Genomic DNA, 70,254 nt, shown 5'->3' on the forward strand with positions numbered 1-70,254 from the left:
TCGTCAATTCTCGGAAGTGGATACCTATTCTTTATCGTCACTTTATTCAACTGACGGTAATCTATGCACAATCTCATGCTACCATCCTTCTTCTTCACCAACAATACCGGCGCTCCCCAAGGTGAGACACTCGGTCTTACAAACTTCTTATCAAGCAATTCTTCCAACTGCTTCTTCAATTCTACCAACTCGGAGGCTGACATACGGTAAGGAGCCATCGACACAGGCTTCGTACCCGGCACAAGATCGATCGAAAATTCAACCTCCCTTTCTGGTGGCACATCTGGAATCTCATCAGGAAAAACTTCAGGAAATTCATTCTCAATGGGCAATCTATCATTTACCGACTGATTCTCCACAGACAAATACGCCATTAAAGAAAACATCAAGTTCCCTTCATGTTCCAATTGCTTCAGTTGCTTAGTAGATAACAATTCTGCTCCACTCTCTTCTTCGGCAGAGGAAAAGTACACCGACTTACTAAAATAATTAATATGAACATGGTTGTACTCCAACCAGTTCATACTAAGGGTTACACAACAAACAATAAACAGGACAACAAGGACAATACAAAATTGTCACACAACACTACTAGGCTCGACACGACTCTACTAATTGGCCGGAAGGACCGACTTGCTCTGATACCAATTGTAACACCCCGTTCTCCCAACAGCGTAATATTAGTTAATTTAATCAGAGTAACCACACAACGGAGTGTCACACTGCTAATCAAAATTTCATAAATAGGAAATATCTATTTATTTAAATCCAACATTTAGAATATCTTAATAAACTGCAGCGGAATAATTCTTTAAAAATATAATTGCAACCAAAATTCAACATCAATAAAAATCTTGGCACAAAGGCCCCAACATAATTCAACTTTATTCTAATAGCAAGTCCTTTCCAAAATATGTGATACATAAAAGAATGAGAAGACACTCGCGACGATCCCCATCCTAATATGTATCAGAGCCCTAGACACTTGAGCCAATCAACCTACAAGCCATCATTACCTGCACATTACCCACGGTCGAGGCAACATATACGCAGAAGGGGTGAGAAACTTATCCAATAATAATAATATATAATTCATCGAATTAATGAAAACAACAACATATCACAACATGCATCATTAATAAAGTATATAAATAAATACATAAGCAACAACATAATTAATTTCAGCAACAAGGTACAACAACAACAACAACATTATCCACAACGACACCGACAACTCGACAATGCTACAACGACAACAACGACTCAACAATGCTACGACAACAACAACGACTCAACAATGCTACGACAACAACAACTACTCAACAATGCTACGACAACAACAACTATGCATCATGCAGGTGGTACCAATCTACGCGCGTTGAATGCTAAGCATTCCAGGGCATAAGCCCCCAACAATTTGGATGGTTAAAGCATCCCAGGGCATAAGCCCCCAACAGGTGAATGATAAACATTCCAGGGCATAAGCCCCCAACGGGTTGAATGATGAACATTCCAGGGCATAAGCCCCCAACAGATGTGAGTATGCAAATGGACTCAACTTGTGTATATCAACATACAACTTCAACAGCGACTACAACAACAACATATGTGCCTAAAACAATTATGACACACTCCCCAACTTTGACATTAGATGATACAACAACGTCAACAACGGAATCAACAACATAACATATATTTATAAATCAATTACATTCAGCTCAAGTCTAAAACATCCCCCAAAAGCAATTAAGTTTTGATCAATAGAACATAAGTCAAATATCCATAAAACACCTCAACTAAAGCCCTAACACTTAAGTTTGAAGTTGGGAAACCAACCATAAGTTTTTGGACTAACTTGGGATTAGTTATGCTAAGTTTTCTTAAATTTTGCTAAAGACCCACTTGGACTATTTTTATCATAACTCAAAATCTACAAATCTTTTCCACTCCAAACCAAGGCCATTAGAAGGCTAACTCAATTATCTACAACTTTTATGTTTACACCGAAAGCTAATTCAAAACAGAAACGGGCGAAAAAGTGAGTGTTTTCCAGTTTTGACTGACAGGAAATCGGGGCCCGATTTCGGCAGTTCGGGGCCCGATTTTTGTCGAACCAAAGCTGAAAAATCAGCTCAGAATTCGGGGCCCGATTTTGGCAGTTCGGGGCCCGATTTTGGACATTCACAGCTTACGGGAAAGACCAGTTTTCACTCCAAAAACCCAATTTTTGATCCCCCAATCACCCAAAATGAATTAGAACAATGTTTACAGGTTTAGTATACATCATAGGGGTAAAACAACCTATATTCATACAATTAAACAACATGTTTTATCATAAATTATCATCTAACATAACCTCTCAAACCCTAAACTCAAGAACAACAATTTCATCAATTTTCAAATTATATATCAAGATTATTGAAAGGAATCCCACCCTTACCTTAATTCAGCAACACCAAACGACAAGCTACCGCAATCGATTCCTTCCTAGCTCTCTCTTTGCCTCTTCTAGGTTTTCTCTCCAAAAGCAGGTTTTCTTCTAATGTTTTCACGTGAAAATGTTTCTCTCCCTTTTTCTTTCTTTTTACTTCAAAAATATCTCTCTTTTCTTTTCTCACCCAACTCCCTTAATTTCTATTAATTTCCACTTAATTCCCATTAACCAAAAATAAATACTATTTCTATAATATTTCTATTTCTCATATTATTTCTATCAAATAATAACAACATTCATTTAAATAATACACAACCCCAATATTCATATAATAAAATTGCATCATAACATATTTCATATAAAAATCATATAAAACATATATTTCACATAAAATCATTTATATAGCAATTAAAGTCATATATAAAATATTCACACATCTACTAAAATATTAGAATAAAAATGGGGCGTTACAACTCTCCCCAACTTATAGAATTTCGTCCTCGAAATATTACCTCAAGTAAACAACTCAGGATAAGACTCATGCATCTTACTCTCCAACTCCCAAGTAAGACTTTCGTCCCTGATTTTAATTACAATTTGCTTTCTGTGTCCAAAATGAATAGTTCCCTGAATACTATTGTCAGTTTTAATGGTTTTCAATGTTTGATTCAGGACAAGAAAACCATGAGGATGATTGGTTCTGGTGATAAGAGAGAAGACCTGTACTACTTGAATCTGGATAATAAGTTGGCTTGTTCTGCAAGCAAGACCATTCACTCAACCATCCCTTTACCTGACAGTGCCCTTTGGCATTTCAGACTTGGCCATCTTTCATTTTCTAGAATGACTTTGTTGCAATCTAGTTTCCCTTTTGTTCATGTTGATTCTAAGGCAACATGTGATGTATGCCATTTTTCTAAGCATAGAAAACTCCCTTTCCCTATCAGTTGTAATAAAGCTTCAAAACCGTTTGATCTAATACATTTTGATATTTGGGGCCCCATTTCTGTTCCTTCTGTTCATAATCATGTTTATTTTCTCACTGCAGTTGATGATTATAGTAGATATACTTGGTTAACCCTAATGAAAACAAAAAGTGAAACCAGACAACATGTCATTGCTTTTATAACCCTCATTGAAAATCATTTCAACTGTAATGTGAAAACTGTCAGAAGTGATAATGGTCCTGAATTCAACATCCCTTCATTTTATGCATCCAAAGGAATTTTACACCAAACTAGTTGTGTTGAAACACCTCAGCAAAATGCAAGAGTTGAGAGAAAACATCAGCACATTTTAAACATTACTAGAGCATTACTTTTTCAATCACATTTACCTAAACATTTTTGGTCCTATGCTGCAGTTCATGCAGTTTTTATCATGAATAGAGTGCCTAGCCCCATTTTACAAAATCAATCATCCTATTTTCTATTGCATAACATGCAACCTGATTTACATCAACTTAAAGTTTTTGGCTCCTTAGCCTATGCCTCTACTTTACAAGCTCAAAGAAGCAAACTTGATTCTAGAGCAAGAAAGTGCATCTTTCTTGGCTACAAAAGTGGCATGAAAGGTGTTGTGCTTTTAGACATACACTCAAAACAAATATTTGTTTCTAGAAATGTCACACATCATGTAACTATTCTTCCTTATCAGTCCAATCCTTCACATATTCCTTGGACCTATCATACCAACATACAACCTGTTTCTGACATTTCTTTTTCCCCTAGTGCTGAACCTGTTTCTGATACTTCACCTTTATCCATTGAATTCTCTCTTCCCACTACCAATGACACATCCACATCAACATCCCCATCCACCACTTCCACTATTCATTCACCCAAACCCACAAGACTTAGGTCTCAAACAGCTTATTTGAAAGATTTTGTATGCAGCTCATCTGCTCAATCACCATCATCAGTCAACTCAGGTATACTTTATCCACTCTCCTCTTTTCATTCTTTTTCTCATTTATCATCTTCACATAAAGCTTTTTCTACTTCTGTCACACAAAGTACTGAGCCTAAAACCTATAAAGAAGCATGTCAGTCTGATCATTGGTTAAAAGCAATGAATGTTGAATTGGAGGCATTAGCCAATAATGGCACCTGGTGCATTGTTGATACACCACCAAATGTGAAACCTATTGGTTGTAAATGGGTGTATAGAATCAAGTACCAAGCTGATGGTTCTATTGAAAGATACAAAGCAAGATTGGTGGCTAAAGGATATAATCAAATAGAGGGTCTTGATTATTTTGATACTTTTTCACCAGTAGCCAAATTAACTACTGTGAGGACTCTTCTTGCTATTGCATCTATTCAAAATTGGCATTTGCACCAGCTAGATGTGAACAATGCTTTTCTTCACGGGGAGCTACAAGAAACTGTTTACATGACAATTCCAGAAGGTGTCTCATGTTCATCTGGCAAAGTCTGTAAATTGAAGAAAAGCCTCTATGGTTTGAAGCAAGCTAGTAGAAAATGGTATGAGAAACTGACTACATTGCTTTTAGCTGAAGGATACAATCAATCCACTGCTGACTACTCTTTGTTTACCCTTCAACATGGTAGTGATTTCACAGCACTTCTAGTGTATGTGGATGACATTATACTAGCTGGCACTTCACTTGATGAGTTTCAGAGAATCAAGAATATTCTTGATAATCAATTCAAAATCAAGGACTTAGGGATTCTTAAATACTTTTTGGGATTAGAGGTAGCTCATTCCAAGGAAGGAATCTCTATTTCACAGAGAAAATACTGTCTTGATTTGCTTGATTCATCAGGTCTTTTAGGTGCCAAACCTGCTCCTACACCTTTAGACACTTCAGTCAAATTGCATCAAGACACAAGTAAACCTTTTACAGATGTGTCTTGCTACAGGAGGCTTATTGGAAGACTGTTGTATTTAAACACTACAAGACCTGATATTTCATTGGCCACTCAACAACTGAGTCAATTTCTCAATGCTCCTACCACTACTCATTATAAAGCTGCGTGTAGAATTCTAAGATACCTCAAAAATGCTCCTGGCCTTGGTCTTCTGTTTCCAAGAAAGTCAGAAGTACAAATATTGGGGTATGTTGATGCAGATTGGGCAGGTTGTGTGGACACTAGAAGGTCAACTACTGGCTTCTGTTTCTTTTTGGGTTCTTCACTCATATCTTGGAAGGCAAAGAAACAGCCAACTATCTCCAGGTCCTCTTGAGAAGCTGAATATAGGGCTCTATCAGTGGCAACTTGTGAGCTTCAATGGATACTGTACTTGTTAAAGGATCTTAACATTAAATGTGTTAAGCAGCCAGTTCTTTATTGTGATAGTCAGAGTGCTATTCACATAGCATCAAATCCAGTCTTTCATGAGAGAACAAAACATCTTGAAATTGACTGTCATCTAGTTAGAGAAAAATTACATAAGGGTGTTCTTAAGCTCCTACCCATTTCAACCAATGAGCAGCTGGCAGATTTCTTAACAAAAGCACTTCCACCTCCAAAGTTTAATTCTTTCATATGCAAGCTGGGAATGATCAACATATATCATGCTCCAGCTTGTGGGAGGCTGTTGAAAGAAGATATGAAAAAGATAGAAATGCATCTGTTAAATGAAGAAGAAGCAGAAACAAGCTAGAGTTGAATAAACTGCTGTCCAGAAGCTGTACTTCAGAAGCACATGTTCAGAAGCTGTACTTCAGAAGCAGTACTTCAGAAGCACATGATCAGAAGCTGCTGTACTCCAGAAGCTGCTGTTCAATAACTTGCAGCTCATGTTACAAGCCTTGTTAGCTCAAGTCACTAGCTTATATGACTAACTTGCAGCCCAAGTTTCTTGTAACTAACTTGCTTAGCTGTCAATTAGTTAGTTATAATCCTGTGCGAGATGGTTCATAGTAGCTTATAGTATAGCTTCATTTTATACATCTATATAAGGCTGTTGTATCAGTGATTCAAGGCTAATGAGAATTATTCTTCATTCTTCATATTTTTCTCTTTTTCTTCTCTGAATTTCATCTTCTCAATAATATACTCTGCATCTAGTAGCATGCCTTTTATCTATAAACATGTAACATATTCTGATAAATACTCATATTTTACACATAGACAAAAATAACAATAATAGTACAGCGATTTCTTTAACAAAAATGTCTTTGATATTGACTCATGTTTTTGCAATTGTTGGTGGCAGACTTAACTTGAAGCTCAAAGTATGAGTTGTTCATGTTTGAACTATAACTGATAAGAATATGGAAAAGGAATGTATATGAGATTTAACTCGTAAGTCACTTTCCTTCAAAAAAAAAAAAAAAACTCGTAAGTCACTTATATCAACGATTGAGAAAAAGTTTGAAGAAGGTTTTGCATATGAGGTTGAGAAATTTCATGGCACATTCATTGATACATCTTACAGAATTACACCTCTTAAATTAAACTTGATGGAATCTACAACTTTCACGATAATTGGTGGTGTTGAAATCCCTTTAAATCGTTTCAATTTTATGCCATTCAAAAACATTCTGTTAGCCACTTCTGAAGGGAAAAATATTGGTACGTCAATCTTTTTTGTAAGATGTCTTGGATGTTCCAAATATAGTTTAATTCTAAAGTATTCAACATTAATCCATTTTTTTAGATGTTACTTGACACATTATTGAAAAAGATTACATGAAAGAGACTGTAGTAAGTGGGAAGAATAACAAAGTTATGGATCTAATTTTGAAAGATTTGGAGTAATGAATCACGTTTCATGTTATTTTTATCATAATTTTTTGTTAGTATTTTCTGTAATCTTTTAAGATATTCTCTCCACGGGAAAGAGACAGCAAAATTCATTGCAGAATGTGGAATCAGTGTGCTGAAAAAATGGACACATTTTTCTCCAAGTATAATGTCAATGAACCTATTATCTTAAGAAAAATGCTACTTCAAGCGAAAATTTCCCTTGCGAAAACATCCTGACATACTTGTTTGTTCTGAATACTGAAGCATGCTACCTTTATTTTCATCCAACCATCCATTGTATAAACAAAATAAGATTCAATGGTGGTTGTGCTTTCGGGATAGATTCATGAGCATTTATTTCGCTACATATAACAATCCCCTTATCTTAATTTTCCAACTTTGCAAGTTGAAGAAATTTCTTGGTAGATTATTGTGAATTTATTATTTAGTCGCTGATAATATATTATTACATCCTCTACAAGATGAAATAGCTCACCTACAACTATCTCGGAGTCCTATTGCACTATAGGTTTCATTCTAGAACTACACATCCAATACGGTATTAAGACCACTCTACTATGATATTACGACTACTCAAACATTATGCTACCACCATTATAACCTCCAACCTCTCTAAAATATCGAAATGGAATATACTCTTAAATATCATTCTTAATTTCGAATGGACACAATGGCTCAAAAGGGACTCTAATGTTAAAAATACTCTTTATTCTAAAGGGACATAATTTGTTAAAAGAGACTATGCTATTAAGATAATTCTTTAATCTGAAGGGACATTATATCTCGAAAGGGATTATGATCTTGAGAACACTTTTGGTTCCAAAGGGATAGAAAAGAAAGGGGAGAAATACATCGAGTAGAAAGAGGGAGAAGAGAGAAACAAACCAATTGGATATAAATGGGGCAAAGATATGAAAATCGGTTGGAGACTCATTTTTAAAAATTGCTAGTACATTGTATCATTGCATTATAAGTCTTTTTTGATTGTGTAGTAAGCGTTTTCCGTTGGCTGTAACGATGATACAAGTATAGAATATGCAAGATTCACACTTGAGTAGTGAGATTGTTTAATTCAAGTGTGAGTGATTAGTACATACCAACTACAAATAAACTAAATGTTCAATGTCGGATATAAAAGATAGATAACTCATAGACATAATGCCTAATGTTTTCGATGAAAATATGATTTCACGATCTTATATTGATCTTAGATATCATTAATTTGTTTTTTCCTTTTCCGAAGGGAGATATTATTGATTCTTGTTGCCATAAAGATTTAACCCTCCTTTTGTGTTCTGTGTACACATTCAAAGTAACCCTCAACTTTGGATGAAGCAATATGGAGGGACTAACACCCCCCATTTATAGTTGTCATGGATTACTTAAGTGCTTATTTATTATTTTCTATAGAATATTTTGGATAGTGCATATTTTGTTGGAACTAATTTGGATATTATCATACATACCAATTATGAGTTATCTATATTTTAGACTATCAAATTGAGTGAATAGGCAAAAAAACCCTGAAATTGTAACTTTCGTCAAAAAACCCCCTGATTTTTAAGAAACTTCAAAAAACCCCCTGAAATTGTCAAACGTTGGTCAATTACCCCCCTCAGTTTGTTTTGGCTGTTAAATGACTAGTTTTTAATTTTTTTTTTGCTTTCTCAATCTTCTTCCTTCCACTTTTTTCATCATCTTCCTCAATATTCATAAAAAAATCCAGAAAATAATTTAAGAAACAACAACCATTAACAACATCATCATCATCCCATTACTATACATCCAGAACTAATTATAAATGTGCTAATTTAAAGAACTGATTATGCTATTTCTGCAAAAAAATTGAATCTGCTTCTATATCTAACAACATTGGACTAGGGTCACATTCCAACTCTAATTTAAAGAATACTCCTAATTTGATATATGGTAACTTCAAAAATAGGATTTCCAAGAAAATTGTGAAGTTCTTATGAGTGAACATGTCCCTTGTATTCAGCTTTAATACCTTTGAGAAAACAAGCTTTCTATGAGAAACAACTTTAGATTTATAGCTTTTAACTTAGGTGGTGTTATTGTTGTTGATGGTGGTGGAGGTGTAGTAATGAGATGATGATGATGTGTTAATGGTTGTTGTTTCTTAATTTTTTTCTGGATTTTTTATGAATATTGATGAAGATGATGAAAAAAGTGGAAGGAAGAAGATGAAGAAAGCAACAAAAAAAAATCATTTAACAGCCAAAACAAACGGAGAGGGGTAATTGACTAACGTTTAACAATTTCAGGGGGGTTTTTGAAGTTTCTTAAAAGTCAGGGGGGTTTTTGACGAAAGTTACAATTTCAGAGGGATTTTTGCATATTCACTCCTATCAAATTGTAAGGAAAAAAATTAGACTATAAAGTACGTGTCTGAATGTAGGGATAGAGCTAGAAGGGGGACCAGCAGAGGTCACGGTCCCCCCAAACTTTTTTAAAAAATTATACTAGTATGCAAATATTTTTGGTCTATAGTATATATTTTTTATGAACTTTATATGATATTGTACAATAGTTCTTTTTTGACTCGATATATTGAGTTTAAACACTTACGTTTCTAGGCTTAATTGAACTAATACTTAACTAGAATCCTTAACAACAACGAAAAAGAAGGCTGAGGTATTGTTAGAAATTTATAGAAGAACCCTAATTAATCTGTAACTAGAATCCCAATATATGATTCATCATTGCAATTCCGTTTAGAAAGATTGAATGATGTCTGAATTCATCCTCACACGCTTGTATTTTTGTTGTTTCACATTTTCTTTTGCTGCTATATATTCAAAATTCGTTTTAGTCTCTTCATTTCTCCCATCTTTCTTATATCTTTGAAAATTCTCATAACTTTGAATATATATAACTTCTTAAATATCTTGTAAATATTGTGCATTTAAACATTAATTTTTTCACTAAATCATACTTTCAACTTGGTCCCTCTAAGTTTAATTCCTGGCTCCGTCTCTGTCTGAATGTGAATGAATGTGTTTATAGTTTATACTTTATATTTATATTTAGGGTCTTGTTAACGAGTGCCCCCGGACCACTCTTTAAGCAATCCAAAATAAGAAAGTATTCCTTAAGAAAATCAAATATTTCAATTTTCAATGCATTGATTACACGATTTTCTATAAAAACTTACTATTAAAAGCCCTTAAAAGTGCCGGGGGCACTCGTTAACATTTCCATTATATTTATGGTATGGGAGAGTAGAATTCTATGATAAGATTATAGAATGAAACGGGACATGAAAGATAACGTTTCTAAGGTTGAGCTCGTTAGACATTTTATATCTCTCTCTCAAATCATTTTGTCACTACGTGATTGACAAAGAATAAAACATCTCTAGTCTCCACTCATCTTTTGTCTTCGCTTCTTCTATCATTTAGTGGGACCATCAATCAGTTGGACTAACATTTTCTTTCTTTTTATCCATTCAAGTTCATACATTACAAAGATTTTAAAGTTACATTTATGGTGTTGTTCTTTTATGTCACATTAAAGGTCACAAAATAGAGCATAGTAATTTTAAATTATGGTCTGCATTGCGGCCATAATATAAAATATTCGGAGGTCTTTATAAAAGCATCGCAACTTCAATTGCAGCCGCATTGACCACATTTTGCTGTAATATCAAAATTTACCGCGCAAACCTGACCACAGCTGCAATTTTGAAGCATGGCATGAACTCAAAGTCATTGGCTTATCCATACAATAATGACTATATAATAACCACTAAACTATGAAATATTGAACATATTGAAACCAATCATTTAAGGCACACTACCTTAACACCATTAATTCATCAAATCTATGTCTCTATGACCTCTCTTTCATGCAAAAATCCAACTACTACACACTAACAACACTAGCTCTAGTAGTAGCTCACACATAACTGGCACCAATTCAGCTACTGTGTTGGAAGATAAATGACTTTGCTTAGAGTATTAAGTTTGTGTATACTATGTTGTGTTTTGTCAACACTTTGTTTCGTCACCAAATGTGGCGGTTCAGATGTAACTGTGAAGTTCTTGAAAGCACCTCATGCATTCTCTCACTTGAACTCAGCAACATTTGCTTTTGAAGTTCTTAATTCTGGAAGTAACGGTTCTTGCTCAAATTGCAGCCTCAGTTGTAAGGTTTGTATGTCACTGGCTGTTTATGCTTATTTTGGGTATGGTTAGTTTGTAACATTCTAATGGCCTCACTAGTATTTAGGACATCTTTGGATAAGCAACTTGATTAAACGCTTATAACATAAACACTTACCGTATAATAGCTTATCCTATAGCAAAAGATAAGATTAAGTCAAACTGTTTTCATTGGCTATCTTGACGAGCTTATGGAAATAAAGTGAAAACAACTTATAAACATGTCATAAGTTGTTTTCATAAACTCTTATGTTAGTAGATAAACTTAAATAAGCCAATCCAAATAGACCCTTATTTTGTTGTGACTATAGCACATGAATTTGGCAATTTACTAGTGAATTTGATTAAGTATATATGTGGAGTTTATTTCGGAGGGGACGAGGGGTGAGGTGTTAAAAGCAATTATAATTATTGTGAAGATTCTAAGAATACCATTTGTGCAGCTTGATAATGGGATCAGATCAGTTTGTACAAATGGGAGAGTTACATACTCAAGCTTGAAGGATGGAAACCATACTTTTGAAGTCTGCACCAATAGAGATCAAGGACTCTTTGGCTGTGATAGCCATAACTGGACCGTTGGTTAAGAAACTATTCCTCATTCCTTTTGCTTACATCTTTATCAGAGTCTATTGAGATTCCCATATAAATTAGTTTTTCATTATACGCAATTTTGATAACAGTATTTTTTATTTATTTTTTCAGACACAATTCCACCAACAGCATATGTTACAGCCTCAACATCTTTCACAAGTTCTTTAAATGTTTCAGTAAATATATCTTTCACTGAACCTTGTATAGGTGAAGGTTTTGGTTGCAAATCTGTGAATACCTGCAATGTAAGTCGGTGGTCATCTAAAGTCGTTTACATTTCTAAAAATAAGATGTAGCGAGTATTGTGTTGCTAACACTGGTTCAGTTTTTAACTTTTGTGATATTTCTTTACAGCTTCTTGTCTATGGTGCTGGCAAGGTTATACCATCTTCCTTTAGAATTCTGAAGCCAAACCTCATGTATTCTCTTCTTGTTAGTTTATCCTCTACTGTTCAATACAGCCGAGCAATCCTTGTAATGGATAAGAATTTCTGTACTGACATAGCTGGCAATAGCTTTACAAGAATGCCAAATTCAAGTGTTTATGTACATATTGGTGAGTGTTATGTTATCTTTTATTATGTCATAGCAATAGTAGTTTAGTGCTAGATATATTTAGTAATTCACTAGGGTTTGATATATATATCATTTTTGTAATTACTATAAGGATATACATGTCCATATGAATATTAGTTCAAAATAGAACTTCATCTCGTTGACATATTAGCTGGTTAGTCCATTTTAAGATAAGTCAGATTACTTGTTTAAAATCGTTAATATGATGAAATAAACCTTTTTAAGTAAACTAGCAAGTCATACCAGACTTTCGAAAAAAAATAAAAAAATACTCAGTCTTAGAAATAACCGTAACATACCAGGTTTGGGCCTTGTTTTTTTTATAAAAAGGTCAGACCTATTTATGCAAAGCCTAGATTGTCCTAGCTTATTTCCACCCTAATTAAGGGTGTTTCTCTGTCTTTAACACACATACTGAAAGAACAAATTTCTATATCAGTTTTTGATGTTGAAAAAACTTGGTTTGCTTCTATGGTGAGCATGATCCACAGACAGAAGAAAGGTGTATGTCAACATCAGGACTCATGTACCCGAAAAGCTACTTCAAATTAGCAGTGAAACTAGAACAGTACAGGCAACTAATGATCATAACAAGCTAAAGGTGTATTTGTACTTCTCAGCTCCAGTTCTAAATTCATCTACAGAAATCATGAATTCTCTCAAAGTTAGCCAGGGTTCACTCCATCCAACTAATGCAGAAAATCTTGGAAATCGTAGATTTGGGTTCATGGTTAGTTAATTCATAAATGTAGTATGTTTTAGTCTTTTAGTTGTGTTGTGTTATGCTTGTTTCAAGTGCATCTCTTCTCCTTACACATCATTTTTTGGTTAACTGTTATTGTAGATTGCCAATATCTCCTCTACTGCTATAATCTCAGTTAACTTCAATTCGAAGTCAATAATAACCAGACAAGGGACTCAAGTTTCTCCAAATGCTCCGGTTAATTTTCTCTACGGTACATGTTACTGATGTTATCCACCAAGTAAAGATTGTTTGTATTTGCATGCTAACATTTTCATGCAATTCAGATTCTAAGAGACCTGCGGTGATGTTGAGTACACATAGAATGAGGACAAAAGATCACAATATTCAAATATTAATTGAATTTGTCAAGCCTGTTTTTGGATTCAATACCTCTTGCATATCAATTTCAGGAGGCCTATTAAAAAGGCAAGTATATAAGTACATGTACACTTTCTGTGATATTGTTTAAGAAAACTAAAGGTGGCTCAGTAACATATTATTTGTTGAAGAATGAGAAAGCCAAATTCCAGTTGATAATTGATGTTTTCTCTTGCAACTTTTTATTTCTGTCCAGCTTTCACAAACTAAAATGGAGCACATACATTGTTGAGCTAGAAGCAGATGATGATTTTGTATTTGTCAGCGTTCCAGAGAACGTAACTCGTGATGTTGCTGGAAACAAAAATCTACCTTCCAATGTTCTACAAGTGAGGCACTGTAAGATTCTTTTTTATATTTTTCTTTCAGTGATTGTGTTGCAAGCTATTATATCTAAATTTTTATTTTCATTTGTTAGATGCAAGATTTTTTATTTTATAAAAAATTCAATTAATTTAGACATATTTATGATTTCATGAATCATGCAGACTCAGTACCTCTCATTTCTTCTGTGATTTCTGCATTTGCAACTGCTACTTTTGGGCTGACAGCGATTGCAGCGGGCCTGCTAACGATCTCAACTGCAAGCCTTCAATCTGTTGATACATTCACGAGATCGTCTTCTTTCTTGATCGTTGATCCAGCAAGGAATCTATTTGTAAGATATCTATAGCATATATATGAGTGTATTATTTGGACTAGTGTGTGTTTGATTCATATTAATTAATTAAATGTTTAACATTTACGCAAACTACCAAAATACCTTACGTTCTTGTATTGATAATAGAGAGAATACCACATTGATGAGGTTATTTTTTGTTAACCACGCAGAGAATTCTGTGCCATATTCAAGTGTTTGCACTAGCTAGATGGTTATCAGTTAAGTTGCCAGTTGAATTTTATGAATTTTCAAGGCATTTGCAATGGACCATACCCTACTTTTCTGTGCCGTGGGAATCTGGACCTATGAGCCTGTTCATGGTAGGATCTAGTCCTTTTGGAAGCTCTAGTTCCTCCGCTAAAGCTTTGGCAACAATTCCAAACTTGCTGTTAGGTCAGAATTTGAATTACGGTGCTTTAGTGTACGGATCACCACTTACTTCTTCAGAGTACCAGCAATATTTTGAGGTCAGAATTAAATTTATATATCAATCCTGCAGAGAGAATGATAATTTTTTTTATAGACAATCAATGTCCATAATAAACAACTCATACCTTTGCAGAGCACAAATATGAAGCCAGAAGCTGAATATATTTTGGATTCACAGCATTCCAGTGGGTAAGTTATACATGTGTCAATGCATTATAATTTTGTTTGTGAAATTAGGTCTTTCCTTTTGATATGACAATGAACACCAATTATGAAAATGAACACCTTCTGTTTACATAATGAATAATACTTCATTTATCAATCAGATTATTTGTTTTTTACTGTAGATGGACAGATTTTTATAGAACCATGTTTTGGCTAGCTGTGATCTGTGGTGGTTTCATGGTTCTGCATGGTTTTCTACTCATTATCCTCAAATTTAGGAAGAGAAATTCTGAAAAGAATGGAACATATGGAGCCCTCGTATTCCCAAGATTTGAGATATTCCTTTTATTTCTAGCACTACCTGGCATTTCCAAGGCCTCTACTGGCCTTATCAGAGGTAATTTAATTCAATGTTATTATTTGCTATGAAGCACCCTCCTAGACATGTACACTTGACACGACACTGACACTCTCCCAGATATGCCCTCAATCCGAATTATCGGTGCAACGTTGATTATTTGACGCCTTACCATTACCATATACAATCTGTACAAACTGTTCCAAACCATTAGTGTGGTGAATCTGCATAAACAAATCATTAGGCTTAATTTTTCCTATTTGTTTGTATGGCCACAGGAGGAGCACCTGCAGCAATGGCAGTTGGAGTTATACTGTTGATTTTTGTGTCCACTGTGCTTCTAGCATTGTTCTTGTTCCTATCAGTTGGAATCACATTTGGAAAACTTCTTCAATACAAGGAAGTTCATCATGAAGGTGAGACATTTCATTGGTATCAAGAGCTTATAAGAGTAACTCTTGGACCAGGTAAAAGAGGCCAATGGACATGGAAAGAGAAAGCTAAATCTGTTTACCTAACTATATTTGGCCCTCTATTTGAAGACTTAAGAGGTCCTCCAAAGTACATGCTTTCACAAATATCAGGTGGAAGTCAACCAAGTCAAAATGACCACATTATTGCCTCAGATGATGAAACAGAAGATGCAGAAGCACCTTTCATCCAAAAGCTCTTTGGAATTCTCAGAATATACTTTGTGTTTCTTGAATCCATTAGGCGCGTTGCACTCGGAATTTTGGCTGGTGTCTTCATTCATACACGGTCGCGGTCGTCTAAGAGTCCAATCATTATTATGCTATCTATAACCTCTTTTATGCTATTTTTCATGGTGCTAAAGAAGCCTTTTATTAAGAAAAAGGTTCAATTAGTTGAAATCATCTCACTCACATGTGAAGTCGCATTTTTCGCTACTTGTTTTGTGCTGTTGAAGAAAGATTTTTCTGTTGGAACTGAGACTAAATTTGGGATTTTCATGCTTGTGCTGTTTTTAGTAGCGTATTGCTCACAGATTGCTAATGAATGGTATGCTTTATATGCACAAACAAAGCTTCTAGACCCTGAGGAGAAGTCAGTGTTGAGAGGTTTGAAAGTTGCTTCAATTGGGTTTGTTTTGTATTTCATCCCTAAAAAATGGATCAAAAACTTGGAGAAGAAGTTACCGCAAAATGGTCATGCGAACAGCGAAACTCGAGACAATGCTTTGATTGCCGAAAGATGTATGCACTCCGGTAGTAGGAGTTCAGGTACACCTGATATACCATGGTTGAAAAGAGTAAGGGAACTTGCAAAAGGTAGCTTTAGCAAGGATAGGAGTGGAGTTCAAATTACTGATCCTTCTACTAGTAGTACTACTAGATGGAGTGGTTTTTGGGGAAACAAGAGAAGTGGTAGTTCTTCTTCTGATTATAAGCCAAAACCAAAAAAAGCCTTGGATGAAGATTTGGAAGCCATTTTTGCCTCCAAGTCATAATACAAAAAAAAAAAAAAAAAGTTAGACTTTTGTGGATTAGCCATCCATATATACCTTATTGCAACCTTGTTTCTAGTGCTTAGATAATGTACAATTTTTATATAGTTGAACCGGTTGAATGTAATATTATAAAACTCAGATAATTTATTCACTCTAATAATGTATCAAGTTGGGTTATTAATTCAAAGAGAATGTTAATGAGTGTCCTTAGGGAATTAGTTAAAATACTAAAAAAAGTTTGCATAAAAAAGTAGTGTAATTATTGATAAGACAAATGTAACAACTTGTATTTCTAAAACAAAGTTTTTTTAATGGATTTCTTAAAGAATACACTTAAGGCACTCAACAAGACCCTTAATTCAAACCAATAAATAATGTAGTGCTAGTTAAACTTGTATGCATTGCCATTGTGTAATAAGTACATTTGTAGATTAATTTTTTAAAATAATAAATTACAGACACAAATATAATACATGGAAAATGATTAGTCTGAATTTCAAATTTTAATAGATTAACCCTGAGTTTTACACACACAATATAAGAAAAGTAATTAGTAGGGTGTCGAGTTTCAAGTGTGAAAAAAAAGTGGCAGCCCAAAGTTCTTTTTTGGAAGCTTGGTATGTGGATAAGAACCGACTAATTTGGGATCAATCCCACCATACATTAGCAAGATGTTGATTCAAAAATTAGTTGCATATCCTACCCAATGAGTTTAAGCTTTTGATTCACCTTAGACACCCGCATGTTAAATATCATAATTATGGTAAGTTGGGATAAAAATTTATCTTTCTAGCATGCGTGTAACCATCAAGGTATGCGTCCCAAGATTTCATCAATACTTTTTTTTTTAGGCTTAAATGCACTTTTGACCCTCTATGTTTCAAATAGTTGCGATTTTGGCCCCCTAAGAAAAAAAATGGATATTTTGACGCCCTATGTTTTGTTTCTCTTTTGATTTGCTGATTTTGACCAAGTCAACGCATACGTGGCATGCCACGTGTGTAATTAATTAATTAAAAAAATAAAAAATCGAAAAAATCAATTTTTAAATAAAATAAATGAAAAAAATAATAAAAATATTAAAAAATTCTGAAAAAATGAAAAATAATAAAAAAAAATAGAAAAAATTTCCAGATTTTAAATTAAATAAATGAAAAAAAATAGAAAAAATTTCCAGATTTTAAATTAAATAAATGAAAAAAAGAATAATAAAAAATTTAAAAATAATGAAAAAATTCGAAAAAAATAATGTCAAATTTTTCAGATTTTTAAAAAATTCGAAAAAAATATGGAATTTTTTTTAAAAAATCCGGAAAATTTGACATTATTTTTTTCGAAATTTTTTTTTCAAATTTTTTCCAGAATCTTTTACAGAATTTTCTAATGTTGAAAATTTGACATTCTAAAGGCGCAAGGAAACGAAAAAAGTATACACAAAAACTCCGACGAGAATACAACTTGGCCACAAATTTGGTACATATTTCTTCTTTAGGGAAATGAATGTTTCCATGACATTACTTTTTCAAATAAGTGATTCTTGGAATTGGCCATGAATTTTTGTCAAATTTTTTTTCGTTTTTTAATCATTTTTATTAATATTTTTATTTTTCAAGAATTTATTTCATTTTTTTGTGATATTTTTTCGTTTTTTATTTTTTCATTATTTTTCATTTTTCCATAATTTAAATATTTTTCCATTATTTTTATTAATATTTTTCCATTAATATTTATTCCATTATTTTTATTAATATTTTTCGAATAAGTGATTCTTGGAATTGTCCTGTGAATTTTTGTGAATTTTTTTTCGTTTTTTTAATCATTTTTATTAATATTTTTATTTTTCAAGAATTTATTTCATTTTTTTGTAATATTTTTTCGTTTTTTAAATTTTTTTATTTTTTCATTATTTTTCATTTTTCCAGAATTTATTTCATTTTTTTGTAATATTTTTTCATTATTTTTTTCGTTTTTTAAAAAATCTGGAAAATTTGACATTATTTTTTTCGAATTTTTTCATTATTTTTTAATTTTTTATTATTCTTTTTTTCATTTATTTAATTTAAAAATTGATTTTCTGGATTTTTTTTCATTTATTTAATTTAAAATCTGGAAAATTTTTAATTTTTTTAATTTTTTTTTTATTTTTCATTTTTCCAGAATTTTTTAATATTTTTTTATTATTTTTCATTTTTCCAGAATTTTTTATTATTTTTTTCATTTATTTTATTTAAAAATTGATTTTTTCGATTTTTTATTTTTTTAATTAATTAATTACACACGTGGCATGCCACGTATGCGTTGACTTGGTCAAAATCAGCATATCAAAAGAGAAACAAAACATAGGGGGTCAAAATATCCATTTTTTTTCTTAGGGGGCCAAAATCGCAACTATTTGAAACATAGGGGGCCAAAAGTGCATTTAAGCCTTTTTTTTAATACAAAACTTAGGTGAACTCATTCTTGAGAAGAAAGTAGAAATTTTAACATTGTTTATGAATGAAATTCTAACATTTGAGGTGAAAGTTGAACAAAAATTGAATTCAAGCTCTTGCAAAATATGAGTTAACTTTTTATCAATAATGAGTCTACATTGGCCATATACTCTTTTTTGTGTGTGTGAGAGAAGAAAAAAAATTCTATAAAAATTAAGTTAATCTTCTCTATTTTAAAAATGATTTTTTTTTTTTTAAGAATATATGCCTAGTTTGACAAAAAGTTTAGAATAATTGATCGCGGACATATTAAGCTTCTTTTTAGAAAGTCAACTTCACATACACACACCTCTTCAATTTTTGTCTTCTCCTTCATATCAAATTCCATAACATAATAATGGGTTCTATGTTTGGTTCTCAGAAGACTCAAGGGACCAAAGAAGAGATGGAAACAACGTTGAATAAAACTAAACAGATTGCTGCCTCTTCCCCCGTCTTTGTCTTCAGGTTATTTTTATTTTTATCTAATCTTAGTAACATGTTTTTGTTGATCAAAATACTAGTTAAGGAGATGTCAATATTTTTTTTAGGTAATAGTGGAATTCTCGAAATAAAGAGACTATATTTATTTCTCTACATATATAGTCTTTGGAAATTGACCGTGCATGCAAGTTTAGATATATCATATATATGTCTTTTGATTTTTGGTCAAGTCCGTGTTTGGTTTTGTGGTGTCACAAATTGATTTTGAATGAATTGATTATAGCTAAGAAGTAAGAATGAATTGACTGTAAAACAAAAATGAGTTGAAAAATAAATTCAAAACTTAAAAAACAATTGTAGAAGCCAAAAACTATATATTCTAGCTTCAAGTTAGAATGAGACAAAATTAGTTATACTTGAGAACATTCAATTGATAAAAAAAATCAATTCTACACTTTTAGAATCAATTTTAAATCTTTTGAAAGTAAAAAACCAAACATACACATAGTTTGATCATGTTTATGTATTGAATTGGTTGTCAAGGCAATTTGGTGTATGTAACCCTCCTTGTCCATTTTCATAAAGCATATCTTTTTTTAACCTTGACAATCCCATCTGTAATGTATGTTGTGACAGTAAGACTTATTGTGGTTACTGCAAACGGGTCAAGGATCTACTCAAACAGCTAGGAGCATCCTACAAGGTCCTTGAAATGGATATAGAAAGTGAGTTTACTTATTTCTCATGCTTTGTACCTTTTCTATCTGGGTTGAGATTGTGAATGTGCAAAATGCAAAAATGAGATCGTCTTATTTCTCAATAAATACAAAGTGGGTCTATCTATTATTATTATCTTCTGTTCTTGAATTTGTCTTTACCTATTTGAAGGTGATGGAGATGAGATTCATGCAGCATTAACTGAGTGGACAGGGCAAAGGACAGTACCTAATGTGTTTATTGGAGGCAAGCACATTGGTGGTTGTGACTGTAAGGCTACACACTCCTGTTGCTTCTTTTTTCATGTGGCAAAGACAAAATTAGAGTTGTTTTTTTCTTTCTCTGTTTTCATTATTTGTGTGTGTAATATTTTTATCACATGTTTATTTGTTGCAGCTGTTTTGGAGAAACACCGTGCAGGTCAATTGATTCCCCTTCTCACTGATGCTGGAGCGATCGCCAAGAACTCTGCTCAGCTCTGAATAGTTACAGAATGTTTATGGCACTACTAGTATTTGCTAAAGTTTGTGAAATTACTTTGTATTAATTAATATAATACACAAAACAAGCATGTGTAAGAATATACACTTTAATTATGTTAGTAGAGATATAGTTGGTTATAACTATATAATTCTAAAGTATGTGAAAGAGGATCATCTTATTGGTTAATCTTTAAATATAAAACTCTGGTTATTATTTGCAAAATTACTAATATTTTTTTTTTACAAGTACTAGCATGGCATCAAAATCTTTTTATCCGGGTTTGAGCCTAAGCCTTCAACCTCCTTGATTCTTTAGAATTTAAGTTGTAAAACTAATAAAAATTGTAAAATTATATCCGATTGTTTTAAAATTTTAAGTTGTTTACTTTGATTGGTATTAAAACTTAGTATCTTGGTAGAATCAATCTTTTCTATATTGGTTGTTGATCTTGTTATGGGTGATTGTCCGAGTTTGTATCTTAGTTTTGAGTTGGTGAAAGAATTTGAAGCTTTTTTGAACAAAAATGGTTTTGTTTGTTGGCTCATATTCTCAATCAAGTCAGATGATTTAGCTAAGCATGACCTTCCTTTAAACTTGTCTGGTAGAGTTTATGATTTTGTGTCTTTTTTTTTTGGTGAATGCGATTTTTGCCGATGCATCCACCATTACATTCCTATTTTTGCCAATTTTTGCCGATGCGTTTCTCAGTTATTCTTCGTCGGGCTTTTAGCCCATCTTGTTCACCTAAAAAAGAGACGATTGCTCTTTAGACACCCACTGAACGGCAATTAATTGTTGTTAGATACTTGTTCAAAAGGAAAAAAAAAAACTACCGTTCATTACTTTTCAGATTGGTTGAGTCATTTTTTAAATTGGTTCACCCGATTGAAAAAGTGTTTCAAACGATTTTCTTGAATGTCTAAAGAGCAATTTTTAAGACACACCCTCATATTGAATAAAATACATGTGAGTCACACTACTTTAGAAATGAATCATACATAAATAATACAAATCACATGTATTTCACATAATAAAGGAGTGATTATTTTAGTTTTTGACACATGAAAGATTAAGTGTTAGAAAAAGTGTGTTAAATTGTTAATATATTGTATTTGGGGGGGGGGGGGGGGGGGGGGGGGGGTACATGTATAAATGGAGAGTATGAAGTAAAATTCCATTTTAAACATAATCAACGAGTAATAATTAACTAAACTTCACTCGCCGCGCCAAATTTTGATGACAAGGTCATAAAAATTCCACAAACCCTAATTGACACGAAGCAAGATCAAATTCCAACACCTGTGTTGTGTTCTGTTTTCATATAGACATATAAATAAATAAATGGGTTCTATGCAGAGTTCTGCGAAGAGCAAAGAAGTGATGGGAACTGCCATGAACAAAGCTAAGGAGATCGCCGCTTCATCCCCCGTCTTTGTCTTCAGGTTTTCTATTTCGTTCATATTTTTTTTTTAATAACTTCATTTTTCATTAAATTTAACTTTAAAAAAATGAACTGATTGTGGGGATGCCAGTGATTTTTAGGGTTTAGGGGAATCTCAACCCTAACGATTTTCTTGAATGTCTAAAGATTTTCTTGAATCGTCTAACGATTTTTAAGAAAATCGTTATTTTTAAGAAAATCTTGAATCAGTATTTGGTGTGTCTAACGATTTTCTTGAATCAGTATTTGGTGTGTCTAAACATTCAAGATTTTCTTGAATGTCTAAAGAGCAATTTTTAAGACACACCAAATACTGATTTTCTTGAATCAGTTGCTTGTTATGCTCTTTAATGAAAAGGGACGTGGCAATGTAAACACGCACGTGTTGGTTGGAGTGTGTCCAAGCGTTTGACGCTAGCGGTTCTCTTATATAATATAGGTTGGAAAATAAATTCAAATCTAAAAATCAATTATCGAAGCCAATAGCTGCAAATTCTAGTTAAAGTTAGAATCAATTCTAGAGACATGATCATTTTTCCTCAAGAACATTCAAACATGTCAAAATCGATTCTACTCCTTTAGAATCAATTTCGGCTTCTCTAAAAGTGGAACCAAACATACACTCAGCCTTCGTTTCGAAACACGACGTAACCTGACGTCCACACAGAAGCACTGATTGTGGCTTCCCAATTTTCACAATAAAAACTCACGGTAATTGTAGCTTCACAATTTTCATGTGTAAAGTACATGGGATTCAAGAATGAGTCTTCAAAAGCTGTTCCTAACACACACTTAGCTGTTTTATTTTTTTACCAAACAAACAAAATTTATTAAACACAAAAAAGGGGTTACAAAGGATTGGGTGGGGTGGGGGGGAAGAACCAATGCCTAATAAGTCCCTATAGAAATAATAGCCAATAAAAGTGGGCACTTAGCTGTTAGGCAATGTTGTGCAATTTGATCTCATGTATGCATTGAATTGGTTGTCGAGACAACTTGTTGTCTTTCACACGTAGGTTTAATGTTGATAATCCCATTCTGTAATTTATGTTGTGGTGTGGCAGTAAGACTTATTGTGGTTACTGCAATCGGGTCAAGGATCTACTCAAACAGCTGGGAGCAGCCCACAAGGTCATTGAATTGGACAGAGAAAGTGAGTTTACTTTCAATGCCGTCTCAATATATTTCATGTTTGCTCGATTATCTGCTTTTTTCCAAAAGTTGAATGTGAGGACTATTTTGTTTTGTTGCCCCTTTTTAGGTCTTTGTTTGTTATTGAACCTCTTAGACATATTTTAAGTTTTCCAATTTCACTTAGGCTATGTTTGGGAGTTTTGGAGGGAAGGAGAGAACTTTGTAGAAAATGAAAAAGAAGAAAGGAGAATACAAAATCTCCGTATACGGGAAAACAAAAAATGTATTGGTAGAAGACTTTAGAGGGCAGACATGAATTTTTTATTTCAATGTTTTTATAATAGTCTCCATTAAAAGTATATTAATCATAAACATTTTCTTCTTATTCTCTACAAAAAAAACTCTCTTAAATAAGCTAGATTTGTGTCTTTTCCTCCCCTCTCTCCTCCTCTCCAAACCTCTCAAACTGAGCTTACTTGCTAGTTTAGTTTTGCCTTAGTTACTAATTACTAGTTTAGTTCCAGATCAACTAATCATAAACGGTGCCGAGGTAAATTATTAATTCTGTGCACAACACATGTCTTGTCATAACATTATTTTGAGGGTGGCTTCTAAGTTGAGGGAGTAATCAAGTCCCTCACCGGTGTACCATCAATAATATACCATAAGATCTATTTGAGGGTTTAGATTTGTTGAAACAAAAAAGAGCAACACCTATGCCTTGCCCCACCCAATCCCACTCTTCTTTTCATTTCCGGCAAACTCTTCCATGTTCTCATCCACTCATCGGAGGCAAGAAGATCTGCTCCTTCGCCATCACCCCTCCTCATTTTTTTTTTATCCGTTCATTTCCAATCAGATTTTGTTGAGGATTGATAAAAGAATTACCAGTATGATTGTTTTGGTCATCATAAAGTATTTTCTAGAAACTGATCCAAATCCATAAAATCCAAGAATTTCATGCAATACAAAAATTTGAAGGCAAAAGTTAAGTAAAACAGATTTTTATACGCACTGGAGAGAAACATGATAAGAATTCATACACCCAAATAATCATTTTGTAACGTAAATAATGGTCTTATTCAGAAGTAAGAGTTTTTCATGGCTTTCTTTGCACAATTCTGCTTCCAAGGTTCATAATATCCCTCCTCATGTTGGGTTCCTTACAATGGAATCGCCGATGAACCTCACTGTCTAACATAAAAGGTTTTGCTGGAAAAAACAAAGGGCAGGAATTGGGTGGGTCAAGGCATATGTGTTCTTTTTTGTTTCAACCAATCTACCCTAAAATAGATCTTGTGATATATTATTGATGGTACACCGGTGAGGGATTTAATTGCTCCCTCACCTTAGAAGCCACATATTTTGAGTTCATTGTTACTTTGTTATTATTGTACGAGTACCGTGCTTTGTGAAAAAGACAAAAATGAGTGTTATTTCCAATTAAATCCAAAGTGGGGATCTAGTATTATCTTCTGCTGTTTTTACCTATTTGAAGGTGATGGGGGTGAGATTCAAGCAGCATTAGCTGAGTGGACAGGGCAAAGGACAGTACCTAACGTGTTTATTGGAGGCAAGCACATTGGTGGTTGTGATTGTAAGGCCACACTCCTTTAGCTACTTTTTCATGAGGCGAACCAAAACTAGAGTTTTTATTGTTATGTTTTTCATTAGAGTAATGATATTTTGACATCCATTTGATGACAACTTTGTTGACAACCTTGTTTTTCTCACTTCTTATTGGTCAAAAGCAATGGAGAGAGAAAAAGAAAGAGAGAGGATAACAACATCATGTGAGTATGAGAGAGAAAGTTGTCCAAAAGTTGTCAAAAAGTGGTTGTCAAAATATCATTTCTCTTTTCATTATTTGTGTGTAACATTTTTATCACATGTTTATTTGTTTCAGCTGTTTTGGAGAAACACCGGACAGGTCAATTGGTTCCCCTTCTCAATGATGCTGGAGCCATTCCGCTCAGCACTTAATAGCCAAATAATAAATCTAGCATTACTATTTACTATAAAATTTATGGCATTATTTTGTATGATTATAATTTGCAAAACAAGTCTGTGTAATACTGCACTTTAATTGTGGTAACTAACTATAACTAGTATGGATACCCGTGCCAAGCACGGGCTAGAATTCAACCATACTTAAGTGGAAAAAATGTTGTATGTATCAAATGTAAGTTACATTTCAACGTTGAATAAAAGAGTGGAGGTTGGACAACATATAAGTCGAAAGACTCGTATACTTAATGCCTTAAATATTCGGTGAAAATGTAATATCGTTCTCACTTGGATGATTGCTCTAGGTCCAATGGGTCAATCCACACCAACGTGAGTTCCCCCATAAATTCCAACGGTCGTAACAAAACCCGGTTCGACTTTGTAGCGGAAGCGCGAGTGGGAGAGTTGTTATTGTGTCAAATGTGAGTAAAAGTTCAACATTGAATGCAAGAGTAGACGTTGAGCAACATAATATACCTAATGTCTTAAGATTTAGGGTGAAGATGTGGCGTCAATATCACTTATGTAGTTTCTTTTAGTCTAAAATGATGATTCAACTAAATGTATAATCCCCGGTAGTAAGAAAATTATGACGAACTATTTTATTTTTTTAGTTTTTAGATGTCATCTGCTTAATTGTTTGATCTTTAAATTTAGTTTTTTTATTGTCATTATGTTTTTTGAGAATTTTTTCATTCAACCTCTATTATTTTAAATTCCTTCACTTTTAGTCTTTGATGGCAATATACAATTAAAAATTGTAGATGTGTTATGTTGAATTGACAAAATACAATTTTATTAGACATTTTAAAGTATGACATTTTTTTAATTTACTCTAATTTTTGGGAAAATGGTTATCCAAAAATCTCCAACTACTTCTAAAAAAACCATAAAATTACCAACAACTTAAACTATTCCCTATATTCTCACGGATAAAACACATAATACTTATTGTTTTCCCTTATCTTCTCTCATGTTCAAATTCATTTTTCACATGCTTTGTTTTTTCTTCTTATTTTCTTTCTCTCGTAAAATAAAGGAACATAAATCTCCCTCCATGAAACCACAACGAACCAACCTTTTATAACATGTTGCGCCTCCACTTTATGTTATTTAACTATGTCATAGAATTGCAGACGCGGAGATGCAAACACTTGATTAAGATATGTCAATGTGTTAACTGTTATTTAAAGTTCTATGGTTGATGGAAGAGTAGATTTTAAACAAAATTTAAGTGACATGATCCATATATCTAACGTCTTAAGATTTTGGGTGAAGATTGGGTGTCAACCTCACTTGTCTGGTTCTCTTTTTCAAATTTGATTATCAAACTTAGTGTATGAAAATGATAAAAGGAAGCATGAGAGTGGCTTTTGCTCATAGTTCTATTATTGTTCGTAAAATAAAGGAGCAATAATAGACTCATGTCATCTTATTTAAACGTTTTTGGGTTAATGATGATTTATTTTATATATATCATAAAATATATAAAATTTACGACCTTTTTTACTTCTTTATTACAAATTTTGTACTATTGTATATTTACATATCAAAATTTAACTTATTAAATGTAAATTATGAATTTATTTCTAATATAAATTAGCTTTAATTTAATTAGTATATTAATTCTTGATTCATTATTTCAAACATTAATTTTAAATGAAACATGAGTTAAATTTGTATGAATAAAAGCTCTCGCCAATTTGAGATTTTGAATGAGTCGCTTATACACATTACTCATTTATTTTTTAATAATAATACTTAATAAGAATGTAATTTCTTCAACAAATGAGTTCCACAAATAACTATATTGTTATATTCCAAAACACTCATTTATTTTACAATAATTTATTTAATTAGATCTGTATAAAAGTAAAGAGAGTCGTTTCATAAACATTATTCTCTATTAGGTCCACCACTGTTTATTATGGTGTTTACCCTATGGTTTTAAAGGTAAAGGGGTCCTAGTAATCTTAAGTTAAGTCGGGAGATTAGTAAAGTTTGACCAAATAACTGTTCCACCTAGAATCAAACTCATGTTCTCCATAATAATTCATTGTTGATAGAGTTAATTAACCACTTGAACAAAATTTCTTGTTTTATTTATTTATTTTTTAAATTAACATCGTCGTAATTTTGTTTGAATCTACAACAATTACTAATCAACATTCATTTATCCTCTAAAAAAATTAACATTTATTTATTCAATATTGTTATTAGCATTTTCTTTCCATTTTCATGAACTCCTAAAACATACAACACTCATGACATTCATATTTAAAAATGGTTTTTATAATATATCCTTTCCATTTATATAAATTAGAGGAATTAGAGAAATATAATCATGAGATATTTTGTATTTTTCTCTCAAGTACTCTTGCGGTTAAATTCATACAATGAGGGGTATAAGTTTGAACATTGACACCTGCATATCAATGTCAATGGAGCTTCCAACCGGGTTGCAATGACAGAACTGTAAAATTCATTTGAGCATTAATATAATTTATGAAATTAGAATTATTTGAAATATTTTTACTAAAAAGCATTGATTGTAATGTGATTGAACTCAAGTGGTTAGTGAGTTCCAAATTAATCAAGAAATTCGAGTTTGATTTTTTCGGTAGAACAATCTTTCGATCAAACTCCTATAGACAAAGAGTCCTTTACAACAAAATTTTTTTTTTCTACAAAGAAAAAAATTTCTTATTTTGAGAGGTAAAAAATTAATTACTTCACAAATATTTATAATTTAAATTAATTTCAATTGAATACCGGTATTAATCATATTTATGTCGTTAAAGGTCACTGCATGAAATATATTAACAATATAAATATAAATTCCATATTAATAAAAATGGGAATACACTCTAAGGTTAATTTCAAAGTAACTTTTTAAAAATTAGTAAGAAATTTGCTTAAATTTTTTTTACACCCATTCTCATGGTCCAAGACAAAAAATTGTAAATTATAATTAGTGACGATGGTGCTATGAATAAGAAACTTCTATAATAATCTGGAAAAATTTAATGTATATAGTATAGTATTTAAGTCCTTAGTAAAATAATTAAGGCATTTTTTTTACAGAAGTTTAAGGCATTGTTGTATACTTAGAAATATTTTATCGCAAATTAATTTTAGCATATTTGTTCATATCAGTGAACAAAGTTCATTTAATTAATTCCATAATATTTTCAAATGAAATTCAAGATGATAAAAACAACGATTGGGACAAAGACTATCACTGAAATGAATAGAAAAGACCGTGTTGGCTCTTTTTCTGAATTCGATTTATGTCCCCAATTTTTTATCGGGTTAGATTTACATCCCCTGCTTCTTTTTTTCCATAAATGTTTATCTTAAATTTTTTTTGTTAGCGTAGATCCTTAAAATGTCAATTATTTTCTATTTTTAATTTGCAAAATGTCTTTTTTTTTGACGGAATTTGCAAAATGTTTTGAATAATATTTAAAATGAAAGACATAAGGTTTTATTGATTATCATAGTTTAAAAGTTATATATTTAATTAAGAAAAAAATATCCTATAAAACAAAGGTTTTTTTTTAATGTCAAATGTTAGTAATTAGTTGTTAGATTATTTTTTTCTTTCCCGAAACAAAATCAACTGTTTTCTTCTTCATCCAATTTTGTACCAAGAACCTATAACATCATGGAAAAAACAAAATCAAAGGAAACCAATAAATACATTTAATCAGGCAATTGATATATCATTAAATGGTTACATGATTTTGCATCTTTTGTATAAAAATAAAAGAAAAAAATGTCTTGTCAACATGCTATGTTATGGTTGAAAATTGAGCGGAAAAACATACATTTTGCTTGTTATAGGAATTATATTTGTTGAACAAAAAAATTATATTTAGCTTATTGTTAAGAAATACATGTATGATTGAAACCTTTGATGATTTAGTTAAATCTAATTGGTCAAAAATTAAGACAAAGGGTGCATGAATCCATTTGATTGGTTGAGAAATCAAACAATGATAATAATTTGATGGTTGTCATTGAAACATGTTTTTTTTTTGAGGGGGCAAAGTGCCATTGAAACATGATTAATAAGTAATCGAAAATTCATTTAATTTTGTTATTATAAGACTTTTACAACTTTCCGTTTACAAATAAGGTAAAATGCAGTTTTAAAGCATATGTGATTATTAATTTTAATAATAGAATGGATGATGATACAAAAACATGACGTTGAATAAAACATTAATATTTGTTCACTTAAAAAACATAATAATTTAATAATCTTTAATTAGGATATTAATTTTAATAATAGTATAAACTCATTTAAATATTTAATTAGGATGAAGGAAATAAAATATAAATGACTGTAAGGTTTATTATTTTTTTGAAACTGCACTTAAAATTTTAGGGTAGCACCTTGCTCCCTTTTAGTTAAAGAAAAAGGAACTTTTTGACTCAAAAAACAAAAACCAAAGGTGCCATAAAATCGATTTTCTATTATGTATTTCTTATCTTTTTCACTCCAAAGTTATCGATTCAATCAATTTTGTGAAAATGGGATGTTGTTCTTCTTGTCTATCGACTGGTTTCCATCTCAAGCATAAAGTAGCAAAAAACAAAAAAATCAAAAACCAAAATAAAATATAAAAGAGCAAGATATTAAAAGTAAAATAACAACATAAGAAACTTAAGAAAAATTAAACAAAAAAGAATAGATAGATAGAAAAAGTTGTGAGTATTGAGGGATTAAAATAAAACAAAAGGGGGATGAAAGTGATTATATTTGAACGTGGTAATAGAAATCCTTCATATATATTCTAATTTATATGTGATGCATTTCTTCTTTTCTCTTGATTGACTTCCATGTCCAAAATAAAGATCCGAACAAAAACAAAGAACATATAAACATCAAAAGAAAATTGAAAAGAGAATATGAATAAGAAAACATCAACCTAAGAAATCACATAAAAAGGAACATAACAATAAGAAATGTTAAATAAACAACAAAACAATAAAAAATAAACAAATAAAAGAAAAGAGAATGAGGTTGAAAGCAGTGATTTTTTATGGGAGGAAGAGATAGATGAAAATAATAAAAAATTAAATTGTCTATATACAGGGAAAAAATCATATCATGATCAATTTTGATTGGTTGGTGAAAAATAAGTGAGTCATGATCAATTTTGATTGGCTAATAGAAAATGAATGAGTCAAGGTACATTTTAATTGGTTGATGGAAAAACATTAAATGAAATGAGGAGTATGAAGATGCCATGTGTACTATTGCTTTTAGATGTATGCTTTTGTATTATATAAAGATCCTAAACTTGGTTACTGTTTAAATATAAAACTGTGGTTATTTAAGATGATAATGTAAGTTTTGCAGAATTTCAATTTTTTTTTTTTTTTAAATAGGACCATCTTCATGTAGAATTGTTACAAAATAGAATCTTAAGACTGTTGATATTTTTCTCGGGTATAATTTTGGTCCTACAACAAAGTATTTATTAAAAGATGACAAGAAAGCCATATTCTTTCATTTGTATTTCAAATAAAAATATTTGATTCATTAATAAATATAGACTTAACATTTTTATTTGTTTTTAATTCTTGTAAATATACCACTTTTATTTTGGAATTGACCATATTGTGACATGTAGACCATTTGGTACGTTAACTTTGGTCTACAAAGGAACAAAGTAACAATAAAAAGATGTATATTTGCAATGATTGAAAACAAATAGACTTTTTTGTATAAAAATTAAATTAAAGTGACCTATCTGTACGATCAAAATATCTATTTAAATTAAATTTTTGGAGAGGTTGGGGACTGTTTAAATTAAATTTTTGAAGAAGGTGGGGGACTGCGGAAATGGATTTATACCAATCTAAAGCTTACAATTTATGATACACCGACACACCAAGTGGGTTTAGAAAGTGTATTAATACTAAAAGAAAATTAATCTTCATAACATATTTTTGGCCTAATTTTGATCTTTAAAGTTAGTAATTTCAATTTTGTTTTGTAATTTCAATACTCTCAGTTAATTTTTTAGTGCGTGTCGAGGTGGGAAATGAAAATAAGTTGAATCGTCTAATAATAGTCTATGATCAAAAGAAACTCAATTGTAGATTTAACATCATCTACAACTGAATTACGATCTAAATTACAATCCATGTCAAGGCTTGCGTAAACCCATGGTTTCCATTAAATAATATTTTTTTTAATACTGCTATTCATATATTATTATTTATTTATTTTTGTATATTGTGTTAAATTATAAAGTTTAAGGGAGATGCACTACATTGCCATCTAATAAGAATCCATGATTCTACCATGTCATAAAACAAATTTTAAAATATATTTGTGATTTTACAGAATGCAAGATGACGAGGAAAAACAGTTTTACATTGACAATATGCATTTTTTTTAAGGAACATTGATAGTGCATCTTTTATTTTCTCTAAATTACATAATTACTAACAATTTTCAATAACTTGGCCCTAAAAAATCGTTTCAATGATTTATTTTGGTAGATACATTTTAAATAATTTTATTAAACTTACCTATGAATTCTTTTGGCATATTTAAGGGTATGAACGCTAGTATTAATAATATTTTTTAAGGAATTGATAATATTTATTTATATAATACAAAATAAAACTTTGAGTATGCTAATAGTCCACAATACTTCATCAAAAAAAATAGTCCACAATACTTATTTTTTTATTTGAGAGAGGTCGGTCAATTTTTTTTTCTTTTGTGGAAGAGGTCGGTCAATTTTTTATTTTTTTTGAAATAGGACAGTCAATTATTTATAGATGCAGCAATTTAACATTTGTATATTTTTTAATTAAATTTTCCTTTTAAAAAAATTATTCAATTCTTTGCCAAAAATAAAAATGCACCTGGTCAATTCTTTGAACATAACTATTTTTTTCCTTCATATTATACTATGCACCAAAACCCCTTTATGTTGTTACATTCTTTGAACATAATAATCATGTATCGAATTTTCGATTTTTCTAAGGAAAATTGCTCTATAGTTAATATGAAAGAATAAATAAATTGATTCTTTAAATTTGAAGTTCACATACAGATTTTTCTGTTCACATACAGATTTTAAATATTAGTTGAATGGATAAAAACTAATACAGAAAAAAATTATCTTTGTCCATTTTCTAATATAATGCCTTAAAAGAAATATAGTAATTTTAAATAGATTCATGCACGACTATTGTTGTAGGGATAGAGCCGTTGACTTTCCGTGTATTAAGATCTCCCACTAGCTGATTTTCTATTAATTGAAAGATAATTTTAAAATTTGGTTGAAAGATACACATCACTATTATTATTTTCACTATTTTGTTTTATTTTTTGACGAGTAAAATAAAAAGTGTTATTCTATTTGGGTATGAAAAGATGTGCTTGGAATATTTACCAACCAACACAAAACTAACGTAATAAATACCAGCACTACCGTTACGCCGCAACACACTAAAATCCAATTAATCAATGGCTCAATCTATTTTCTCATCCACCACATTTTTTCCCTCTTCTTCTTCCTTCCCTCATCGGCGCCACCTTCTTCCGCCCAATCTCCAAACATCTTCTCCGATTCGCAGAATCACTTCCATTGCCAATGCCAATGCCAATGCCAACGTCTCTACCAATGTCGTTGCTCCGGTTGCATCTGTTACTCAGGTAGATCAATTAATCTGCCAATTCATTGTATTTTTTTAATTATGCGATCATTTTTTTTATGCATCTTTGTTCGGTAATGCTGCTGATCAATCTAACATCTCCTGCTTCATGAATCACATGCTTTTCATGGAGTTTATGTTTTTTATTTTTATTTTTTAGTTTTTGTTCTTCGATTGACTTTTTTTTTGTATAGCTAATCGAATCGCTGATTAATGGCGTTGATTTATCGGAAGATGAAGCTGAATCATGTCTTCACTTACTCTTGAATGAACCCGATGAAGCTTTGATTAGCGCTGTTCTTGTCCTTCTCAGAGCCAAAGGAGAAACTGTTGAAGAAGTCAGTGCTAACTTTATTAATTTTGAGTCTAACAATTTTACTAAATTACTTAGCACCGACACTTTTGATCGAAGACATGTCTTGTGTACGGACACACGCAATTACATTAGATTAGTTAATTTTCCAAAATTGTTACTGAAGAGGTCAGTTTTGTGTCAGTGTGGGACATTGAGCACGTCTTCGATATGAAGTGTTAGTGCTACATATGTGCAAACTGAAAAAAGTTGTGGAACAATTGAGTAGGCGATGATTGAATTATTTTATTTTATTAAATGTGTGGATAGGTTTCGGGGTTGGCAAAGGCTATGATGAGACATGCTACCAAGGTTGAAGGTTTGGTTGATGTGGTTGACATTGTTGGTACTGGAGGGGATGGTGCAAACACCGTTAATATTTCAACAGGGTCTTCCATTCTTGCTGCTGCTTGCGGTGTAAAAGTTGCAAAGGTGTGTTTTTTGTTATTATGGATTGAAAGTTTAGAGAGTTTTTGTAATTGTGTGTGATGAATTTGATTGTTCTCTTCTTGCAGCAAGGAAGCCGTTCGAGTTCTTCTGCCTGTGGAAGTGCCGACGTGTTAGAAGAATTGGGAGTTGTTATTGACTTGGGTCCAGAGGTTAATGTGATTCCCTTCTTTAGTTGTCCTATTTGTTAACTAGTAGAATTTCTCAAAAAGGTTTTTTTTTTAATTTTTTTTTATGTGATTAATGTATCTGAGTACTGCTCTATTGAATGTGGATTCTTTTACCCACATGTGTTTCCAAACACTGTTATTGTAGCCCCACTTGGTGGAATAAGGCCTGGTTGTTGTCATTTTTAATTTATGTGTCTGAGTAATTTAATTTTTTCCGTCATTGCAAATCAGGGGATTAAAAAGTGCGTGAATGAAGTGGGAATTGGATTTATGATTTCCCCAAAGTATCACCCTGCAATGAAGATTGTTAGGCCTGTAAGAAAGAAGCTCAAAGTAAGAACTATATTCAATATATTGGGTCCAATGTTAAACCCAGCACAGGCGCCTTATGCAGTGGTTGGTGTATACACAGAAGACTTGGTAAGTTCCATTCCATCAGATATGAGGCTAATTTCTTATATTTTTCTCATTTCTCATCCCTAATAAGCGGTTTGTCTTGGCCTTTTTGATAGGTCTTCAAAATGGCCAAAGCACTTAATAAATTTGGTATGAAAAGAGCTTTAGTTGTCCACTCTGAAGGTTTGGATGAAATTAGTCCTCTTGGTGAGATCTCTTGCTTGTTTTACATCTCAAAATCGTTTATTTTAAAGACATTGGTTTCTTAATATGACCTGACTTTTCCTTCAGGACCTGGTCTAGTGCTTGATGTTACTCCAGGAGGGATTGATAAATTCTCATTTGATCCCTGTAAGCATATGTTAATTTATAGTTTTTTTTTTATCTATTTCTGTTATGAAGTATATTGATACAGCTCACATGCTACTAATTGGGTGCTGTAATGGATCTTTTACTGGGCATACATACTTTTGCACTCTTCACATCATATTGTTTATTGGAACAGTGGATTTTGGCATTCCTCGGTGCAATCTTGAAAGCTTAAAGGGTGGTGATCCAAGATACAATGCAGAGGTTCTCAAACGTATTCTGGGTGGAGAGAGAGGACCTATTGCAGATGCTTTTGTGAGTATTGTTGTTTTTTTAATCGTATTACAAATCTTAGTGGATGGTATTTTACAGAAATCCAATTAGTGTCAGTGTCACATTATCTATTGTTCTTTCTGTGTCTCAATTTTCCTATAAAATACTGAAATTCATAATATGTCCTGCATTATCTATTGGTACTTGGACCACTCTTTATGTATGCATTAGTAGTATCGTAACACACATTTTGATTATTCTGTACAAAATGCCTAGGTTCTCAATGCTGCAGCAGCTCTCATGGTAAGTGGCTTTGTGAGGAACCTAGCTGAAGGGGTGTCTTTGGCGCGTGAAACACAACAATCAGGAAAAGCTCTCAAGACTCTCAACTTGTGGAAGGATATCTCAAATGTGAGTTATTGGATCCTGTATTACCAATTTCATTGCACTCATGTGTTGCTAATTTTCTTTTGCCTCCTTTGTTATTGCAGAAAATAAAAGATGACGCAGCCATTAAATATTCCTGAATCATTTTATGTGAATCAGGTTTAAATTTTGTAAACTGCATTCATACAGGAGGGAGCTTGATGCTGTACATGTATTGTCGAATAGATATACAAAAGTAATTTAAATTAGTATCAGCTGTAAAAGTATTATCGCTTGTAAAAGTAGCTATCCTTCAGATCTGTGCAAATTGCAACATTTCCCTCTAGTTTACTGGTGAAATCGTTGTATGTAATAAGATTAGGGAATGCTGTAACTGTGTTTCATTCAATTATAGATAATAAAAATGATTTTTTCATTTCGAGAGATGATATGTGTAGCCTTTGACAATATATTTTTAAAATCCTGTAAAACTTTATAGTGAGATTGCAACAGAATGCTCAAAATTAATCTGTTTGACCGATTTTCATCTGATCTGATGATTTCACTATGATTTGATGGAACTGTTTGCCCACAGCCACACACCATTTTCCATTTTATTGGAAGCTTCATTTGTGGGAAAGTCAAACAAATCTAAATAAGGGGATGAGCCGAAAAACTTAATTGTGTTCTCTTTGAGAACCCTAATAGCCACCCTTCTTGAAGTTGCTCCGACCACCATGGCGCTAGCTCGTGAAGATGAGCATTAGATCCATATGCTACATCTCAATCTCGTACTGCTGAACTGTTGATTTTCACAATCAGAGCAAGTGTGCTGGCAACATGTGTCAGAAATTGCCTCCATCGCGGCAAGTAACTTAGCCACCATGTTAGCTCCATCTTCTTGATTTAGTCTTTTGTTTCTTATAAATAAGGCTATAGGAGTATGTATTATTAATAATGTGGATATCTTGGTCTAACTGATTATGGACTCGTATCATTCTGAGTAACTTCATGTATGATATGATAGGACCCCTATAATAACCTAAGGGATTGGGTAGCTCATCTGGTTTGATCTATAAGGGATTTAAGGAGTTAAAAGTCCAGAATTGAAGTCCTGGCAAGGAGAAAACTAACATAACAACTAACATACTAACATTTGTCATTCAAAAAAAAAAAAAAAAGTAAGGAAAAAGAGGTGTGATGCATGGAAGTATGGCCCAAACAGTGAAAATGGAAAGGTTTCCATCAACATTCTGCTAAGTTGGCAGTAAGGATGGTAAGGGCTGTGTGATTCAGGTGAAGGGGATAGTGAGAGAGCTGGTATTTACTGAGAGTAGACTGTTATTAGTTGGGACTTCTTGTTCTGGGCGAGACTTAGCACTCTCGAATCATTTGTTTTTCCGGTTTCTACATTTTCTGCTTTGTAGTTTCAGGATCCAGGATCTGTTATCACCTTGATACAGGTTTGGATATTTCCCAGTTATACAGTTTCAGTACTCTTTTTTACTGATTTCCTGGTACCTATGAATGCATATTGCCTTGCATGTTTTATTGCCAGTTTCATTTCCCTCTTTTTGATTCATGAGAATGTTAGAACTGGTATAACAGTATTAATAATATCTTCTCTTTGATTCATGAGAATGTTAGAACTGGTATAACAGAATTAGTAATATCTCTGATTAACGATCCTTTTATGATGAATTAAAAGGAACACTACCAGAAAACATAGAGTAGTGACAAAACATTGAAACATAGTCCTTTGTTTCAGGATAGAAAGGAAAACGCGAGAAAACTTTGACTGCAAAACAGGTGGACTAATCTGAGTGGTACCATGGAATTCTTTGCAACCTTCAGTGGCTTCTGCATTCTTAGCTGTTCTGTAGAGTGATTACACATTGACATCTCATATTGAAACTTAATATTGTAGTGGGAAAATGTATTACCGGTAGATCTCCGTAGGTTTGCCATTTCTCAGGTATGCATGTCTTAGAAAATGACATCAACAATTTTCCATCCTTAAGGTCTGTTTTTAATTCAACTTTAAAGATTTTTTCATCAGTCAACCCCACATATTTTCCATCCCCGCATGTTCTCATTGATGTGCTGTCTGCATGAAATCATGGTATGCAGATTGTAAGGAATCTTGATACGAACTCCTAATGCACTTATCTGCAAACTTCTAAAAGACGTCTGAAACCTTGACTTCGAGGTTTTTGATGTCTGCCTGACCACATTTGAATGCATTTTTTTCACAATATCAAGGATTGTAATGTGACTATGCTGTAACCGTTTAAAATTTGCTTTTGTGATTCTATAAACACGGCATGGTTTTGAGATATTAGCAAGAAATGTTCCCGGTTATGTCAAAGTTTAAATTGAAGTTCTTTTTGAAGGGGCTGCTTCATGTCCTAGTGTGGAGTTTTTGAATGTATGGTCTGTCAATTAGTTTTATCTTCATGATGTTGTTATAGTGAAGTTCAATGTTGGTGATTGGATTGTGTTGTAGCTAGGGTGTCTGGGTGTTGTTTTGTGTATTTTGGCTTGATTTGTAATCTCTAGCTAGTGCATATTGACCATCTGGTGTAGCTCCATTGGAGTGTGTATATGTACCTTTGTAGAATTGTATGATTTTCTTAGTCCAATTTTCTAGCATACGATAGGGTGGGACCTCTGCAACCCTTCATAAGTATTTTTTGATGCCGAGTTAGACTCTTAATGAAAGTTCTTTTTATAGAAAAAAATGAAAAAGAAATGTAAAGCTTTGCCTTTTTTTTTTCTTTCCTTTTTCCTTTCTCACTTTTTTTTTTTTTTTTTGAAAGAATGTATTTTCATAAAGTTATGGCTCTCTGTTTATGATTTTGACATACATTTATTAAACTTTTCCATAAACCTGCCGTGTCTTGTGCCTTTTCCTGGTAATCTGGTACGTGAAGTGCTATATTTCCGGTTTCACTTAATAAAGAGGGTGTCTACTTTTCAATTATCTATAAAAACTTTAAGTGTTCTAAAGCAAGATGGTGCAAGACAACGTTGATTTGGAGGTAAGAAACAATTGCTATTCAAAATAGCAAGCAGAAGGCGCATGTTTCCAAACAAATTCTGTACCCTTTTTTCTTCTATATAACTTTCAGCGAAACACTAGTAAAATCAGAAGACCCGAAAATTGTAACACCACTCAAAAGAGCAATGCTATATGTAAAGAGAAAAAGAACTCCCAACAATATCGAAAACAGAAGTGTTCGAATTTCAGAACAATTGAGAAAAATTTCAGTTAGTATTTGACGGAAAATACAGGTTAGTGGGCTAATGAGATTAATTTCTCTATGTGATAGCACATTCGACTATCATCAAGCAATTTCCAACTAAAAACCATTAACTTATGTTTTTTTTGAGAGAAACGTTAACTTATATTCTTAACAATGACTACGATATATGACACATCAAACAAACATACGACATTTGATATTAACATAACTGTTCCTGTATAGCTAACAAATAAACCATTTTGACTAACAAACTGCAATTGTGAAGATGAATATATCAATTCACAAAATTTTATAGACTATTTTGAGGTTTGAGTCTAATTTCTCCATTGATTCAATAAAATAATCCTATCACCATCATCATCATCATCATATCTTATAACAGCAAAGTTGATTGGTAGGTAAAATAGGTAGATAGATAAAATAAAACACGCAGATACGGTCGTTGTAATATTTTCTCTTCTCATTTTCTGTTTTTTTCCCTTATTAACAAGTAAAAACAAAAACCTGATTCTCAATATAATATTTTTTTATTTTCTTTTTTAAAAACATTTTTTCCCCTGCATCGTTGTCATCTTCTCTCGTGTTGTGTTCGTCTCTCTCTCTCTCTCTCTAGAGTGCTCAATTTCATAATCCCGCGCGATAATCAAAGGTTAGCTTCCATCAATCACACTTCCTCACGTAAACTTCTCATTAATTAACCTAATTACTTTTTAATAATCAACCAGGTTTCAAATCATGAACGGGTCTCCGGATCCACCGTTGGATTCATTTCCCCGGCTACGTCTCCGCCAATCGGACGGTCTCTCTCGCCGCTCTTCCTTCGGCGCCGAATCGGAGTCTGAACGTTACTGCAGCGCAAGTAACTCCATGATGGGAACACCGAGCACCAGCATGAGCATCCGCAGTGCCGTTACCGTTTTCCACGATTTCTCCGATATCGATTTCGCTTCTTCTTCTAGAATCTTCGATGATTCAAATCGCAAGAATTTTCGATACGGTTCGAGTGGATTGGAATTATACGGTGACGATGGTGATGAGCTTAGTATGACCGGGCTTGATTCGTCGGAGTTGATTGGAAATGACGGAATTGAAGAATCTGCTGGGAATGAAAATGGTGGTGAAGTTGGGGTAAGAGAGATTGAGAGGGAAGAGGATGAGGAAGAGGAATTTTCGGAAGGTGATGATTCTATGTTCAATTATGGGAGTGGTTGTGATGGTGATAATGAGAATGAGTTTTATTCGATGAAAGGTGAAAATGTGTCGAGTGAGTTTTATTCTTCGAGGAGTGTGACTTTATATGGAGAAGGAGAGATTCGAAATGAGAATCCGTTGCTTATGAATTCTTCTGTGGCTTTTGGTTCAAATGATTTGGATGATTTTTTGATTCAAAATGGTCCAGTTTCTGGTGTGTCTGATCTATTTTATAATCCACGAGAAAGTAATAATCGAGTTGAAGAAGATGGGGTAAGTTCTGATCGAAAAGAAGAGAAGGACGCGGTTGTTGTCAATGATGAAGTTGAAGAAACAAAAAATATTGGTGATCGAGGAGCTTTAGAAGAGGTGAGGGATAGGGATGCTCCTGTTTCCTGTGAAGTTCAAGGTGCTGACAACTCGCTTGATTCGGGTCTTCTGCCAGAAGAAGATCCTCAGAAGAGTTTCAATATCACGGATGGTGGAAGTGAGGCAGAGGGAAATCGACATATTAAGAATGATGCTCAAAAGGAAAATCTGGATTTAGATAATTTTGAATTCAAGTCTGATCAATTTTGTGATAGTAGAGATGATGTAAGTACTTCCAATGTATCCGTTCATATAGAGAATGTGGATGCAAAATCATTTGAGAATCTTAAACCAATCGTACTGCCGTCGAATGGCGAAACAAGGAAAATATTAGAGAGGTCTTCCACTTCGACAAATGTGTTAGAAAAAAGTCACGTGATATCTAAGGTGAGCAATGTGTACTCTACTCCTGTTGTGTTTCAAGTTATAGTTTCCAAACCTTTACAGTTATTATATGTGCTAATTTAATTTGTACATTTTTTTTTATCAATATGCAAATCCAAGGTTTAAAATTGTAGTTATAGTTGAGTAGTGGCCATAGTTGCATGACGGTTAGTGTGGTCTGATTTGGGATTCAATTGCAGCATTATGCAGTTGTGGCTCAATTGTCGTCATCGACTCAGTTCGTAATTTAAAGCATTGTATAAACCCATTAGATTTATATGATATTTCTAACTTGATTATTAACTAAAATGGCATAATGTTCAGGAAGACCAACTGGGCTTAGTGTTGAAACTGTTAATTCTGTTCATAATTCAATTGAAACTAGAGCCTGTAATCTCAAGTGTTAATTTAAAAAAAAATTGAAATTTTGGATGAATGGCCCATTCAATTAGATTACCCTTTTTTTCTTTTTGCTGTTGAAAAATTTGCCCTCTCATGAAAAAGATGGTGGAAAGTGTCGTTGAAGACTGATTTGAGATATTGTAACAATTATTATTCTACCTATACAGGGTTTAATGTTTCACTAAATATTGCAGATAGAGGACTCTGAGCTAAGTGAATTCTATGACGAGGTTGTTCAGGAAATGGAAGAAATTTTGCTGGAGTCTATGGATTCTCCTGCGGCTAGGTTTTCCGTGGGTAACAGAATGTTTGATCCACAACAGTCCATGCCTTCAAGAGATGGTGGGTTGACTGCTTCTACTTCTAGTACAGATGATGCTTATCTGCTAGTTCAGCGCCCAAGAAGAATAGATAGGATTGAAGTGGTAGGTGCAAGGCAGAAAAGAGGGGATGTTTCTTTCAGTGAAAGATTGGTTGGGGTGAAGGAATACACTGTTTATAAAATAAAAGTGTGGAGCGGCAAGGATCAGTGGGAGGTTGAAAAGCGATATCGTGATTTCTTAACTCTTCATCGTTGCATGAAATCCTTATTTAACGAGCAAGGCTGGACTTTACCTTTGCCTTGGTCTTCTGTTGAAAAAGAATCAAAGATATTTAGAAGTGCATCCCTTGATATTATTGCGAAGAGAAGTGTTCTCATTCAAGAGTGTTTACAGTCTATTCTCTGTTCCAGGTTCTTTTCAAGTCCTCCAAGAGCACTTGTTTGGTTTTTGTCCCCTGAAGATTCCCATCCCAGTTCACCTGTGTCAAACTCTCCAGTGTCTCTGTCTTCTTTTACAAGAGGGCAAAATATTCGAAACTCTTCCACTTGGGGGAAAACCATATCACTTATTGTTGAAATTCCATCAAATAAATCAATGAGGCAGTTGTTAGAAGCACAACATCACACATGTGCTGGATGCCATAGGCATTTTGATGATGGAAATAGTTCAATTTGGGATTTTGTACAGACATTTGGCTGGGGGAAGCCTCGACTTTGTGAATATACTGGTCAACTGTTCTGCTCTTCTTGCCATACAAATGAAACTGCAGTCTTGCCAGCAAGGGTTTTACATCATTGGGATTTCACTCATTATCCTGTTTCTCAGCTGGCAAAGTCATATCTGGATTCTATACACGAACATGTAATTTTGGATTTAATGCTTTCCCACTAGTTTCATCCAATATTCTTTCTGATGCATGTTTATGTCCAAAGTCTCTTGTGTGTAAGCTAACTAGAAAATGATGTTTCTATCTCTTCTCTTTGTTGGGTACAAAAAGCTTGGATTTGGTAGAATCTAGTACACTGATATAGTAATTGCTAGTTTTAAGGAATGCTGTTCATTTGCATCTACAGTAAACATTGGGCGCACAGATTGTGAAGTGATGAAAAGTGACTACACTAATGCATACAAATTGATGCATGCTAAGTTGCTATTGGCAAATTACTTTTGAATATTAAATTTTATGGCCTTTATTATTGGTTAGCTTAATTTTCCTTGTTATATTCACCTACTGGATTTAGCTGTCATTGACTTGGGTTTGAATCCGATGTCATAAAGGAACCCCTATAAAGTTTTCAGAGTAGAAAATAGAAAACAATTGCACGACTTAAGAGGATTGAACATGAATATATGTGTTGTTTAACAAGATCTTTTATGCTACTTAGTTGAGGGTCAATCAAACTAATATACACATGCTTATACTTTTCCTTCCCCTTATTTTAACCTCGTTTGTTTTGAAATTTCTCCTGCAGCCCATGCTTTGTGTCACTGCCGTTAATCCCTTCCTTGTGTCAAAGGTCCCAGCCTTGCTTCATGTTATGAGTGTCAGGAAAAAAATAGGAACAATGCTTCCATATGTTCGCTGCCCATTCTTGAGGTCTATCAACAATGGAGTTGGAAATCGGAGATATCTTCTTGAAAGCAATGACTTTTTTGCTCTTAGAGATTTGATTGATCTGTCCAAAGGAGTCTTTGCTGGTTAGTTTTTATCTTTTATTTCATACATTTTTGTGTCTTTGCTGGTCCGCTTAGATGTGTTGCATTTCCTTTGATAAATTAATTTGGGTTTGATGGAATGATATCTTAAGCCGTTTCTAATACTTGCTCTTAAAACCGAAATTCACATTCTGATCGGTCAGATTTTATTACCGAATTTTCTCATGTTTTCCCTGATGAAAGTTTTAGTGTTTAGCCATAGATCAATAGATACAAGTTATAGCATATCATCAATAACAAAGAAAGAACAAGAAATTGTGTACCTTTGAATTGGGTTGATGGAGGATAACTGTAGACAACGCCGACAACTATGAGAGGGATGACTACCCTCATTCCTTCTAGCTCTAGGTTTTCACAATGATGTTCAGAATAATTAACCGTCTGATGGGATGACGAATAAATAGCTAAACGGCTGAGGGCAGGGACCTCTCATTGGGCTTATCTAAATGGTCCAACCCATCACGGTCCATTTAGTAACAATAGCCCAATCACTCAAATTCATCAACTAATTAGTGCCTAACACAATAGACCATAATTTATATTATAAGATTAACTTATAATAATTGATTATTGTCAATCCATAATTGATTAATTAAATAATTAATCCAACAATCTCCCACTTGGATGACAATACTCAATTACTAAAAGAATATAAAATGTTACTTATCATAAAGAATTTAAATCTTAGAACATTTATGTATGGTCAAAGCACTAATCATTCAAAAGAAAAATAAGCTTTAATGCTGCAGAAATTGAATCCGATAGGGAAAACAAATCATACAGGTCAAAGACTCACTTTCTAACAAATGATGAATTTATAGGGACACATTTGAATTAAAAAGAATGTGTCATCCAAGAATGGCCCAAGCATTTAAAAAATGCTATAACAAACTCCCACTAACCCAAAATATTGTAGACTTAATCAAATCATCATGAGTTACAATACTCATATATACAAGTCTGTGGTTAGTGGTTCTGCCAATGGGTTTTCAATATTACAGAAGTCATATATCCACATAGGTACATGAATAGTAATTACTTATAGGGATAGCCTATTAAGAGAGTGTAATTACATATAGTCAAAATCAATAAATGTTCTACGACTTTCAATTAATCCAAGTTTTATAAAAAAAAAATGTGACTATGAAAATCCATAAAAGCAAAATAGGAAATTCAATAATCCCCAAATTGGATTAACATAGACACTTAGTTCAAAGAAAAAGATGTGGATTAATGTGGCCACTAGAATGTCAATAACAAAAGAACATATATGATTATCTCAAATTATAAGTACCACAAGAACACAATATCATACTCGATAGGAGTATTGATATTATACATTGTACTTACTATTGATGACCTCATAAAATGTGGAATGTTGGTAAAACAGAAACACAATGTATATTTGCATGCCAAGACGTTATTGTGCATATTCCAACAAAATTGACTTAAGCATCCAATTATGATGCTAATTGAGATTGATAGAATTTTAATATATATCTCAATATAATAGAATGAGACTAAAGTTTAAAGTCTCTTAAGCTATGTCATACTTTATAGTGTGCACAAGAGTATACGGCGATGACGAAAATAATATTGTGTACACATTTCTCTTGATCTCACATATATCTAAACAAGAGTGAGATTTCTCATTTGAGCTCATAATATATAGTGTTGTGTACACACTCCCACTGATCCCACATATATATAAACAAGAGTAAGTGGGATTCTCATTAGTGATCACTGATATAAAAATATTATAATAATGTAATATTCGACAGTGGGATACTTAATTGCTAGTGCAAAATTATTAACATAAGTGGTTATATAATTTTAACTAACAGAGTTTCATGAACTCAACCACATATTTTGCACATAAGCATAACAGAATTATTAACACAAGTGGTAACTCAAGGATAATATAAAACCCCTTAAATACATATTTTATCAATGGCAGATATCATCAAGAATTGGGTTTCATAGTTAACCACATATTCTGCATTTGGAATCAAGGAGAATGTAAATTTTCATTTAAGAATTTTATAACACAAGATCTCCTTTTCACAATTAAAATTCCAAAGAATTTTATAAATATAGCAACCTTTATATGACATAGTATGATGATTATATAAAAGGTTTATCATCATATGAGTGAGATAAGTCTCTATTATTATAAAATAGGATATGAGACTCTATTCACAATTTTAATAACTCACTCAAAACTCAAATGCTACAATTATACTTCCACACATTTGAGAAAAAATCAGGTTACACGCAGCGGAAATACACAAGACTTATATTTTATTGTTACTGAGGATATAAGAGAAAATAGTCATAAGCTTCCATAAGTATTAAAGAATAGCAATAGCATAATTAATATCCTCAATATAAGTCTCTACAATAATTTCATATCTAAAGTTATGAAACAAATAAATATATTTGTTTATGAGATATAGTTAGTTGACATGTAAAATTTTTCTCACTTGTTGAAGAATGATATTTTCTCCACTTGGTGGAGAATGATAGTTAAACTATCTTAACCACAAAAGGATGATTATGTTAAGCAATGTCATACCGATAGGGTATGTCCATCACGTTACACAATACATAGCAATGATTCTCCCACTTGATAGAGAACTAATCATGATAGTTGAATTAAAAGTTTGAAAATATTTTAAATAAAATATTCAACTATTTCTCTATCACAAAATGATATGTAAAGTAACGTCACATCGATAGGGTATGTCCGTCACTCACATAACAAAGGGATAGTAGCAATCCGATATATTTATATATATATAAAATCACATTTAGGTAGAAATTTAATTCAAAATGTAATAATATTGGATTGCAAAATTTATACAATTTTCTACATGTCTTTTAATAGAGTAACTTACTTATTGTAATCTCATTCAAGGACCTTAAGGATAATAATAAGTAAGAACTATATCATCACAATGTACAATTCTTATGTCTCAAAATTTAAACATTGATAGTGTATTATAATTGACATAAGTATAAATTTTTTAGGTACATTGAATAATAACAATTATATTAATAACAACACACCGATAGGGTATGACTGTCACCAATATAATGCTAATCTATTTAACAAAATTTGCATAATTGTATCCACGATAGGTGAGATTACAATTATACAAATCAATAATGTTTATGCCTAAAAGAATATGATAAAATAATATCATGGATAAACAATTCTTAATTTACTCAATTTCGGTCATATTCAAATGATAGAAAAATGTGCTTAACAATATTTTAAATTAGCACATAATAAATATGACTTTAGAATTTCTTTTATATGAAGTAGTATAATAACAAAAGTTGTTATTTGGAATAGAAGTGTGTCAAATAGTTTTCTAATTTATCCAGAAAAGAACTCTTAGAATAATTTTTTTTCGATACTCCCACTATAAATTAGAAAGAACATAAATACAAAATGAAGCATTATAGTAAGAAAATAGTATATAACAACAAAGTTCTGTTTAGAATATTCTGGAAAAAGGATTTCACTTCTATATAGGATATCATAATTGCACTACAAAAGAGAAGAAGAACTAAATTTCTTCATATGTGCAATAATAAGCAATAAGTCACAAGAGGATAAAATAATTAAATAACAACTTACCTCGCAGAGTGTGACATTCATCCTTATACTTAGAGCCACTAAATTTTGATGACTTAACGAGAATATCTTATAATATAGTCATCTCAAAATATTCCTCAATAAAGAATAAGCAATTATAAATAAACATATATGTGAGACTCTAATTATAAATCAATATGATTTATATAAGAATTCAGATGTAAGGATGATACATATTTTAAAAGATTGCCTAGATTCTTAATAAGTTGTTTTGATAATAGTTAACGGATAAACAACAAAGAGGCGTACAAATTTTTAATTCATAATTAGAATTTACAATTTATTCTCTAAATAATAATATATAAAATATTTATAATTGTCAAAATAATACCAAAATTTATGCCAAAATAATCAAAATATAATAATACTAATAATTATTATTATTTGGCATAAAACAAAAATGGAACTTTAAGAGTAACGCGCGCATGTTATCACGTGTTGGATCTTCTTCGCCCGGTTGGGCTGATTCTGGGTCGAGACAACCCGTGATTTGACCCGATTCGATTTGGCACGATCAACAACAAAAAAAACAACGATTTTAAGGGGCAATTGATCTTTTTGATTCGATATAGAGAACCCCTATGAAAATTTTCAGAATCATTCAATCGATTTGAAAGAAATCTTTGATCAAAGATTTGGGGTTTTGCAAGTCCGAAAGTCACAAACTAAAAAAAAAAAAAAAATTCTAGAGTTCATGGTATATGATTCGATGCTTGGAGCATACCCATTAATAAGAAAATTCAGATCCAATATACCTATATCAATTAATTTTAATTTACTTTAATTGATATGAAAAGGGATTAAACAATAAGTCTGAGGGCACAACACGTGAGATTTGTGACTGATCAAGCATCGTTTAAATAAAGGCATAAGAAATACCAGGATCGTATAATGGTTCATTCAAGGTTGCTTTCAATTATACGACTACGAAGGTACGAATGCGAATGATTTAGCCATAACATGTATCTAATTGGCTCTGATACCAATTGATGAAAGTTTTAGTGTTTAGCCATAGATCAATAGATACAAGTTATAGCATATCATCAATAACAAAGAAAGAACAAGAAATTGTGTACCTTTGAATTGGGTTGATGGAGGATAACCGTAGACAACGCCGACAACTATGAGAGGGATAACTACCCTCATTCCGTCTAGCTCTAGGTTTTCACAATGATGTTCAGAATAATTAACCGTCTGATGGGATGACGAATAAATAGCTAAACGGCTGAGGGCAGGGACCTCTCATTGGGCTTATCTAAATTGTCCAACCCATCACGGTCCATTTAGTAACAATAGCCCAATCACTCAAATTCATCAACTAATTAGTGCTTAACACAATAGACCATTATTTATATTATAAGATTAACTTATAATAATTGATTATTGTCAATCCATAATTGATTAATTAAATAATTAATCCAACATTCCCTGCTTTGATTGGCTGCCTTTATTGCAAAAGTCTACCTCCAGTCCTATTTACCTTTTGGTTTTATGCAAGTTGGTTTCTTATAATGAGTGTTCAGGGTATTTTTGAAAAATAGTTAGCATTAACTCCTTTGAATATGCTTCCTTGGTTTTCGTGATAAGTCTTTTGTTTCTTATAAAAAGACTAGAGGAGTATGTCTTAATATTAATGTGGAAATCTTGCTCTAACTGATTATGGACTCGTATCATTTTGAGTAACTTCATGTATGATATGATAGGACCCCTATAATAACCTAAGTAAGGAGAAAGAAAAAGGTTGATGCAGGGAATTATGGCCCAGACAGAGGATAATGGAAAGGTTTCCACCTATCAATGCATATTGCCTTGCATGTTTTATTACCCTTAATTGCCAACTAATTTATGCCCTCTTCTTTTATATTGTTCTCTAATAAGAAGTCTGACAGAGTATCGTGCAACACTATTTATTGTGACCAGTGATCACTTTTGAAGTCTTTATGTGGAATTCCCTATATCTGGTGTCTCTGATGTATATCATCTGTTATGCAGCACTGCCTGTGATGGTCGAAACTGTGTCGAGGAAAATCCTGGAACACATTACTGATCAATGCCTCATATGCTGTGATGTGGGAATCCCATGTAGTGCCCGACAAGATTGCAGTGACCCATCTTCTCTCATTTTCCCATTTCAGGTTTGTATCTGTCAGTGCTAAGATTCTGTACTATAGAATTAGTTGAGGAAAAGAATGAGTGTAAATAACGATTTCTTAGAATTCTAACTAGGCTCCCAATAAATTGTATGTTGGATTGCTCTTAATGTAACAAGTTGATCATACAGACTATGCAAAAAGACTTCACAGGCATTTTGTGGATATTCTTTTTTCTTTTTTAATTTAAAAACTGTGGAAAGGACTTCAGAAAAATTTATTGTAATAATTGAATTTGTGAGTTAGTTTATAATGCTCGTCTATACATGAGTGAAAAAAGCAACTTGTATAGTAATATTTAGGTTTACTTTTAACTTATGGTTCTCTCATCCGTGACCTATATGCAGCCCCCTCCATTACTTTTGTTTTTTGTCATAATTAAGTCTCCCAATTTTGCCTAGTAAAAGAATCAAATTATATACCAGTTTATCATCCAATTGCTATTAAAATAATTGAGAACACATGATTTTCAGATGTAACATAACTTGTTGCTAAGTTGGTCATCTTAAAGGACTTGTGACATGTAGGACTAAAATGCATGGTTTATTGGTTTATTTTTTTCAAGAATATTAAATCTATTTTAATCATTCATGGTATAATAGATTCATTTAAATGACCAACCTGGCAACATGTCAATTGAATTTTCTGCAGTCTAGAGTTGGATTCATATGGGTATATGGGGCTACAGTATTTTCCCTATCCTCTAATGCCCCCACATATTTACTCTCTTGTCAGTCTGGAATTCTTTTGATCTATTAAAAAAGAGCAATCTTAATACTTTAAAGCTAAATTATCAACAGGAAGGCGACATTGAAAGGTGCAAATCTTGTCAGTCGGTTTTCCATAAACGTTGCTTTAGAAAGCTTGCAAATTGTCCTTGTGGGGAACAACTCGGACTGAACAAATCAAGGAGTTTTGCTAACAGAGTAAGTCACTGGGGAGGTGGTGGAACGAAAGGAGCTTTTGACTTGTTAGGCAAGGGACTGAGTTCTGGGTTGTCACCTAAGTTTCTCTCTGGATTATTTACTAAAGAAAAGCCTGAGAAAACAAGGGAGCGTCAAGGCGAAAATATCATCTTAATGGGTTCCTTACCAAGCAATTCTTTATGATCAGAAGTCAGAACTTGTGCCTTAATGTTGTATTAGCTTTTTCTTTTTTGACTCAAATGTTGTATTTGCTATACCACAAAATATGTTGCACATCTTAGGATGTTTCTTCAATAATCACAGTTGTGTATGTAGTCATTTTTTGGGGCTGTCATTCTTTGTAACAAAAATTCATGTATAGTATAAGTTTCTTTTCTTCCTTCTTTTCTTCTGTCTTTGCTTACAATTTTTTTCACTTAATAGATGTATACGAGCAAACAACACATGGGTGGAATCGTTGGATTTTGGATCTGGGTTGATACAAAATAAATTGTTAGTCGATGTAGAATCTATTAAAATATACAAAAGTTGAATAAACCACCTTGCACATTTGAAATATGTGAACCATCCAAAATTATTTTAAAAAATGCTGATTTGTATGATGTGGAATTCCCTCGCTGAACTTGATAATTGAAAATAAAAGAATTTTTTGTTCAAGATTGAGACCAAGTAGCTAAAGTTTGTAGTTTGAATCTTCATATTGTGTGAGTCACATATATGATGACAACACTCCCCTAATAAAAGAAAAAAGGATTTTATCTTCTTTATATGTAAATTTGAAGTTCGTAACAGTGTCACAAATTGGATAGTAACTATTATTTGTTTATATTTGTAGATCATTTCTTCTTTTTTTGGTACAAAATTTGTAGACTATTTCTACTCCTCTCTTTCCTGATACTTTTCTAGTCTCCTCTTGCAAATATCAACTGATATAGTGTAGTGACATGTTTGTTTTTTCTGTTAGCTTATAAGTGCGTTTAGTAATTGATTTTTTTAATGCTACCTTTTTATTTCTTCATGGCAAGTTTCAATGTTGCATTTCAGTGATAATGGAATTTGTCTTGATTTTAAGAGCGACTTTTCTAATTTTAAGTTAACTTCTTTAAATGACAGTTTGAAAAAAGGCAATTGATTTCCACTAGAAGCAATGTGGCTGCCACAGTACTGAAGGGAGTCAAGCAAAACATGAGTGATCTCTGCTAAATGTATTGAAGTCAAACAAAGAAATGAAGATGTCCATTAGTGTTATTAGAAACATGACTGATATCTTCTAAACGTACTTTAGAAGTTAAACAAAGAAATGAAATTTTCACACATAATTAACATAGTACAAAAGAACACATTTTCAATCAACTTGTCAAAAAAAACACATTTTCAATCAAAATTAGTGACACAATCAAACATTTATACACTATAAAATATAGTAAGAAAGTTTTCAATTTCATTTGAAAACTTGCCAGTATTTGTATTCACATTTTTTAGGTGGGTTAGTACTTGAGAAATCATAAATTTTTCATATAGTGTTTTTGTATTCACAATCAAACATTTTTGGAGGATTGCCGAAATCTGGGTGGCTCACCGTAATTTTGACAAATCTACCCTGATACCAAACATGCATTAAACATTGATAACTACGGATATTTAAGAATCATTCGAAAATCACTCAGATTAGTTCTTACAAGAATTCATAACTAATTACATGTATGGCATCTCTATGAGAAGTATTAGCAGAAAGCATTGGCCAAATTGTATTTATACCTTCTTCCAACTGCTAATCTTCACCTAAAAATAAAGTATATATGTTGCTATTTATTTCAACATTATGTGATTCATTTTGCTAACAGTATTATTTCACTCTTCCTTCCTACTTCCTTATATTCATTCTTTCTATGGTAAAGTTGATGTTCTTCAGAAAATTGAAGCTATAATTTGTTTTAGTCCTAAGCAAGCCAATATCATCTAACACATTGATATGAGTCGGGGTAGCGGGTTGACAAGACATAATGTTTCAGCTTCATTCCCAAAGTGAAAATACCATAGCATGGAATGTGCAGTAATGCCACAGCAAAGTACCTAGAAATCAATCACAAGCCATAGAAAACAGGATCACCAAATGAACTTAAGTACATACACAAAGCTAAATATCCCGAGTTCTAAAATAGTTTATTACTTCATAGGAATCAAGCATCATAAAAACTCTAGAACTAAAGAATGGAAATGATGCTAGATTTTTGTAACAATTTTGCAGAAGATGATGAGAATGGAGTAAAGTTCATACCAGAGTGGAGCATATGAGGATGACAAGTCAAGAAATGGATAAGGCCACCTGTTTTTCAAAACAAGAAGACTTACGTTAGACAGTGATGTATAATGTGTTTTTTTTCTAAGTAGTTGAACAAAAACTAAAAAACAAAGGCTTATACCAGAGATTAATGCAAGCATGAACAATCCATTGGAAAATCACATATGTCACTGTCCATAAGCAAAAGTATCCCATTCGAAACCAAGGGAAAGGCTGAAGAGAGCAAAAGGAAGAAGAGTAAGATTTCCATATAAACACAAACAGTGGAAGTTTAGAATTAAATAGAACTCAATGCAAGAACTCACCAGACAATTTAAAGCTGTATCACCTATGAGGAAAATAGCATTGATTGAGTGCATAATGATTACCAACTGCCACAAAAGAATACTATAATCAATATAAGTGGTTTAATTTCCAAGTTTTGAAGTCTCTTATTTTTTTCCTAAGAGAAACCCCCTAAATGAATGAGTTCATAGAAGATACTTACAAAGTTTAGATTGTAATCTTTGATGGTTAGAAATGGAACAAATACAAACCAAAATACACAATCAGTGAGCAATGCAGCACCTGCATTTATCTATTCACAAGTAAAGAAACTAAAGTCAATTATACAATCCACTGGTTTGAGCTAACATTTGCAGATTAAAAAAATAAATGAAAAGATCAACCATCATTGAAGTTTAATCAGTAATGTATGAAAATTGAAAAAACTGTACCTGGAATATTATTTGAAAAATATAACCCCAAGTTCCAGCATGTTGGCGAACAATAACTTCTTCGGAGGCTCCCAAATTTTTCTCTTGGTCTGATGCATTAGAACTTTGTGGGAGTATATGAACATCAAATATTCCTTGCTCTGCATCTCCATCCACATTATCAACCTTATTATCACCACTTGATTTCTTATGATGTTGGTAACATCCATGCATGGACAGTATTGATCCTAGCTGCAATATCAATCATAAAAGGACAATAAATATATAAGAGATTATATAGTATATGATGGACAAGAGTAACATTAACTAATATATTCTTAGATACTGAATTGAAACCTTTATACTTACCCCAAAGTAAAAGGTGATTGAAGCAAATGTCCACCTTGTTTCAGAAACCATAAAAAAAATCAAAATCAAAATCAAAATCAAATTAAATGCTAAAAAATAAGCTGAGAATATAGTAAATTAACACTGCAAGAGTTGAAATATTGTCTGGCTATAAATGGTTATTGCTCAAATTAGCTTCATGAATGATGTAAGGCAATAACTTTCTTAAAAGGAAAATTGAAATAGACTTCTAACTAACAAACTAGCATCATATTGATTGATCACAAAAGCCTTAACTACAAAAGCAGAGAGGGAGTAATTGCAGTAATATATAATGTGTTCCTTCAGCTAGCAAGGTACATTATAGTTTGATACTACTAACTATTTACTCCTAAAATATTATTAATTGCATTTCTTAATTCATGTGCTAAAATCTTAAACCAAATTATAATGCTATATATACAGAGGCCTCATTCATAATGTTCTTCCAAAAGATACCAAATCTTAAAACAAAACAAAACAAAAAATTAAAACTTACTGAGTGTAATAAAGTAAAATTTCTCCTCCATCAACAACAACATTGACAATTAGAAGAACCAAAAGCACAATAAACGCGAAAACCCGAAAAGCCAAAAGCCAGGCAGGGTGAATTCCTTTTAAACAAGGCCTCCAGGTTTCATCCTCGTACAAAATATCTGAATTTTCCGCTTCTCTTTCTCTTCCACTAACATTTCTTGTTGAGACATTTCTTAAACGCTTTTCATACTTCCATAGAAGCAATGATGAGAAAATGATTGAAAGCAAAACCCAAATAGCACAAAGCAAAACCCTCCAATTAATCCAATAACTCTGTGTATTTGTCTTAACAGTCATAATGGGTTCCCATGAGCCTTTAGGAGAGCCTGTTAGAAAACTCATGATGAATAAAAATCACTTTTTTTTAAGTCTTTTTCACAGTAAAAATGGCAAGAGAATGAACAAAATGAATGCTTTTTTGTGTTATGTTATTGATCACACAAAACAAAACAACCCCAGAAAGAAAAGATGGAAACTTTGAAAATGGGTTTAATCAAAATCTCTGTTTTATGCATATAAAAGAGGAGCTCAATGATAAACTACTCATGTCATGAGTTTTACATGCATCACAAAATAGGAACAAGAAGTGCTCAAATTTAGGAGACAAATAAGAACCAAAAAGTATGAACTCTTGCACATGATATTGACTACATTAAATGTTTTTTGATTAAAACTATAAAGATACGAAACTTAGATGAATTTTTTGAACAAAAAATATACACCGACAGTTACAATAGTAGATTGAAACTTGCAAGGAAAAGAAAGAGGAATGTGAAGAGAAGATGCTTTGCTTTTGTTTTTGTATGTAGAAATTTAAAACTGTTGAAGAGGTTACATTATACATATAGAGAAGAAGGGAAAGAAGGAAAAGGATAGTGTGCTTTGGGAGCAAGTTTCTTTCTTCTACTCTTTGCTTTTTTTTTTTTATATATATGCTGTCTAATATTTGATTGACACATATCATATCATATGTACATTTTAAATTATTCCAATATTACTAACATGAATGTTTGTTGTTGTTGTTATTAATTTGTTTATTACCAACCTTTGTTGTATTTATTGAGTGACAGAGAGAGACTCAGAATGAAAGGGACAGGGCATTGTATTATTTTGGGTTTATTTGCATTTTAATGTTTGTATAGTGAAGATGTTGCTTGTTTGTTTTTTGGTTGCAATTATGTTTTTTCACATGAGTTGTATTCGCATATTGTGGACCGTTCAATCTAAATTGTATGGATTGTAATTTAACGGTTTCTACCGACTCAAATCACAATCGTTAAAAATGTGAGATATTTGATTTTGATCAAACGGTTTATAATTTTCAACAAATGATATTGTTTTAGATTGTCTTTGTGTTTTGTATGAGTTTTTGTTGCTAATAAAGGAGGGAAGTACAAAAGAGAAAAATATAAAAATTAGAAGTGGGGAAAAAGGGTAAAATGCCTCATTTGAGGATAATATATGGGTACATTAAAGTGTAGAAAACTTTGATATGTAGGGAGTGTACTCAAAAAAGAAAAAATTGGTGTGTACTCCCTCCGGTCCTTATTATAAGAAAAATTTGACTTTTTAGGTTCGTAGAATAATTAATGTATCTTATTATAAATATAAACTAGATACATCACTTACACAATGAACTAAAAAAGTCAATTGTTTCTTATAATAAGGACCGGAGGGAGTAGGAGTGAACAATGATTTGGAACATGATGGTTGATTTTAATGATTCGTTAAATTTGGGATTTGTGTTACTTGGAGGTCCCATGGCCCATCTTATTTTAGAGACACAATTTGTTGGACAAAATATGATTCTCATGTGGTGAAAAAACTTGTTTTCGTTAATTAGATGATTAGTATTTTAACTTTGCAATATGTTTCAAATATAACTCAAAAATAGGACGGTCTAGATCAATGATGTGATTATTTAGAGATAGACAATTCATTACCAAGTGATTTGAGGAATGAAATTAAGTTTGATGAGAATAATATTACTATTTTTTTGAGGGAGAATAATATTACTATTATTGTTAAAACAGCAAATGTCTTGTCCTAGGGGTGTCTTGCAGTGGAAGCATGAGAATGTTGTTTTTGTTGCTTTTTTGGGGTCATGGAATGGGGCCCACTTGTGAGACCACACATAGACTGGAGTTCTTGGAGTAGGGACAACATTGACAGCTATGAGATGAGATCATTGAATTGAATTGAAATGGCCACATCCACAACACAAGTACACAACACAACTGGCACTATACCACGCAACGCATTTTTACAATTACAGCTACGTAATTCACCTCTCAAAAAAAAAAGCTACGTAATTCAAAATTCCTAATGAGACAATTTCTTAATTTATTCCTTTTTTAAAAAGACATAGATAACATTATGGCAACGTAAAAATTAAAAAAAAAAAAAAAGGGAGAAATAGTTAAGTTAGTTAAAAAAATGGAAGAAGCAATCTTTTCTCTAGTGCAAATTTTTTTTTTTGTTAAAATGTTGAGGAACTATTAAATCATGAATGAAGCTCCTCGAGTTGGATAGATGGTACATTCAAAAAAACAAGAGTATTCATTTTTTTTTCTAATTGGAAGAGTGGTCCAATATATAGATGGTAGGTAAATGCAAACTATAAAATGGAATCTGAATTTGTCCTCCTCGGGGTTTGAATAATGGTTGGGAAATTTCTTGAACAAAAAGTAAAAACAGGACCGGACTGGGGCAACAAAATCCAAATTCCATAGCTTTTTACATTGATTGACTTTATACTAATCAATGGGGTCAAGCAGTTATCAAACGACAAGATAAAAGATACCACATCTGATTTACTTAATTTAATATATGAGTGAAAAGTTTGAAGAGGCAACAAGTATGACTGTATTCCCTCAAAAAAAAAAAAAAACAAATATATGACTGTATGTGATTCCTGAATATGATAGCTAAAACATGATTTTCTATGACTATGATTTGGATTCCATAAGCTTGGTGAAATAGTGGTTTTAAGTAGGGACAACTTAACAGTTTCACGAAACTTAAATATATTAACGAGACGTTTTTTTTGTACTATAACTTTGTTTAACTTTTGTTATTCAAAAAAAAAAAAAAACCTTTGTTTAACTTTTTTTTTTTTTACTTAGTTTTGCCGTGTGATCTAAAATTTTGGGTTTTCTTTTAAGACTATGTTTTTATTTGATGAGGCTCATAGGTGAAATATTTGTTAATAATAATAAAGTTGATTGCATCAGCCAAAAGATGATTGAAAATAAAGAGGTATAAAAAAACCGACATCAATGCTAACTTTAGCTTCGCAGGGAGGGTTACACATCAATGGTTCGTGACTTTATGCTTAGAAAATGCATGAGGATGTAATGTAATCCCTCATTCGCTTGTTGTGCACGGTAAAAAGGCATCTTGTAGTAATTTACTATATTTTAAAAATATAAATAAAGAAATGGAGAAATAGGAGAGATAGAAGAGATTTACTATATAAAAGGTATCTTATAGTAATTTACTGGAGTATATTCTAAAAAGGCGCCATTGGGACATGAGTTCGGTGTGGAGAGGAGAGGAGGAATAGGAGAGATGATGTAAAAATCCTCCCTCCATTTCTTAAATGTAATAGAAATGGACAAATCTATTGATGAAAAAAGTAATAGAAATAGAGATCTCTAATACCGTTTTGTTCGGTAGAACTATAATTTTGATAAAGATAGAAAATATCATAGTAAAGACATATCGATGCAAGAAAGTGTTTTGTTTTTGGAGAATTTGTCGGAATCCAAGTCAACATGTAATTGAGGTGGGTGAGAGATTTTGAGTGAATGAATGAACACATCTTGATTGGTAGTAACGTGTCCCCTATATAGACGTAAGATAGAGTATTGAGTTTGATGTCTTACTAGATCTTACCTTATAAACGAACGATTATTATACGGATTGAGCATTTGACCAAGAACAAATACATTTGATGTAAATGATCCCTTTTGTCTATTGTATGAATGGTTTACATTTCCATTTGATTGTATGTTTAGATAGGTTTGATTGTATGTTTAGATAGGTTTGATTGTATCCTCTTAGAGAGGTGAGTACTACTCATATTTAATCACACTTTGTGGTTTAATACCGCTTATACTTATTTTTCTCAATATATATGATATGTTTTGTTTGCTGTTTGAAAAAAAAAACTTTTTGGAAATTTGTATCTTTATATTTTTTTTATAACAATCTTTATATTTGTTACCAACTCAAGCACCGTAGTAATGGACACTGCCATTTGTTTTGACAAATCAATAGATGCCTTACTCTACTACACATGATTGTGTGATTTTAATGCTAATGTGTGCTCAGATAAAATGACAATCAGGCGAAGACATGGTTGTATCTTCATGGGTCGAGGATCACAAGCTTGAAGACACAAAATCGCATAAATTCCCCGACCCTTAAGGCTTTCATAAATGCCAAGCCAAAAAATCTCCAACAACAATTAACCATTGTTCCCTTATGAACTAACACTACAAGAAGCCATTGAAATTCTGAGGCACAAAACTCCTGGGAAATCGTCCCTTTCTCCTCAGAATGTCAATTTTTTTCCAAGGAACACACGCCCTCGATCGGAAAAATGTTGGTTGCAAATCCATTTCCGAGGAATTTTATGAGGAAATGTTGTTTACGAGGAAAAATGTCCCCAGAATAATGATTTGGTTGAGAATTAATGACAACATGTTTTTTGAGGAACTTTGTCCTCGGTTTTTCCTAGGAATTTAACCTAAATATTTTCTCAAAAAAATCTTTATTTTAGCGAGGAACCAAGTTTCCTTGTAAATTTTGGTCGGAAATATTCTTGTAGTGTAAAGTTAATTGTCATTTGTTTGTGGACGATATTTAAGAACTGTTCAAACTCAGCCATATATAGGAGCGGTAAATTAATTACCATTCCAACTCATATGTGATATGTCACTTTGATCCTCTAGTTTTCAGATCAACGCTCGAACTGAACTACTTTCACTCTCAGCGACATATATCTCCATTAGATTTTATCATTCAAAATCATGTTAAACATTTTTAAGTATTTAATGGAAATTGATTTTAAATCAAAGTTCAAGAGAAGTATCACACTACGTATTACCTTGAGACAGTGAAAGACCACAAGGTTGTGTTTAAAGGATGTGTTTGTAGAACTATCTCAAATATAAAGATATAAATAATCTGAAGATTTTCAGATACTCTTGTTGAAAAGTCAACAAATGAAATTCAAGAGCAAATATATTATGACATCTAATGCCTCTATAAAGTAAGGAATGATCGCCCTCGTGAGCTTAGGTCAGTTGTTATGGACAATGCATAAAATATGCAAGGTCCGGGGTTCGAACCCCGGCCACAAAAAAAAAAGTAAGGAATGATCAAAATAAAGATCATGTAATCACAGTGAAAAATGTTGAACTAGTGTCAATAGCCAAGAGCAGAGATAAACATAGAAACATAAGAGAAACAGTAAAAGACAATAAATGATAAAATGGAATGTAAAAAACAGCTCAAGCTACATATGAATTGAAATGGTTCCGAAATTGTCATTCACGAAGGAACGGCAATTAACTTTCGTTCAGAAACAACAATATTTAATTACCGTCGGAGGTATTTTGGTCATTCCCAATGTCTAAAATCCTAAGGTCATTCCCAATGTCTAAAATCTTAATATAGATTTGACGATAAATGTATGGCGGGATATCTACCTTTTGCCAGGGCTTTCGATCGATTTTGATCAACCTAGCCTTCTGAGCCGAAAAGGTTAAAAACTGGTCGTTTGTGAAAAAACTCTCGTCCTTAATTTTTTATCAGCATACTTGATCAATTACTCGTTGTGCTCAAATCACATAGTTGCCAAACACGTTATTTCTAAGAAAACACGATCATCGTTAATTAGGACCAAGTTAGATTAACTTCAATTTGTAGGCAGGGGCGGACCTGAACTTACAATGTTGGTGAGGCACAATTTTTTTGTCAAATAATTAAATAAAACTAAATTTAATAAAAAATTATATTAAAAATAGTTGTAGCAACCAAAATTACAAAAAACAATACTCTATTTTTCATTTGTTGAAAATGAGTTAAAATTACATCATTACTAATTGTTCCAAGAACATCTCTTTCTATATACGTTATAAGACGTTCATTTAACCGTTGATCACTCATCTTGTTACTTAGTTAACTCTGTACATATTCTTCATCCTAATTCAATTTCAATTTCAAACAATATAAAATAAATTTTAGTAGTCAAAACCTAATAATAGCTTGACAAACATATATATGTCACTAACAATAAAAACTCAATTTTTAGGTCTTTTGTAAAACCACTTTCCAACAAGTAGCACAAAAAATATAGCTTGATAATCACAAAAACTTATATTACTTATTATTAATATTAAATTAAATAATTAATTTCAATCTCTATTTTTGTATAGAAGTAATTTCATTCTCTATATGTAAAAAAAAATACTTCATGTTATTATATGTGCTTTGTAAAACATAGATAGATACTAAGTCCCACATCAGCAACATTGCAAGCTTACAAAGCCAAACTATTATATAAATAGGTAAATAACATGAGGCAAATGTAGAACAATTCTCTTTGTGCCGCATCAAATACACTACACTAGTTTAAAGTTTTTGGCTATGCTTGTGTTTTGGACCAAACAAACAAAAAAAATTGGATGAGTTTAGTGTGGCACTTGCCACACCAGGACCTTAACAGGTCCGCCCCTGTTTGTAGGATCGTTTAATAAAAATAAGTTAATGGTTCTACATTTGTAAATTTCCACATAATTAGCTTATAGATACATTTATGGAGGAGAAGTTGGGATGCAAAAACTAATTTTAACCTTCTAAAAAAACTAGTTATTATAGTATTTTTATAGTTCTTTTGTGACTTTTTTTTTCTTTAAATTTATCGAGAGAGTCTTGCTTAATTTTAAAAATTAGGTCAATACATCATCGTGAGCTTAACTCAGTTGCTAGGGACATTGTATAATATATGCAAAGTTCGGGATTTAAACCTCCGCCACCACCAAAAAAATCAGGGCAATACAATTCATCAATCGATTTTGTTTTCCTTTGTTTTGGCACTTCTCCAATTGTTTCTTGTGATACTGTTTGGATCCTTCTTAAACACACCTTGTATGTATTGGGATCTTTTTTCCTTTAATATAATTTTTGATTTCAACAAAAAAAAACTATGAAGAAGTGTTTGATTTATAGTTGTTAAGACTTACAAATAACTAGTTGGTAGCTGAATGCAGAAAATAGATTATCGAAAATGTGTCACTAAAAATGTTCCTAGTTATTAGGAGAACCTCAATTAGTGGGTCAGGTGACATGTTCCACTTGGTTTTTATGCATAACGTACCACACAAGCATATGCAAATGTTATAAGATAGGCAAGAGATACCAAATTATCAAATTGTCAGTGATATCATCTGCACAAATTCACATAAAATTTTGTAGTAGGAAGATACATACCTTTCATGTTTGGTGAGAATGGAAGGAAAATTTTGAGACTATAAGGTTGCATACATGCAGGGGAAAGACACAATTTGGCTTTTGTTGACATCAATAACCAGAGATGTGTTTATATGCATATAGGTTTAGTTCGGTAGTTTCGAGTTGAGATGTAATTTTGGTCTTCATACTTAAAAAATATAACTTTTGGTCTCCTTATTTAAAATGTTGGTTTTTTGTTTATCTATTTAACTATCTGCATGTTGGTCTAGTTTCATTTTTGGGTCATCTTTTACGATGTGACATATTTATTTATGACATGTCAGCTTTTGTTAGACTATATTAAATATCCTTGTCAGCAAAAAATATGTTTAATAAACATTAATACACCATAAATGAATATACACATCATCAAAAAATGAGATGAAAGATCAATATTCTGAAGTGAAATAGGAAACCAAAAAATCGATTTTTAAAATAAGAGGATTAAAAGTACATTTAAGTCTTTTGTTTATTAAGTGAACTCGGATTTCAATCCGAAAAACTAGTTTAAGGAATTAAAGTAGCTAAACACATCATTCATCCCATCACTATTATAAACAAATACTCTATTTTCATGTTCATTGAATAATTGATTTATCTGATTTATAATATAGGAGTAGTCCAGATACATTAATATTCTTAACATGAATAGCAAGATAAATGAATGTGTATCTCACTCTAAAAAACCTAATTCAAAGAATGAGGGTTTTCTGACATTGTACAACAAACAATTCAAAATCTGAACAATATTAGACTCCAATCCACCTTCAATATTTCCTAGTTTTTTTTTTTTCTCCTAAAAACCTAATGTCATTTATTAATAAAAATCCCCCTTTACCCAATTTTTTTTTTAAGAAAAAACCTTTCACATGCATGTATCATATCCGAACCACTAGTCTATCATAAGATATAAGCTTTTGTTTTAATTTTTTCATTATTTGGTTAAGCAATGCATGTTTTTCATTTAATTATCTCGTTCACCTATTTTTTTAGATTCTTAGTGTTGTCTTGATGCGTACGACGTACCAAGCGTTTTGATTTCTTTTTCTACTGGACATGATTGTTTCGTCCAATATTAGTTAACCATATTACTGAAACCATAATAACCAAGAGATGTTTGTGTTTCACTGCCAAAAATAAACCACAACCAATTGGATGTTATCTTGCAACCTTTTTTAAGGCTGACTTCATCAATACATGATTTTAAAAAGGTACAGTTTAAAAAGTAAGAGGTATATATAGTTATAGTAGTTAGTAAAGATAAAATTAAATTTTTAAATATTTCAAAATTCATTACCAAAAACACATTAACAAGAAGAAATTAGAAGTGTCAAGCGATCATGTTTGTGTCTTAAGTAACTGAGTAATTGTCAAAGTGCAATGTTGATCTCAACATGTTCTATGTGAATATCATCCTATGTGAGACTCTACACACATCTTAATTTTCTGTGCGAACTACTTGATCGTATTTATTGTAGTTGTTATTATGCATTATATAACTTGATTATTAAATTTGCGATGGCATAGACATTCTGTATTTGAAGAAGCTCTTTTCTTTTGATGCTTGAGATGCATGATTGAAGATTTTGCTTTGAGACATATCTTATTGACGGAGGAAAACTATATGTTATGTTTTACTTTTTTATCTTCTTAACTTGGTCATTTTTAAATATTGTAAGATGATTCTACATGTTTGATGGAATTAAACTTTAAACCTTTTATCGAAGCTATTTTATAATCTCTCTTGTTATTCGTTGTGCTCACGGGCATGTGACTAGTTGCGTTCTAAGCCTACGTGTATTGGTTGTGATTTTCATAAATGTTTCTTACAATATCATATATTCAAAAGAAATTTTAATAAAATCCCAATTTTTCGCAAGGGAAATGTCAAACCAAACTATTTAAAAAAATTCTACAATAAGTTTTAGGGTTTAGAGAGTGACAGAAAACCTGGGATCAGATTGTATAAATTTCACTTTCACTAGACTCTAACCCGTGCGATGCACGGGTTTTTTGTTAATTCTTATGCATTTTAAATTCAATAACATATTTAACTATGGTCATTGTTATTGTGAACAATTTTACATGCATAGAAAGAAACAATAAAAGAAAAAGAGGAAAAAAAATCAATTCACGGAATTTAGAGAATAGGAAAAGAATCTAAAAATCATGATGAATCTTCAGATCACTTCAAATTATGTATTTCAATATAAGTCATTCAACTCGTGCAATCAAAGTTCTAACAACAATTAATACACCAAAATAACTATTTAATTTCAATTCATCAAAATAATTGTTTGAACAAATATTTAAGAACAAAAAATGATATGCGTAACTGAAGGGAAAGAAAATGACAGTTTATGAGAAGTGGAAAAAGTGGGATAAGAAGCAGTTAATGAGAAGTGGAAAAGGTGGGATAAGAAATGGGGGGTGCAACCAGATTTCTAACAACAATTAACACACCAAAATAATTATTTGAGAACAAAAAATGATGCTCGTGATAAAAGGGAGAGAAAATAACAGTTTATGGAAAGTGGAAAAGGTGGGATAGGTAGTGGGAGGCGGTTTTAGAATTTGAAAGCGAAATAAATTTAACAAAAACATGTGTGGCGTAATGGCAAAAACAATTGAAGATGACCATCAATAACGTGGTTCAACTCCCACCAAGGAATTTTTTCACAAAGCTTTTTTAAGCTAATCAAAAAGGGCGGGATTAGGGTTAATTAGGGTTGCTTTCAAGACTGTTTAACATTTAGATATACTAGACTCTAACCCGTGCGATGCACGGGTTTTTATAGAGTTTCATATATAAGTATCATTCAGCTGAATAAGTATCATTCAGCTGAAGTAATCAAAAGTGAATATCAACACAATTAAAATGATAATTCATAGTGAACATTGTAATCAAAAGAATATCAACACAATTAAAATGATAATTCATAGTGAACATTGTAATCAAAAGAAAATAATAAACAAAAGTTTGCACCAAGAAAATAATATATGAAACTGATGTGGTTACAGAAAGAAAAAAAAAAGAATAATGAAAAGAAGTTGTTATAAGAAAGGAAAAAAAATAAGAAAAGGAACTGCTATGTAGTAATTGGGAAAAATATAAAAGGAACCGCCAATAATAAACAAGTAACTCCTATTGGAAAAGGAACCGCCAAGGAGTTAGTGGCTTAAAAAAAGTCCTTACATATCTATTTTAGAAGCAACAATATTTCAAAAAAATGGTTGTGGCCTGGTGGTAAAAGTTACGAAGTGGTGGCATATGGTACGTGGTTCGATTCCTTGTAAACCCCTTGTAAACCCCTTTTTTTATAAAAATTCACAGAAAAAGGGCGGGATTAGGGTTAATCAGGGTTGATTGGAGACTGTATAACATTTATATATATTAAGATTAAGATAAGATTAAGATAAAGATAAGACTTTTGGGTGGACTTAAAGAAATGTTTGTTTTAGATTTATGAATGCCATGCAGATGGGAGGTTGCTGATAGGCTCTAATAGTACTTCTATAGTCTTGATCCCTAAATAGGAACCTCTGCAACGTCTCACTTATCCGCCCTATATGTTCAGTACGTGGTTCAACTCCCACCAAGGAATTTTTTCACAAAGCTTTTTTAAGCTAATCAAAAAGGGCGGGATTAGGGTTAATTAGGGTTGCTTTCAAGACTGTTTAACATTTAGATATATAAAGATAAGACTTTTGGGTGGACTTAAAGAAATGTTTGTTTTAGATTTATGAATGCCATGCAGATGGGAGGTTGCTGATAGGCTCTAATAGTACTTCTATAGTCTTGATCCCTAAATAGGAACCTCTGCAACGTCTCACTTATCCGCCCTATATGTTCAGTGGTATGTATGCATAAAGTGTCGGCGAAGGTCATAGCGAATAGACTAAAACAGATTGTTTTCAAGGTGATTTAAGACGATAAATCTACGTTTGTGAAAAAAAGACATTTTTTTAGATGGCATCACTAAGTAAATGATGTGGTTGCTAAGGTAAAGAAATAAAACAAACAGTTGATCTTATTCAAGGTGGACTTTGGTAAAACATGTAATTCCAGAAGAGTCAGATTATTTCGAGCACTGATGAAAATCAACTTTCCTTTGAAGTAGAGGAAATGAATTTCAGAAGGACATCTATATATTAGTATTTTGAACATGTTTCTATAAATTGCTCCCTCCCTCCCTCCCTCTGATTCCTTGAAATTCATAGAATCGTTTGAAATCCAAATTTAAATCTTGATAGTCTTTAAAATCTTTTAAAATCTACAAGTCCTTTTTAAATAAAAATGATCTTTTTAAAATCCTAATACAGTACACCCCTTAGATTTCACATATTTTTCAAAAAAAAAAAAATCAAAAGAAAGAGAATATTCCTTAAAAAAAAAAAAAAAAAGAGAATATAAATATCGGCAGGATATCCTTGCATTTTAGAATGACAATTCATTCGCTCATCTTTGTCTTATTTTTCCACGTCCTTTTAGATTGTCAATATTTGATTTTTCTATTCTTGTCGACTAGTATATATGATAACTACTTTCCTTTCTATTTGTCATTCGTGCACCTTATTAAATAATGTCCTCAAAAATTAAGTCTAAGGTTTTCAAAAATTTATCGTCTTGTATTAATATTTTTAATTTTAAACTGAAGTAGGATTAATTTAGATCTTTTTTGTAAGCATATGTTAGTGTATTAGGTTAGTTTTTAGAGCTTAAACTTAGATTTCATAGTCGATACTCGTTCGATGTCCATCAACTCATCAATTGAGCTGAATATTTAAAAGATTTATATTTGATTTGTTAAAATTAATTTAAAGATGAGATTTGTTAAAATTAATTTAACGATAAGATTTGTTAAAATTAATTTAAAAATTATATTAGATTAGATTAAATGGTTTGTCTAACAAGTGCAACATTACACATGTAAAAACAATTAATAGTAGTAACTTTTTCTTGGAAAACAACAATTATTTATTCAAAATTTTTATATTTTTTAATATTAAATGTACAAGTTTCAATACAAAATTTATATTTTAAACTACTCAACATGTGTAAATTTACACATGATAGAAAACCCCTAGATTAAAATTAGAACAAAAGGCTACACTACTTGTAATTACAGAAAATGATAAAATTAATTTGAAATTGGGATTAAATTCGATCATTTATTTAATAGGCAAAATTATAAAATTGTAAGTAAAAGTATTTGAATGAGTGATAAAATTAGAACAAAAGACTACACTACTTGTAATTACAGAGAATGGAATAGATAAATCATTCCTAACAAATTCGTAAAGTCTAGCTCAACTGATAATATCAAAAAAATTAGGTTGAACGTCTCTATCTGAATTTAAAATATGAACCTCTGAATTTAAAATATGAACCTCACAGTTGTGTGCATGTGTTTTATATCAATCACAGTAAAGGAAAGAATGGTGCATTGTTGTGTTTCATTGTATGTTTATTTTATCACATTTGATAATGATAATAAATATTTTAGATTATACAACGATCAAATAAGTGTTTTGAGTCTTTTTTTATTGATAAATCTTGTAATTCAGAAAAATAAGACACTACATGGAGGATAAAAGGATTTGTAGAATGAAGATCAACTGTACTTAAAAGGTTTTTAAAGACATTAAGAGTTGGAGAAAATTCATCCTAAGTTCCAAAACATTTCAAGATGGAAGAACGCTAGAAAAAAGAATGAAAAACTGCAGAATTTTCCCTTAGAGGTCGTCCAATGTGCACGTCAAATGTGCCCTTGCGCTTTTGTCTACGCGTCTTACGCTTTTGCTGTGGGTAGAATACATTATTTGCTTGTTTTTCAAGCTGGATCGGAGAGAAAAACCCATAAAACATAACTTCGCGCAGAAACAAAGTTGCCTATGTGTCTATAAAAGAGAACTTTACACACACTTTTATAGGCTGGTGGTACAAGACAAAAGTCAAACATCACGAGCTTCAAACCAAAGTTTCCTCCTCTCTTGTTCTCTAGAGTATATGTTTTTCTTTTATTTTATAATGATTTATGTTCTCGTGAGTAACTAAATCTCGTTGATTATTTTTATTTGGTTTATGATCATACACTTATGTTAACAATGTCCTTATTGTTTAAGCAACTGAAAGTAGTAATTTTTACATATAAAATTGTGTAATTATTACTTTCATTTCATATGTGTTTAACTTATATTAGGATTCTTTTATAAAAAAAAACTTATATATTTAAGATAAAATTTCTTATAATGAATTTGTTAAACAGTTTATTTAAGACACTTGTAAACATAACCCATAAATTATAATTAGTTTAGCCGGTCTAAAGTTTACATATGCATCTAATGACATGTTGTCACATTAATTAATAAAAATGTGAAATTTTGAATACAGTGCGGTCCTTTCCAGTCCCACAATGATTTCCAATATCCCTTTAGAGCATGGATATCCCTATGTTACAACCTATAAGCACTTTGAATAGTAAACTGGTGAGTATTAGTTCTCCTCCATCCTATGGTATCAGGCCCGTCCGCATCATTTGGGGCAGATAAAACAATGACCTGATTCACAATAGTATTATCCAAATTATCATGCAAAAATATTTTTTTTGTTGAACAAATCAAAATGAGATATATTATAAACAGCTGAGTTGCCCGCCACATAAGGTGTGCAAGGAGAAACAACAGGAAATATTTACAGAGTCACGGTGCCAAAAAGAAAGCACGAACCAAACAAAAAGCTAAATTACATAATTATGCCCATACAGGGAATCAGATGTTTCCACCATTTGTGATAACTGTAGCTGAAGGAAACATGTTTAGATTTCAGCCATAAGAATGAATTTAGCTTGACTTTTTCTAGAAGCATGAAGGGAGTAGCAACCACGTTTTCGAAGACCCGATTGTTTCTCTCCTTCCAAATAACTCAAATAACGGCAAACCAAATGATCGATAAAAATAGGTGGGAACTCCTAGGCATGCCTGCCATTTTAGTAAACTGATGGAAATGATGTTGAATGTCACCTGGAGTAACTGAAGAAATACCCAACCAAAGTCGTACAGCTGCCCAAAGACCATTGGAAACATCGCAGTTAAAGAATAAATGCAATGATGTTTCAGGCGCTTCACAACCAGCAGCACAAGTCGAAGCAGCGTCATTAATAACACCCTGCCTTAACAAGTTGTCTTTAGTCGGTAATCTGTTTTGAAGAAGGCGCCACACCAACAGAGATACTTTTTATGGAATTTGATTCAGCCATACATCGTCTACGAGGGTCCTATCTGAAGTAGCAATAATTGTCGCAAGAAAGGGGGGGTTTGAATTGTGACCCTTTTAAAATTTAATTCTGAAAGAAAATAATTACTCAAGAAAATTCTTGGTAAGGGTTAAGCTGTTAATAATATAAATTAATAAATAATTAAGTAATAAATGAACAGGACCAGAGAGCTCTGGATTATATAAATGGAATAAGTAAAATAATACGAGGACCAGAGAATTCTGGAATTAATAACTTAAATAAATAAAGTAGTTAAAGTGATCAGAGTACTCTGGATATATAACTTAAATAAATAAAGCGATAGAGTGACCAGAGAACTCTGGATAAGTAACTGAAAATAAACAAAGCGATAAAGTGACCAGAGAACTCTGGATATATAACTGAAATAAATAAAGCGATAAAATGATCAGAGAACTCTGGATATATGACAGAAATAAATAAAGCAATAGAAGGACCAGAGAATTCTGGAGAGTGATTGTGTGTGAGATGTGTTAAACAAAAAATAAAGAGATGAGAGAAGAAAGATCACACAAGAGAATTATCCTGGTTCACCAAAGCCGGCTACTCCAGTCCCCACACTTCGTGTGAGATTATCCACTATAGTATACAGTTGGTAGAAACTTCTAACCAACACTATAAAGTCTTGATCACACCAGATCAGTCCGATTACACTCTGTATTATCAACCTCAGCAGGCTTCTACAATTCTTTGCACACTAGCAAAAGAAAGGTTGGTATTTTCTATCTCAAAACTATTAAGCCCAATAGACTTTGAGAAATACAGCTCACTTTGTATGGTGATTTGTTTTGGTAAAAGAAAAAATATCTCAGCAGAGATGTTACAAACACAAACTCAAATTGATAGAGAGACAAATAAATATAGTGAAAGCTTGAGGAGTTTGTTTATGTTTGTTGAAGAGCTTTAGAGAGAATGAAGGCTTTTAGCTTTGAGAGAGATTGAAAGCTTTGTGTGTAAACTCTTGCCTTCCTTCTTCACAGCCTTCCTGTATTTATAGGGATAGAGAGACTTGATCCCCACTTCATAAAACAGCTGTCATAGCTTTAATTCAAATGTGATTTGCGCTCCAAAATGAAGCTAGGTGAGAAAGTATGAAATTTTGCACTTGCAGAACGTTCTGCAGAACGTTCTCTGCATTCAGTTGTACTTGGCAGAAACTTCACACGCTTTTGCTTAGCTGTTGTGAGCTGTTGAGAGTTTGATAATTGCTTCCAGCAAGTTGATTAGACCTGGTGTGATCATGATGATGTCATCTTGATGATGTCACATGCTTTACATCCAAGGTTTTCACTTTTCCAAAGATTTCTTCTTTCCTTTTCTTAATGGATCGAAATTCTTTCTTCTTTGGGCTTTTTGCAGATTTGTCTTCTTATGGCCCATGTGCAATTAATATATCCTTTTTGTTGTCTTGCCATTTAAAGCCCTTTTAATCATATAGATCCTTTATGATTATTCTTGGTGAGACAAAGAGAATGACATTTATTCTTTAGCTTTAATTTATGCAAGTCTTGATTTTTAGCTCAAAAGCTCATATTTGTCCCTTGCACTGTTTTTTGCTTTGATGAAGATATCTTGTTATCATTGTGAGGTCAGAATGTTCTCATAAACGTTCTCATGAAACAATCTCACAAAAAGTATTAGTAGATAACAATTAAAATAAATGTGTTTGTTATAATTAAAACATAGGATGAAGATT

At 32.1% G+C, this 70,254-nt stretch overlaps 6 protein-coding genes across 8 annotated transcripts; 5 read left to right on the plus strand and 1 right to left on the minus strand.

Moving 5' to 3' along the window:
* The first annotated feature begins 10,959 nt into the window (after positions 1-10,959).
* LOC146940352 (uncharacterized) lies at positions 10,960-16,918 on the plus strand. Its single transcript, XM_085754056.1, has 13 exons — positions 10,960-11,345; positions 11,801-11,939; positions 12,063-12,196; positions 12,306-12,507; positions 13,019-13,257; positions 13,372-13,483; positions 13,557-13,698; positions 13,847-13,989; positions 14,139-14,308; positions 14,482-14,778; positions 14,874-14,929; positions 15,088-15,302; positions 15,542-16,918. The coding sequence occupies exons 1-13, from the start codon at positions 11,136-11,138 to the stop codon at positions 16,729-16,731; spliced, it is 3,249 nt and encodes a 1,082-aa protein (XP_085610182.1). The 5' UTR covers positions 10,960-11,135; the 3' UTR covers positions 16,732-16,918.
* Positions 16,919-19,460: 2,542 nt separating this feature from the next.
* LOC146940353 (glutaredoxin-like) lies at positions 19,461-21,068 on the plus strand. Its single transcript, XM_085754057.1, has 4 exons — positions 19,461-19,670; positions 20,283-20,371; positions 20,535-20,633; positions 20,760-21,068. The coding sequence occupies exons 1-4, from the start codon at positions 19,561-19,563 to the stop codon at positions 20,843-20,845; spliced, it is 384 nt and encodes a 127-aa protein (XP_085610183.1). The 5' UTR covers positions 19,461-19,560; the 3' UTR covers positions 20,846-21,068.
* Positions 21,069-22,028: 960 nt separating this feature from the next.
* LOC146940354 (glutaredoxin-like) lies at positions 22,029-30,785 on the plus strand. 2 transcript variants are annotated; one of them, XR_015031984.1, is made up of 5 exons: positions 22,029-22,288; positions 23,352-23,440; positions 24,920-25,018; positions 25,328-25,525; positions 30,732-30,785. XR_015031984.1 is itself a non-coding variant. In XM_085754058.1 (4 exons), exons 1-4 carry the CDS (start codon positions 22,188-22,190, stop codon positions 25,402-25,404), a joined length of 366 nt encoding a protein of 121 aa, XP_085610184.1. In that variant the 5' UTR covers positions 22,029-22,187; the 3' UTR covers positions 25,405-25,650. The 2 variants fall into 2 exon arrangements, 1 of the variants encoding a protein (XP_085610184.1); XM_085754058.1 differs by lacking the exon at positions 30,732-30,785 and having other exon boundaries at positions 25,328-25,650.
* Positions 30,786-32,910: 2,125 nt separating this feature from the next.
* Positions 32,911-35,874, plus strand: TRP1 (tryptophan biosynthesis 1). Of its 2 annotated transcripts, none has more exons than XM_085754059.1 (10): positions 32,911-33,118; positions 33,312-33,455; positions 33,740-33,901; positions 33,985-34,074; positions 34,318-34,506; positions 34,599-34,689; positions 34,774-34,833; positions 34,988-35,106; positions 35,341-35,475; positions 35,556-35,874. In XM_085754059.1, the coding sequence occupies exons 1-10, from the start codon at positions 32,930-32,932 to the stop codon at positions 35,589-35,591; spliced, it is 1,215 nt and encodes a 404-aa protein (XP_085610185.1). In that variant the 5' UTR covers positions 32,911-32,929; the 3' UTR covers positions 35,592-35,874. The 2 variants fall into 2 exon arrangements, with proteins under 2 accessions (XP_085610185.1, XP_085610186.1); XM_085754060.1 differs by having other exon boundaries at positions 33,985-34,068.
* A 3,389-nt stretch (positions 35,875-39,263) lies between these two features.
* LOC146940356 (Phox (PX) domain-containing protein) lies at positions 39,264-50,200 on the plus strand. Its single transcript, XM_085754061.1, has 6 exons — positions 39,264-39,345; positions 39,422-40,643; positions 41,237-42,226; positions 42,838-43,063; positions 48,738-48,880; positions 49,696-50,200. Exons 2-6 carry the CDS (start codon positions 39,432-39,434, stop codon positions 50,002-50,004), a joined length of 2,880 nt encoding a protein of 959 aa, XP_085610187.1. The 5' UTR covers positions 39,264-39,345; positions 39,422-39,431; the 3' UTR covers positions 50,005-50,200.
* Positions 50,201-51,445: 1,245 nt separating this feature from the next.
* LOC146940357 (uncharacterized) lies at positions 51,446-54,547 on the minus strand. The gene is made up of 8 exons (XM_085754062.1): positions 53,705-54,547; positions 53,188-53,221; positions 52,840-53,070; positions 52,611-52,700; positions 52,429-52,494; positions 52,245-52,336; positions 52,100-52,147; positions 51,446-51,894 (listed from the first exon to the last, which is right to left on the minus strand). The coding sequence occupies exons 1-8, from the start codon at positions 54,082-54,084 to the stop codon at positions 51,777-51,779; spliced, it is 1,059 nt and encodes a 352-aa protein (XP_085610188.1). The 5' UTR covers positions 54,085-54,547; the 3' UTR covers positions 51,446-51,776.
* Between the last annotated feature and the right edge of the window lie 15,707 nt (positions 54,548-70,254).

This window comes from Medicago sativa, chromosome 3 (assembly GCF_051527215.1).
Source record: "Medicago sativa cultivar Bolivia chromosome 3, Bolivia_mono, whole genome shotgun sequence".
In the NCBI taxonomy this organism is placed as follows: Eukaryota; Viridiplantae; Streptophyta; class Magnoliopsida; order Fabales; family Fabaceae; genus Medicago; species Medicago sativa.

Excerpts from the sequence above, each read along its gene's own strand:
- LOC146940356 (XM_085754061.1), top strand. The coding sequence starts at position 39,432 with ATGAACGGGTCTCCGGATCCACCGTTGGATTCATTTCCCCGGCTACGT. Across the intron at positions 42,227-42,837 it reads TGGATTCTATACACGAACAT|CCCATGCTTTGTGTCACTGC; the intron begins GTAATTTTGGAT and ends TTTCTCCTGCAG. Across the intron at positions 43,064-48,737 it reads GTCCAAAGGAGTCTTTGCTG|CACTGCCTGTGATGGTCGAA; the intron begins GTTAGTTTTTAT and ends TCTGTTATGCAG.
- LOC146940354 (XM_085754058.1), top strand. The coding sequence starts at position 22,188 with ATGGGTTCTATGCAGAGTTCTGCGAAGAGCAAAGAAGTGATGGGAACT. Across the intron at positions 22,289-23,351 it reads TCCCCCGTCTTTGTCTTCAG|TAAGACTTATTGTGGTTACT; the intron begins GTTTTCTATTTC and ends GTGGTGTGGCAG. Across the intron at positions 23,441-24,919 it reads CATTGAATTGGACAGAGAAA|GTGATGGGGGTGAGATTCAA; the intron begins GTGAGTTTACTT and ends ACCTATTTGAAG.
- LOC146940357 (XM_085754062.1), bottom strand. The coding sequence starts at position 54,084 with ATGAGTTTTCTAACAGGCTCTCCTAAAGGCTCATGGGAACCCATTATG. Across the intron at positions 52,337-52,428 it reads ATACAGCTTTAAATTGTCTG|CCTTTCCCTTGGTTTCGAAT; the intron begins GTGAGTTCTTGC and ends TGCTCTCTTCAG. Across the intron at positions 52,148-52,244 it reads CATGCTTGCATTAATCTCTG|GTGGCCTTATCCATTTCTTG; the intron begins GTATAAGCCTTT and ends TTTGAAAAACAG.
- TRP1 (XM_085754059.1), top strand. The coding sequence starts at position 32,930 with ATGGCTCAATCTATTTTCTCATCCACCACATTTTTTCCCTCTTCTTCT. Across the intron at positions 34,507-34,598 it reads GTGTATACACAGAAGACTTG|GTCTTCAAAATGGCCAAAGC; the intron begins GTAAGTTCCATT and ends CCTTTTTGATAG. Across the intron at positions 34,834-34,987 it reads TAAATTCTCATTTGATCCCT|TGGATTTTGGCATTCCTCGG; the intron begins GTAAGCATATGT and ends TTATTGGAACAG.
- LOC146940352 (XM_085754056.1), top strand. The coding sequence starts at position 11,136 with ATGACTTTGCTTAGAGTATTAAGTTTGTGTATACTATGTTGTGTTTTG. Across the intron at positions 11,346-11,800 it reads ATTGCAGCCTCAGTTGTAAG|CTTGATAATGGGATCAGATC; the intron begins GTTTGTATGTCA and ends CCATTTGTGCAG. Across the intron at positions 13,484-13,556 it reads TCCGGTTAATTTTCTCTACG|ATTCTAAGAGACCTGCGGTG; the intron begins GTACATGTTACT and ends CATGCAATTCAG.
- LOC146940353 (XM_085754057.1), top strand. The coding sequence starts at position 19,561 with ATGGGTTCTATGTTTGGTTCTCAGAAGACTCAAGGGACCAAAGAAGAG. Across the intron at positions 19,671-20,282 it reads TCCCCCGTCTTTGTCTTCAG|TAAGACTTATTGTGGTTACT; the intron begins GTTATTTTTATT and ends ATGTTGTGACAG. Across the intron at positions 20,372-20,534 it reads CCTTGAAATGGATATAGAAA|GTGATGGAGATGAGATTCAT; the intron begins GTGAGTTTACTT and ends ACCTATTTGAAG.